This window comes from Lotus japonicus, chromosome 4 (assembly GCF_012489685.1).
Source record: "Lotus japonicus ecotype B-129 chromosome 4, LjGifu_v1.2".
Lineage (NCBI taxonomy): Eukaryota > Viridiplantae > Streptophyta > Magnoliopsida > Fabales > Fabaceae > Lotus > Lotus japonicus.
Genome location: NC_080044.1, coordinates 9338112 through 9407969, shown reverse-complemented (window position 1 = coordinate 9407969; position 69858 = coordinate 9338112). Strand labels below are relative to the sequence as shown.

General features: G+C 38.6%; 8 protein-coding genes and 2 non-coding genes across 18 annotated transcripts in view; 4 read left to right on the top strand and 6 right to left on the bottom strand.

The window, feature by feature from the left end:
* The window catches only part of LOC130712249 (uncharacterized), a 4976-nt gene extending 149 nt beyond the window's left edge, over positions 1-4827 (bottom strand). The window contains exon 1 of the mRNA XM_057562082.1: positions 3936-4827. Within this exon, the coding sequence (XP_057418065.1) occupies positions 3936-4827 (892 nt within the window). The remainder of the gene's footprint in view (positions 1-3935) is intronic.
* Positions 4828-19947: 15120 nt separating this feature from the next.
* LOC130710839 (protein CYPRO4) lies at positions 19948-24192 on the bottom strand. The gene is made up of 2 exons (XM_057560213.1): positions 22413-24192; positions 19948-20420 (listed from the first exon to the last, which is right to left on the bottom strand). Exons 1-2 carry the CDS (start codon positions 24015-24017, stop codon positions 20133-20135), a joined length of 1893 nt encoding a protein of 630 aa, XP_057416196.1. The 5' UTR covers positions 24018-24192; the 3' UTR covers positions 19948-20132.
* A 9020-nt stretch (positions 24193-33212) lies between these two features.
* On the top strand, positions 33213-37670 carry LOC130709908 (probable LRR receptor-like serine/threonine-protein kinase At1g51810). Its single transcript, XM_057559038.1, has 9 exons — positions 33213-33380; positions 33820-34360; positions 35433-35896; positions 35997-36132; positions 36620-36691; positions 36797-36865; positions 36967-37038; positions 37203-37278; positions 37397-37670. The coding sequence occupies exons 1-8, from the start codon at positions 33305-33307 to the stop codon at positions 37219-37221; spliced, it is 1449 nt and encodes a 482-aa protein (XP_057415021.1). The 5' UTR covers positions 33213-33304; the 3' UTR covers positions 37222-37278; positions 37397-37670.
* A 1669-nt stretch (positions 37671-39339) lies between these two features.
* Positions 39340-44318, top strand: LOC130712248 (uncharacterized). The gene is given in 7 exon segments (XM_057562081.1): positions 39340-39882; positions 40475-40571; positions 40574-40601; positions 40966-41038; positions 42197-42275; positions 43095-43159; positions 43628-44318. Coding segments are annotated over 7 exon segments (1284 nt in total). The 5' UTR covers positions 39340-39510; the 3' UTR covers positions 44198-44318.
* A 437-nt stretch (positions 44319-44755) lies between these two features.
* Positions 44756-46572, bottom strand: LOC130710892 (cell number regulator 1-like). The gene is made up of 4 exons (XM_057560279.1): positions 46235-46572; positions 45960-46031; positions 45653-45865; positions 44756-45127 (listed from the first exon to the last, which is right to left on the bottom strand). The coding sequence occupies exons 1-4, from the start codon at positions 46449-46451 to the stop codon at positions 45054-45056; spliced, it is 576 nt and encodes a 191-aa protein (XP_057416262.1). The 5' UTR covers positions 46452-46572; the 3' UTR covers positions 44756-45053.
* Positions 46573-47971: 1399 nt separating this feature from the next.
* TRNAR-ACG (transfer RNA arginine (anticodon ACG)) lies at positions 47972-48044 on the bottom strand. Its single transcript has one exon. It is a non-coding gene; the product is annotated as a tRNA-Arg (tRNA).
* A 12-nt stretch (positions 48045-48056) lies between these two features.
* TRNAL-AAG (transfer RNA leucine (anticodon AAG)) lies at positions 48057-48137 on the bottom strand. Its single transcript has one exon. It is a non-coding gene; the product is annotated as a tRNA-Leu (tRNA).
* Positions 48138-49932: 1795 nt separating this feature from the next.
* Positions 49933-56727, top strand: LOC130714522 (uncharacterized). Of its 9 annotated transcripts, none has more exons than XR_009011314.1 (8): positions 49938-50241; positions 50343-50659; positions 50762-50929; positions 51053-53027; positions 53231-53351; positions 54279-54341; positions 54424-54494; positions 54565-56727. XR_009011314.1 is itself a non-coding variant. In XM_057564427.1 (4 exons), exons 1-4 carry the CDS (start codon positions 53972-53974, stop codon positions 54704-54706), a joined length of 435 nt encoding a protein of 144 aa, XP_057420410.1. In that variant the 5' UTR covers positions 53358-53971; the 3' UTR covers positions 54707-56727. The 9 variants fall into 9 exon arrangements, 1 of the variants encoding a protein (XP_057420410.1); XR_009011313.1 differs by having other exon boundaries at positions 49939-50241; positions 54424-54456; XR_009011310.1 differs by lacking the exon at positions 53231-53351 and having other exon boundaries at positions 49940-50241; positions 54424-54456.
* Positions 56728-62099: 5372 nt separating this feature from the next.
* On the top strand, positions 62100-62462 carry LOC130712247 (uncharacterized). Its single transcript, XM_057562080.1, has one exon. The coding sequence runs from the start codon at positions 62100-62102 to the stop codon at positions 62460-62462; it is 363 nt and encodes a 120-aa protein (XP_057418063.1).
* A 2030-nt stretch (positions 62463-64492) lies between these two features.
* Positions 64493-69357, bottom strand: LOC130713777 (PP2A regulatory subunit TAP46). The gene is made up of 9 exons (XM_057563576.1): positions 69095-69357; positions 68883-69005; positions 67358-67444; positions 67114-67218; positions 66546-66707; positions 66186-66221; positions 66000-66071; positions 65372-65652; positions 64493-65053 (listed from the first exon to the last, which is right to left on the bottom strand). Exons 1-9 carry the CDS (start codon positions 69191-69193, stop codon positions 64801-64803), a joined length of 1218 nt encoding a protein of 405 aa, XP_057419559.1. The 5' UTR covers positions 69194-69357; the 3' UTR covers positions 64493-64800.
* Between the last annotated feature and the right edge of the window lie 501 nt (positions 69358-69858).

The following is a 69858-nucleotide window of genomic DNA, read 5'->3' as shown; positions in this document are numbered from 1 at the left end:
CAGTTTATCCTTTGTTCGTAATTCAATCCTGGATTCTTAAATTTCACATATTTTGTGTGTTTTGATGCAAAAGTTTACAAATTTTTGCATAGACCCTTTAACGAATCATTGTTGAAGACGTAATGTTTTTTCTATTGTTCTACTTCTGCTTTTGTATTTTTTAAAACCAGATTTTAGTATAGTTTGTAGAAATCCATGCGTTTGAAGCCATTCTAAACCAGATTTTGGTATAATTTATAGAAATTTACGAAACTTAGGATAGCCCGAATTTATATTCATTTCTCAAATTTTGCACGTTTTTATTCATCATGTTTGAGCTGTGTGTATAAGCATACTATTTGCACTGTATGTGAATGATGCACAACTTACTAATTTTTTTTTTAATGATGCACAGGTCAGTCAAATTGATGAAAGCATATGAAGAGCTCACATTTAATCTTCATGAGTATGGTTAGCTCATTCTTAAGGTTGGTTCATGTTTTCCTCAAACTCATTAGTTTTGCATATACTCATGTTTTCGTATGCCAATTGGGTGACTTATCTTACTTTACTCTATATATTTCCTTAAGTTCAATTTAAATTGATTGTTAGTATAAGTTTATTGGTGAAGTAACCACAATTATTTTGGGTGAGAGAATTATTTTGTTTTTTTCTTACATATATAGATAATTTACTGGGGTGCGCACATATGGGGCAAGACATTATTTTTTGTTTCTCTTGACTGAAATGTTCCTTTGATTTTTTGTTTCACAAGGGCTCTACCCCAAGATTCACAAATACACTAAATACAATTCTTTCACCACAGTCCTTTCAAATTGGTGAAAGAGGGTATTTTGTTCTTCAAGACTTCATTTTGGATTTCTGTTTCAATCTTCTTCATGAATTGATTTTGTTCTTCAACTAATTGTAAGATGTCGCATGCTTTAAGGATTCCTGCTATTATCTTCTTAATCAAAAGCAAAATGATTGAGGAAAACAAAATCTTCTAGGGTGCAGAATATTCACTAATTGGAAAAAAAAAATAACACGTGTCATTCTCAGATTAATTCTCATAAAAAAATACATTTTAAAATTTTAGATTTGATTAGGATTTATGTTGTTTATTTCTTGATTTTATCTTAATTTATTTTTGATTTATTTTTAGAGTAAAAAAAATACATTTTTAAATTTTAGATTTGATTAGGATTTAGGTGGTTTATTTCTTGATTTTATCTTAATTTATTTATTATTTATTTTTAGAGTATTAATTAATATATCCCAATCTTTTTTTTTAAAAGAGTGAGTTTGAAAGCTATAGCTTAAGTTAATTTGTTAATATATTCCCAAATAATAATAATAATAATAATAATAATAATAATAATAATAATAATAATAATAATAATAATAACAACATGTGTGTGCGGATATGGGCCGGTTGGGTACTATAGTACCCATACCCGCACTCATACCCTCTATTTTTTGCGGGCAATTATCTATATTCAACCTCATACCCATTTAGCGGTTTTTTACCCTACCCATAATGGATATTTTTTGCAGGTACCCTATGATTTTGAGACCCATTGTCATCCATAGATTTAGATTTTGGCAAAGATGGATAGCTTCCTATAATGACATTGAATTGTCTAAAGGTGGAGAGCTTCGAGTTGCTACCCACGTGAGTATGGAGACGGGTACATGTAATTTTTAAAAACGCGGGTATGGAGATGGTACTATAGTACCTACCCATTGTCATCCCTACTTAGTTGGAATAAACACAATAATGTTATACTTTATGATATATCTTACACAATCCTGATTTGTGCTACTATCACATTAATTTTTAAGATTAATATGTTGATAATTCCTTATATCTATGATTTGTGTTATCGTCTTCATATTTACAAAGAATGTGAAACGAGTTCCTCTTGGCCTCAATCGGGCTTAGAAGAGAAGTCTTTATGTCCACTTTACTCATCAATTCTGACTTTTCTATTTCATTCGTTGTTTAATATATTTTTAATAATCAAAGTATTAATTAATGTATCAAATACAATAGACATATTTCCCGTGCAACGCGCGGGTAAAAAACACTAGTACTATCAATAAACGGAATTAAACTTTAGTAGTAAAAGTATGGTTAATGTCTAGACGAAATTTTAAAATGACCCACCACAAAATTTCTGGTTAATCAAATGTAAAATTCACATAAAAAGGTTATTGAAGTTTAACAGTACAATAATTGTATTACTTAGAATAACAAGGTCATTGATGGGGTTGAAATGATACCCAGCTTTACCAATACACAAGCTACAAGTACATGATTTAGGCCACATTAATTAAGATTTGAAGCTTTACGTAAATAGTTTCATCTATTAACAACAATTGCATTGTGTAACAAAATTAATAAATGAAAGAAGAGATACGAATTTTTTTTTTGTTGAAATGAGATACGAATTATAATCGGAATAAAAAAGAGATAAGAAAAAGAAATACATTGATTCCATATATTCATTAGCAAATTTTTGACATTCCATTAAGACAAGCCTACATTTGCTTCTTCAAAGAGAGAAATTATAAAAACAAGCTAATTAAGGATAACTTATAAATACATACAGCTTTTGGCATATAGCTTAAGGGCCCGTTTGGTGCGACGTATAGTATAAGGCCTGATAGTATAAGACCTGATAGTATTAGGCCTGATAGTATAAGCCCTGATAACTTTCTTATACTATCCAGCGTTTGGCCATACTCTGTATAATTTACAATATCATTTAAATTAATGCAATTTTATGTTTAGTGAAATATTGAATAATGATATAATAAAAATCAAATATGGAGGTGATTATAACGGTGGTGGCGGTGGTGATGGAAGTGGTGGTAGGTTGGTGGTGGTGGTGGCAATGGTGGTAGATTGGTGTTGGTGGCGGTGGTGGTGACAGTGGAGATAAGTTGGTGGTGGTGGTGGCAGCGATGGTGGTTGTGGTGGTGGCGATGATAGGGTGGTGATGGTGGTGGTAAGGCGGTGGCGGCTACGGTGGAGGGTGGACGCAATGGTGGTGGTGGTGGTGATAGGGTGGTGGTTGTGGTGTCGGTGGTGGCGACGATTATGGTGGTGGTGGTGTCGGTGGTGACGGTAGGGCGGTGGTGGCGGCGGTGGCAGCGATGGTGGTTGTGGTGTTGGCGACGATAGTGTGGTGGTGGTGATAAGGCGGTGGCGGCTGCAGTAGCGCGGCGACGACAGTGGAGGGTGGAGGCAATGGTGGTGGTGGTGGCGATAGGGTGGCGGTTGTGGTGTCGGTGGTGGCGACATTATGGTGGTGGTGGCGATAGGGTGGTGGTTGTGGTGTCGGTGGTTGTGGCGGCAACACCGGTGGTGGCGGCGGCGGTGGTGGCAGCGATGGTGGTTGTGGTGTTGGCGATGATAGGGTGGCGGTGGCGGCTGCAGTAGCGTGGCGGCAACGGTGGAGGGTGGAGGCAATAGTGATAGTGGTGGCGATAGGGTGGTGGTTGTGGTGTCGGTGGCGGCAATAGAGTGGTGGCGGCGATTATGGTGGTGGTGGCGATATGGTGGTGGTTGTGGTGTCGGTGGTGGCGGTAGGGCGGCGGTGGTGGTGGTGACGGTTGGGCGGCGGTGGTGATCGGGTGGTGGCGGCAACACCCGGTGGTGGTGCCAATGGTGGTGTAAGTTGGCAGCAATGGAGGTGGTAGTGATGGTGACTTATACGTCACAACCTTATCATGTCTTATCCATCACTCACATGATGGATTAAATAATACGTCATTTTAACGTATAAGGGGACTTTGATGGATAAGCTTATACAATACAATGTCATCACCAAACAATGGATAAACTCATAATGTATTGTATAAGCTTATACTATCATGCCTAATACGGCGTGCCAAACGAGCCCTAAATAGATAGATTTTTATAAGATGACAAGTAGTTCAACCGCGACGCTCATATTTGCGAGCCCAAATGTGCTTCCCATTGATCTGTAGCTTTGCAACTTTATTCCCCTTGAGAATTTCATCTACATTTGCAACTGTTTTTAAAATCAAAACAGCAAACAACTTCTGCTTATTTACGTTACCATCCCCCATATCTAGACTGTGCACACAATCCCCATAACGACATTTAAACAATTGTATCACCTCTGTTTCTGACACAGGAAAGCCCCTTGAAAATGTTAGAAACATTTTTTTATCCTCATCTGTAACATCATCAGAGAGTCTTGTAGACCATATCCTTGGATCTTGCAAATCTAGATTCACAATCCTTTTTAACAAATCAAACGTGCCAAACAAAGGGTGTGGGAAACCAGGAACAACCAAAGGGGTGTTTGATGTGTTGGATTGTGATGTGCTAGCACCTGAGGTGCTAGTGCTTGCACCTGATGTGCTATATTTTCTAGCTTTACTTATGTTTTGACTTTTAAGAACAATTTTCAAAATATCATCGAAAATTTGAGCGCAGATGTTGTTCAAAACACTTTTGATTCCAGTTATCGTAGTGTACCTTTTTAAATAGAAGATTCTAAGAGAGATATCTCTTTGCATGAGCCTTTTTGTTAAGGGCAAACCACCATCACTTGGGATGACAGAGATATCTGTTTCCAAGCATTCCAAGCAAGTCCAAGCTTCATTAATCAGAACATTGGCAAGCGTAGGAGGTAAACCCATCACTCTAGGGATGAGGCTGGGGTACCCAATGTTCTCTAACCAAAGCCACAAGGCCATGACAAGAAGCGATTGTGTCAAATCACGATGAAGTCTGTAGATCAAGAAACAGAAAACCTCACGATCAATTTTGTAAAATAGATGGAGTTGTGTTTTGGTTATCGGAGCCATGCTATTCACTATAGAGAGCAGCGGAAATGAAAGAGGGAGGAAATGACACCTCTGATTTGGAAAAGAGATTTCTAAGAAGATGTGCAACAAGTGTTCTTGACAAATCTTGGAGAATAGAGCAACAACAAGTAGCTAGGGTTTGAAGTGAGGATGACTACAATCAAACCAAAGGATGCATCAGCTAATATAATGGCTTCCAGAGACCTCTACAGTGTAGGAAACACACTCCCTTTCTTTGATGCTTATTAATGTCAATAAATGCTACTTGAGTATCCATATGAGTTAATGTAAGTCAATGCATCTTGTCTATATTTGCACAAGGTGAAAAATAATTCAACACAATAATTAATGAGTTTGAAATCAAAAGTTATGGAATAGTGTAAAATTAAATTCTTTTATTTAATATATAATCAATATATTCATTAGGGGAAATTGTACTCGCCTCCCTTGAGGTTTAACATTATTGCACTGACCTCCCCTCTAGTTTGCAAATTGCATTAACATCCCCTCCTTCATATATCATTTTGAATAATAGAAGGGTGTATTGGGCTATAATGATAAATTTTACGGGAGGCCAGTGCAATAAAAATAAACCTCAAGGGAGGTTAGTGCAATGTTTCAAATGGAATAAGGGTGGTTAGTGTACGTCTTATTAAATAATAAAGGGGAGATCAGTGCAACAATAATAAACTTTAAGGGAGGTTATTGCAATTTACCCTATTCATTATTTAGTAAGTTTAAGATATTGTATTTCAAATATTTATGGCTTAAATATTTTTTCCATCCCTCTAAGATATAAGTCTTTTGATTTCGGTCGTAACATTTCCATTTTTTTCGTTTTAGTCCTTAATTGTAAAGAAACATGGTGCTTTAACCCCTAGCCTTAATATTCGTTCCAAAAATTGTGAGTCACCATACGAAGAATGTCGTGGCCATAAGACACCTCATCAGTCTCACCTACATAGAATCTCTTATATATGACATTTTAATCTAGTTATCCCTACGAAAAAACATCTAACCCACATCCCTAATAGAGGGAGAGAAAGAGAGAAAGAGAGAGATAGAGATAGAGAGACTGAGATTAATGGATGACGGTTCGCAAAGAGAATGACATGGCGAAATCATCAGGTTGGGATGAAGCCTTAGTGGATGCAGAGTGATGGTGCGTGTGAAGTTGTAGTGTTAGAATATAATATAAAACCATTAAAGTGGCCCTTACCCAACAACTTAAGCTTTTGAGATTAAGTGGTTGTCTGACATGGTATCAGAGCCTCTATGGTCGAGAGCTCTAGAGTTCGATCCTTGCTTCTATCACTTTCTAATTAAAAAGTGGAATTTGATTAAGCACATGGTAGATGAGCCTGTGCATTTATCCACGCTTCAAGCCCAAATGGCTCTTGCGTGAGGGGGCATGTTAGAATATAATATAAAACCATTAAAGTGACCCTTACCCAACAGCTTAAGCTTTTGGGATTAAGTGGTTGTCTGACATGTAGGACGATGTGAGATCCTTGTTCAAGGTGGTTGTAGTGCAACAGTTGGAAATGAGGGCCATGAGGTTTGTTGATTGATATGGTTTTAATGGAGGGTGATTGTGTTGGTGGAAGAGGTTTTGATGGTTAGGGTGGTGGTGGAAGAGGTGTTGAGGGTTTGGAACCCCATTTCATATACCTCAACTTCAGTTGCGTTTCAAATATACATGCAAAGGGAAGGTACTAAGGCATGACCACTTAATTTTAAGGCATTATTCAGTGTAAAGAAAAATAAAATATTAGTTGAAAGTGTTGCAAGCAAGAAAATGAAAAATTCAAATTAAAAAAGAGAAGAAATCATAGATGAGAAACCTTAAGATTACGATAGTAATCGATTATCATCCTCACTTATATTATATTTAATCGATTATCAAGTGCCAATAAGCCGATAGACTATACTGAATGATAGAATAGAATATTCTTATATTTATTATTCTGTAATTATGCATGTAATTAGGATTTAGCCTTTATTATTAGTCAACTTTGTATTTGTATAAATAGAGGTTCATTCATCAATAATAGACACGGAATTGATTTCCTTCATGGTATCATTGAGCAGGTTCAGATCCTCTGACCTAATTTCTTTTCCTTAATTTCCTTTTCTTTTTCCTTGCAACTTCCGCCTCTCTGTTATTTCCCATACACAAGCCGCCGCCGCACCACTCCTTTCATAGTGTTGCCGCCGCCGCTTCAACCTCCAGCCGCCGCGCCCACCGTCGCACCGCCGCTCCGCCGTTGCCCTCTCGCAACCGCCGCTGTGTACGTGCGCCTACCGTGCCGTAATTCGTAAACACAGCCCAGATCCGCGTCCTCCTCCTCTGAACGCCGATCCCGCCACCTGCGCCGCCCAACCACGCCGCCGCCTGCGCCGCCGGCCCCTCCCCTCCGCGTCGCACACGCCCCTGGTCTAGGAAACTCGCCACAGCAACGTTCTTCCTCCTGCTGTGCAGAACCCGTTTCCGTTCCAAGATCCGACCCGTTTGGCTTTAAAGCAAAACCGGTCCAGCCAGTGAACCCAGTCTGACCAGCCCAGACAACCGGTCTGTCAGTGAACCCAACCAGCGGTTCACCCAAGACTCACTTCAAAAAAAAAAAAAAAAAAAAAAAACCTTTTATTTTAAAATTTATTTTTTTTGCAGGTTCCATGGCTACTTCTGCTTCTACCCCTGGCTCTCCAACCGACACCCCAACCAGTGACACTACCACTACTGTGGTCACTCAAACTGTCCCGCCGGCGTCTGACAAGTCGGATTTTCATCCGGCCCTTGCTGTCACTAATATCAAAAACAACATTCCTTTCAAACTCGAGATCGACAAGGATCATTATGCTATGTGGGCTGAATTGTTTGAAACTCATGCTCACGCTACTCAGGTGCTCCACCACATCATTCCTCAAGCTGGCTTGGAGCCTCCTGCGCGCACCGATGCTTCCTATGCCCGGTGGGCCACTCTTGACTCTACTGTCAAACAGTGGATTTACTCCACCATCTCCTTTGATCTTCTCGCCACTGTTATGGAGAAAGGTTCTACTGCTATGGCTACTTGGAACCGTATCGCTTCTATGTTTGAGGACAATCAGAACTCTCGTGCTGTTGCTCTCGACCAGGATTTCATCTCCACTCGCATGGACGATTTTCCTAATGTTTCGGCCTATTGTCAGCGTCTGAAACATATCTCTGATCAGTTGAGGAATGTTGGTGCCCCAGTAAGTGACCATCGTCTCGTTCTCCAGTTGGTCTCTGGTCTCACTGAGCCTTTCCGTGGTGTTGCCACCCTGATCCGTCAGAGCGAGCCTTTGCCTCCATTCCTCAAGGTCCGCTCCATGCTGATTTTAGAGGAATCCGGTCTCGCCAGGATGTCAGGTCCGGCCTCTCAGACTGCTTTGCACACCTCTGCCTCCCGTCCACAGGCCTCCGTTGACTCCTCTCAGCAGCGCCCCACCTACTGCAGCGATCAGGGCCACTCCAACCATCGTTATGGGTCTGGGCCCAATCGCAATTATCAGGGTGGTTCTGGTAAACCTAAGAAGAAAGGTGGCTCCCGTTATCCTGGATCATCTGGCTCCTCTGGTTCCTCTGCTGCATCTCCTCCACCCTGGCGCCCATCACCGCATGCATCCTGGAATCCCTGGGGTTGGGCTCCTCCCCCTGGTTGGGCTCCTTCCCCTTGGGGCATGCCTCCTTGTCCTTACCCCACATCTCAGTGGTCACGTCCCATGGGTGCTCCGCAGCAACCCGGCGTTTTAGGTCCGCGTCCTCAGGCCTACACCGCTACTGCTTCTCCAGCACCCACTGATATCGCTGCTGCCATGCACACCATGTCCTTGACTCCTCCAGACACCACGTGGTACATGGACACCGGCGCCTCATCCCATACTGCGGCATCTCAAGGTACTCTCACGTCTTATTCTACTTTAAGTCATTTAAATCAGAAACTGATAGTTGGTAGTGGTCAGGGCATTCCGATTCAGGGTTCGGGACACACTTCTATTCCTACCCCTCACAAACCTTTAGCACTCAATCATGTCTTGCACACTCCTCGAATTATTAAAAACTTAATTTCTGTGCGACAACTCACTACTGACAATAATGTTTCTGTTTCTTTTGATCCATTTGGATTCTCGGTGTCTGACTTCAAGACGGGGATGCCTCTCCTGAGATGTAACAGCATCGGCGACCTCTACCCAGTCACTCGTTCCTCTCCTTTTGCTGGTCTTGCTTCTAGTGTCTGGCACAATCGACTTGGTCATCCAGCTTCCTCAGCCTTAAACCATCTTATGAATAATAAACTTATTTTTTGTGAACCTTCGCGTTCTAGTTCTGTTTGTGATTCTTGTGTTTTAGGCAAACACGTTCGGTTGCCTTTTAGTTCATCTGAAACTATTACTTTGAGACCATTTGATATTTTGCATAGTGATTTATGGACGTCTCCTGTTTTAAGCACTGCTGGTCATCGTTATTACGTTTTGTTTTTGGATGATCACACTGATTTTTTATGGACGTTTCCGATTAGCAAGAAATCTCAGGTTTATGAAATGTTTACTACTCTTGCTGCACTTATTAAAACACAATTTTCAGCACATATTAAATGTCTTCAATGTGATAATGGACGTGAATATGACAATGAATCCTTTCATCGGTATTGTGATGCTAATGGCCTTATTTTTCGCTTCTCTTGCCCTCACACTTCTTCTCAAAACGGCAAAGCAGAACGGAAAATTCGCACCATTAACAACATGATCCGCACCCTCCTAGCTCATTCGTCAGTTCCTCCTTCATTTTGGCATCATGCCCTTCAAATGGCAACGTACCTTCTGAACATTTTGCCACGCAAGACTCTTCAGAATGATTCTCCTACTCAGCTGTTGTATCATCGCGACCCTTCCTACTCACACTTACGTGTCTTTGGTTGTCTATGTTTTCCTCTATTTCCTTCCGCTACAATAAACAAATTGCAACCACGATCGACTCCGTGTGTTTTTCTGGGGTATCCGATGAATCACAGAGGTTATAAATGTTATGATTTGTCACACAGAAAAATTATAATATCGCGGCATGTCATTTTTGATGAAACCCGATTTCCCTTTGCTAACCTATCCTTGTCTCCTGCCCCTTCTTATGAGTGCTTCACCGAGGACCTCCCTCCTTATTTGATCCACCATTGGCAAACCGTATCATCCCGACCACCTGACCCTCCGGTCCCGCCGTCGAGTCCCACTGACTCTTCGCCTCCCTTACCGGCTCCCGTCTCCCCTCTTGCTTCTCCCTCGCCTTTGCCTTTGCCTCCGGTCCCACCTGCACCACCCGTACGGACCATGACTACCCGTAGCATGCACGGCATCTCCAAACCTAAAAAGCCTTTTAGCCTTTCGGTCTCTATTGATGACCCGTCCATCTCACCCTTGCCTCGTAACCCAAAACAAGCCTTATCCGATCCCAATTGGAAGTCCGCTATGCAATCTGAATTTAATGCACTTATTAGGAATAATACGTGGGAGTTGGTTCCCCGTCCTTGTGATGATGTTAATGTTATTCGCTGTATGTGGATTTTTCGCCATAAAAAGCAGTCTAATGGTTTGTTTGAGCGTTATAAGGCTCGTCTTGTAGGTGATGGCAGGTCTCAGATTGCAGGTGTGGATTGTGACGAGACTTTCAGCCCTGTGGTCAAACCGGCTACCATACAGACAGTTCTCAGCATTGCTCTCTCCAAATCCTGGCCCATTCATCAGTTGGATGTCCAGAATGCCTTTCTGCATGGTGATCTCCATGAGACTGTCTACATGCATCAGCCATTGGGTTTCCGCGACTCTCAGCACCCGGACTATGTCTGTCGTCTGAAAAAGTCTCTTTATGGTCTGAAACAGGCGCCTCGTGCTTGGTATCAGCGGTTTGCTGACTATGTTTCCTCTATTGGCTTCCAACACAGCAGTTCAGATCATTCCCTTTTTATCTTCAGGCGGGGTACTGACATTGCCTATATTCTGCTATATGTCGATGACATCATCCTCGTTGCTTCTTCTCATGCTCTCCGCCAATCTTTTATGGCACTTCTTGCATCAGAATTTGCTATGAAGGATCTGGGTCCTCTGAGTTATTTCCTTGGCATCGCTGTCACTCGGCACGCCGGTGGCCTTTTCCTCAGTCAGAGCACTTATGCTAGTGAGATCATTGCCCGCGCCGGCATGGCGTCGTGCAACCCTTCTGCTACTCCGGTTGACACCAAGCAGAAGCTCAGTTCTTCTTCTGGGACTCCTTGTGAGGATGCCACTTTGTATCGGAGTCTTGCTGGTGCCTTACAGTACCTCACCTTCACTCGTCCTGACATATCCTATGCTGTTCAGCAGGTGTGCTTGCACATGCATGCTCCCCACACCGAGCATATGCTTGCTCCCAAGCGTGTCTTACGCTATGTTCGTGGCACTCTGACTTATGGTCTTCACTTGTATCCCTCCCCTATTGCGAAACTTGTTTCTTATACGGATGCTGACTGGGGGGGATGTCCTGACACCAGACGCTCTACTTCTGGCTATTGTGTTTTCCTCGGTGACAATCTTATTTCTTGGTCGTCTAAGCGGCAACCCACCCTCTCTCGCTCTAGTGCTGAAGCTGAATACAGGGGTGTTGCTAATGTTGTCTCCGAGTCCTGTTGGATCCGCAATTTACTTCTCGAGCTTCATTTTCCTCTTTCGCAGGCAACATTGGTCCACTGTGACAATGTTAGTGCCATCTACCTCTCTGGAAATCCAGTGCACCATCAGCGTACCAAACATATAGAGATGGATATCCACTTTGTTCGGGAAAAGGTCGCGCGTGGCCAGGCTCGCATCCTTCATGTCCCTTCCCGTCATCAGATTGCAGACATTTTTACTAAGGGCCTTCCTCGGGTCCTCTTTGATGATTTTCGTTCCAGTCTCAGCGTCGGTGAACCTCCCGCTTCGACTGCGGGGGTGTGATATAATAGAATATTCTTATATTTATTATTCTGTAATTATGCATGTAATTAGGATTTAGCTTTTATTATTAGTCAACTTTGTATTTGTATAAATAGAGGTTCATTCATCAATAATAGACACGGAATTGATTTCCTTCACTGAACTACCTAGCTGCCCGAAGACACTACTAAGACACAAGTGAACTATTCCTAAAGCCTGTGTCACAAGCAAATTATTCCTAACTATCTACACTCAATTCTCTCTTAATTTTTAGTTAAATTAACCCCTCCACTAAGAGTGAATTAGCAACTAATATTTATTTTTATTTTTTTTGAAAGTTGAATGAAGTTTATTATAAATAGCCTGAGGGAAACAACCCCGGCAAGATCAAAATACAACCAAAAAAGGCACAAACAAAAGCAGCAGTGAAAACAGAGCTGTGCTAAAACTCACCACCAACCCACAGAATGACTTAGGCGGAATCTCAGGAAAGAGCCTCATTAAAACCTTACTTGGAAAAACCCAGTAGGATAAAAACCAAGCAAGGAAAAAGAGTAACACAATTCTGGTATAGACATTCTGCACTAGTACAAATAAGTATTACAATCCTTGAAACAAGAGTATAACACTAGCTCTAAACCATGGACCTATACAACATAAATTCTTCTGTAAAAGTGCAATCAGCCCACATAAAGATAGTAGCAGCAGCAGCATCATCAGGCCTGGAAATTTTTATGAATAATAGCAGCAGCAATCTCAGGCACCAGCAACAACAGGAATAGACAGCTACAGGAAATCAGTAATTTTCGAAACAGTACAACAGCACCAGCAACATCACCATAAAAAACAACATCAGCAGCAACCAGTAAAAGAAAACAACAGCAAGACAGCAACAGCAGTGGAAACGCATCAGCAACATCAGCGACAACATCAAATACCATGACAGCAACAACAGTGAAACGCATCAGCAACAGCAGCGGCAACAACAAATGCCACGACAGCAAAACAAGGGAGTAAAATGCAAACTAAACCAAAACAGCCACTCCAAGCACCCTCACCAGATACCAACCAGTGATCTAACCGACTCCACAGGCCATTCTGACGACTTGAAAACCAGGTATATTCACCATTATTTAATGGTAGATCCAGCAAACTACTATCCTGCACAAACTGCTGAAAAATTAAATCGTCTGTATCCAAAGCACCTCCAGATGATCGATCCGAGCCCAATAAAATTGCGTTAAAATAAGCACCAAGGAACACCAGGCCACCGTGTCTCAGAACCTGCGTTTTCAATGCAACAAAACAAATCTGACGCTCCTGGGGCGTGTGAGGACCATAGACGATTCCCACCAACACAGTGATATCATTAGTAGGATTTTTCACACTCGGTAAAATGAACCATGTGTCCAAAGTCACTGTCTGAACCTGTAAAAAATTTTCTCGCCACAAACACATCAATCCACCTGCTGAACCTGAACATGCCTTATTTGCAAACTCTGAGCCCAAGAATCCACTGTATGCTGGCGCTTCTCATTCAGTTTTGTTTTTCGCAACATCAAAATTTCTGGTTTCAAGTTCAAGACTGCTTTTTTTTCACAACTTCCCTCTTAGTTGATCCGCCTAAACCGCAGACATTCCAAGAGAGCCACGGGCCTGACATGTCAATTGAGATGTGGATGGTTTTGTCGAAATTGAGCTTCTAAGCCACGGAGCATCAACGCCTCCGAGCCTCGAGGTTTCAAACCCAACTGCTTTCCAAGTAACCAAGTTCTCTGAGCCCGTGTCGTCACGCCGTCTTCTCCCTGTACAGGCTCTAAGTAATCAGCAGGCAAAGGTTTTGGTTTGTTCTTGCTTCCTTTTGGTCGACCACGCTGTGAACTTTTTTGTGAGGAGTTTGTATTTGGTGATTGCTTCAAAGCCGGCGATGCTGAAACAGGTGAGGCCTCACAACCAGGAGAGCTCGCGGGTATGGGACGGTTCTGATTTGGCATCACAGGCAAGGCTTCTGCACGCATAGGAGACGAGATAGAGGCGAGCTTCCTGACTATCTGATATGGAGCGGTATGAAAAAACTCGCTATTGGAATCACCTTGTTTCAACGTGATTGAACTTGAAACTGTCGTTAAGCCAAAAAGCCGCTTCTGGTTATTCACTTGAGAAGGCAAACACGCCCTAATCCCTGTTATCTGGTTAGTAGCACGTGGGTCCCTGCAAACAGAATTAAAAGGCCAGGAAATATTTTTATTTTGAAACAAATCTTGAGTATTGAAAGAAAAACCTGTAACCGAAAATCTTTTATCCTGATTTTGAATTTTTTCCTCTAAGATTTGTTTTTCTTCACATAATAAACCTGCAGCCATTACGTTATTTTTCCAGCCCTCAATTTCCTCCATAGAGTAACCAGCATCAATGATATCCCTTAACTGTTCCTCCCCAGAATTGAATGCCGTCATTAACGCTTCTGAATTTGAATTTGGGCCAAGAAACTCCTCCTTTTCTGGCTGTAACGTCTTCACGACCACCTTCTCCGCCAGTTTCTCGCCGCCGCCTTCCTCACCGCAACACCGCAAGCCTTCCAAACATCCATCCCTAAAGATTTCATCCTCTTCATCAGGTTCACAATACTTTACATCATCCTCAAACCTGAAATCATCATCTCTGGCTTCGTCCTCCTTTACCTCATCATCCGTTTCATCCTCCATCTCCTCCTTAGAATTATAAATTTTTACCGGTGTGGATGACATATCCTCAACAATGCCATAATCATGCGCTTCCATATCCTTCTCAACCAGAATTACACACGATGTACCCCCAACATCAACAGACATGGTAAAGCAGTGTAAGAGAGGATGATTCATGCGAACTAAAATTCGAGCGAAATCAGCCTGATGTCGCATCACAGTTGGCGTATCAGATAAAGCAAAGCTTCCCAACTTGTTTCCTATGGCAGCAAAAAAAGCTTCATTCCATAAGCCCATCGAACTTGCCATAAGCGAATCCAGACGAAGTGTGACGTGCCGAAAGTACATGGAGCAAGGTTTTATGTCAGTAAGTAATTATGCAAGAAAAAATGCACATTCCGTGATTGTGCTTTCCATCTCATCCTTATTTTCGAACTCCAATAGCACCTCATTCGCTTCGAACGGGATTAGTCTGAAATTGAACAGGCCAATTTGACTAAACTCCTCTTGTAAAATGTCAACCGGCTTGATTGTTAGAGTGCGAGCCTGGGCACATCGCTGAACCCACTTTTCATCCATATCAGATGTAGCAAATTGCAATGGACTTGTCTCATTTTTTCCAAAAGATCCCCTTGTATCTTGCTATTTTTTGGGTTCTGTTTCCTGTTTACTCTCTGCATTTGCTTCCTTTACCTTCCATGACCTTCCACAAATTTCATACTGATGTCTCCCTGGGGACGGAACTCTAGCAGCTTGGGATGACCGTTGGAATCTTGCTTTCTGCACTACCAGGTAATTTCCTTCAAGCCTCAAGCCATGAAATTTGCGTATCGCAGCCCTGGCCTCATCATCACATGTGAATCGCACAAACCCGAATCTAAAGCGACAGTGTTGCTTCTTTTTTTGCTGGATAAAAACATTACGTAATTTTCCTGCCTTCCCAAATATTGCTCTCAATTTCGCATGAGTAATCCTATCCCCCAAACCATTAACAAAAATTGAGAAGGAACCTGATTGTTGATTTGATTACTGTTGCTTATGTCCTTGACTCTGGGATCGTCGAACATGATACCTTGATGGAGCAGAATTTGAAACCTCCCCTTGAATGTGCGCTGCTCTCGGGATCTGCCCGTGTTGCTGTGCACGACGCAAATCAGGCCAATGTTGGTCGCTCCTCCCTTGCTGTTCACGGCGCATTCCAGGTCGTTGTAGACGAGGTTGTGAGGTCCGTCCACCATGCCTTTGCCACTGCCAGAAAAACTTATCTCCCCAATGACATCGATCACCACCATTTCCAGCGGCGTGCCATGGCCGAAACCACCGTGCCGGCGGTTGCCAACCAGGGTTCCTCTCTCTACTTCCTCTCTCTATCATGGTTGATCACATCGCAATATAATAGGTGCACTAAGAAAATCAAAATAAAAAATAAAAAATAACGATTTGAATAAAACTTGGGGTTAATGTTTTCTCTTACATCATAACTATAAGAATAGATCTATTTGTGCATAATGAAGACTCCAAGAAAAGAAGGAATTTTATTAAAATGGTAGGGTGGAGAGAGGTCTCTCTCTTCAAACTATCAAGAGAAATCAACCGATAACACTCTCCAAACAGGGAGTCGGACAAATGGGTTCCAAAAGACAATTTAACCCTTCATGGGCCAAGTAATTTGTAAGATAATTAGACTCTCGGATGATATGCTGAAACCTTATAGCATCATGCTCTTTCTTCCAGCGACCTATAAATTGAGTAAATCCTCATAAGGATGAGACCTCACATTAGAGGATGTACGAAGCTGAATTACCTCAATTAAATCACTCTCGATGACTACTTGAGGAGGATCCAAACACCTTACTAGCTCCACCGTTGTAGACACCGCACTTAACTCGTCAAGGAAAACATTCGCATAAGCAAGGCTGCCCAGCTGACTGCATGTCCTCTGTCATTGCTATGTCAACATTCACCTTGAACCAGCCTTTCTTAGGCCTCCGCAAAAGTGATGTTACTTGAGACTGCTCTTGTTGCTTTTAGAAGTTTGCTACTCCCCCACTAAGTGGTTGCAACCTGCTACTCCAATCCTATAGCTCTAATCAAGCCCTGGATTATGGAATAATTCAATTGAGTTTTATTAAATATCCAATAATTCCTCATAGGCAAAATCTTCCACGACGTTGTAGCAATACGCCGCTAATATAGTCGGAAATCTAGTTGCACCATTCATCCCTTAAAAAGTTTGGTTCAATCCCATTCCCTGTTAAGGCATACTAGAAAGGATACACCACGCTACAGTCACATAACAGGTGGAGGAACTCTTTGTGGTAGGTCTCGCACATAGGACAAGTTGCAGAATCATCCATATGACAACACGCCTTGGTTGCGTTAGTTAGCACACTGTTATTTAGCAGCTTCTGTAAAAACACATGTACTCTTTGAGGAACCTTAAAGTGTCAAATCTCTTTCCAATCTGATCCCCTTTCCCTGAGATAGGAATCTTTGTCACAAGATTGTACGCGAATTTCATGGAAAACTCTCCAGAAGAACAACTAGCCCAAAGAACCTTGGCTAGCCCCTTTAAGGGACCAAGAGCTGTATAGGGAATGATCCCAGAGGCTCCACACAACGTCCTACCCCACTTAGCTAACTTTTCGAAGACCATCCTCTATACCCCATCTAGACTTCTTTGCATTTTATCTAGTTGGGTGCTCTCCCTTGACTGCTCTCCTTTCCCAAATGAAAGGATGCCATTTGAAGCCTGAGTCTGAGAAAAAAATGTTTTCTAAAGCACAAAGATAAGCGTTAAATTCCCCTAGCACAACCCAAGGCTCCACCACTTGAAAAGAAGCAGCTATTGGGTTACACCATAAGGAATCCCTCAACAAAGCATTCGAGTTTCCATATACAAAGGTTGTCAAAAAACTATGTTGATCATCCTTCAGAGATATTCTAGTATGAACAAACTGTTAGATTTATTAATCCAGCGTCACCCTTAGGATTCGATGGGCTTAACATCCCACGCCAAGGCGCTTAATATCGCAGCCCCTTGAGGACTCTATGCTATAAGGAAATAAAGTTGCGCCCTCACTAACAACTATTGCTTTTGGCGTAGTGGTAAGCGCTTGATCCAATAAGTGGTATCAGAGCAAGGTCATGGGTTCGAATTCCCCGGCTAACACTGGGGGGATATTGTTGGATTTTTTATTAATTCAGCGTCACCCTTAGGATTCGATGGACTTAACATCCCACCTCATGGCGCTTAACATCGCAGCCCCTTGAGGACTCTATGCTATAAGGAAATAAAGTTGCGCTCTCACTAACAACAATTGTTTTGGGCGTAGTGGTAAGCGCTTGATCCAATACAAACTATCTATAAGATTCCAAGACCCCAATCATACCACATTGACTGGCCCACAAAATCCAAATGCCTTCATAAAAGCCCTAAGCTTGAACAATGAAGGATTTGTTCAGGCCCACTATCCTTGTAAGCATAGGAATTATGGTTCCATTAACCCTATTTTCAAAAATGGCAACACAATTGACACCTTGTTTATTCACAAGATTTTTTAGAAGAGGAGCACCCAGAGCAGCTACTCCCTTGATATTTCATATAATGATATTAAACATCATAAAAGTGGAAGTAAGGTAAGATGATCTCCTAAGAACTCTTCCAGAAAATAGGAGATAGAATCATATCTCTGTCTCTTGGGATATCCCGCTTTTGCTCATGGGCCTTCTCAATGAGTCATAATTCGAATGAGCACTCTTACAGGATTGGTCCTTCTCAGAATTCCCACCCCTGGCCTACGACTTCTTTAATGCAATAGTTACCAAACTCGTGGTATTCTTATAACTTCCTCTCACTTATTTCTTTATACTCATCAAAGATTTTAAAAGTGGGCCCACATTTTCATTGTGTGCCTATGAGGTTGCAGGTGGATTCGCTGCTTGAGATTTGGTGGCATGCTTTCCCTTAAATGCTAGCTCTTAAATTTACATTCTGTAATCAAATCCAGTTGTCCGCACGTGGGTGTTAATTGGTCGTGCATTGATTTGTCCGCACGTGGGTGTTAATTGGTCGTGCATTGATTGAGATGTACCACAACGACTCCTTGCCTCAAACAAGACTATGTTCATTATTCTCATCATGACCATTATTTGCGCAATAATTCCCTGTCGTAACGGTTTTTAATTTCCCTTTATTTCTCTTTTTATTCTCCCCTTGACTTCCAAAACCACCTAGAACAATTATAGTCTCATCATTAGAAGGATTATTCTTCCTACCTCTTTTATCTACATTACCAGTCATCAATGTTTCCCCACCTATTAACGACACTGCATTGACTGCCAATTTATTTCCCCTCCAACTCCATGACCTCGAACATTGCGGTCGCCCTAAGTGAGTATATTTCTCTTGATGTTGTCTTTGGTTGTGGTTTAGGTCTTCGGTTTGCTTCCGTTGATTTTTCTCTTTTGTTCAGTGAGGTTCTTATTGTCTATACTTTTTAGGGTGGTTAAGTAATTGTGTATTTCTGTTGATGATTGAAAATTTTTGTTTTTGTTATCGTCATTGTCCTATTCTCGAGCTTAGTCTCTTCCTTCTTCATTAGGATTAATATATTTGGATTTCCAAAAAAAATGTATGTTGTATAATATCAAACTATAATGTTTAGAACAAAAAAACTATAATGTTGTTTTGTATTATTGTAGAAAATAATTTGAAATTCTCTTGAGCTTTATTTTAATAACAATTGTAATAAATTATTGATAATTTTTTATTTTATTAATTTTATAAATTATTGATTATCAAATTTTTAGTTTCTTAAACAAAAATTAATTTATTAATTATTAATAAAAATAGTTTGAATATTAATTAGTATTCATAAATTGAAGAAAAAAAGTTTAAATGTTAAAATTAAACTAACTAATATATTTATATGTAAATAGTACTAATAAATTAATTCAATGCTAATTATTAAATGTAAATTACTAAATTTGAGTAATATTCATTATTTACACGAATAGAACTCTAATACAAGCATTTAATACACCAAAGTCCAAAACTATTATTTAGATGTCTCAACACAATTATTTTATCAAATTTTTAGTAAAAAACTATTTTTAAGATTTAGTAATTTAATTACAGTATAGTAATTTTTATACAATATTAAAAAAATTATTGTAAATAAATATGTACAACGCACGAGTATTATATCGAATGGTATGATAAAGTAGACATGTGAAGGCAACATTAATTAATCTGTGTGTTGAGTGGAAGAGTAAAACATTTTTTTTATATATCAGAAAGCTAAATTACACCCTCTAGAGATTGATCCATGGACCCAACTCATATATCTCTTATCTCTTACCACTTGAACTATAATTCGGAACAAAGAATAAAGCATCTTATTTAGTAGCAATATATAATGGTGGGATTAATCTTTCTAGAATTTGAAAACAAAAGGAACTGAGTCCAGTCTTCACAAACCCAAACTTGTAATCACAAAATCAATGACAACAGTATAAGTAAGAAAACAGATACAGGGCACTCTAAAACTTTCTGTACAGAAGAATAAACAACATCACAGACTTGAACATATGCAATACGTTGTTCAAAGGAACTCCTAACACTGGAAACTTGAATCCTTAAAAGTAAAAAAAGGTTTAACCATGTCGTTTTCCAGACATGCTGATAGAGCTGACTTTCATAGGAGTTGCCACCACCAACGGAGCTTCAGGGGAGTCACTAACAGCAAAGTTGTCATGCATAAATCGTGATTCTACAATTGACTCATCTTTCAGTACTATCTTATAACAGTAGCAGCTCTTCAGTCCTTGTTGATTCCTGTAACATTCATGAGCACTGTTCTTTACCTGCTGGAAATCCCATATCACACTGAACTTGCCAACAGTCGCAACAAGGTGGCGTTCTTGTTTACCATTCTCAGTAACCTGAAAGAGAAAAAAACAAATGAGTGATGCTTGCTGCAGGTTGACTAACTGATTAAACTACTAATTATCATCGGTGTAGATTACTTTTCTAATTCACATTACATGCAAGTATGCAAATGAAACAAACAAGGAATTCTAACATGATTTTCAGAGGAGGCTATCTATATTATATACAGTTCACAAGGTGTAGATTAATTAATATTTTAATTCACATTACATGCAAGTATGCAAAAATGGAACAAACAAGGAATTCTACCATGATATTTTTTTTGAGGAGGCTATCCAAATATACAATTCACTATGATCATGTATGTGACGACTTACTGGAGTCTTTTTTCCCTCCTAAATATCATGCACATATATTTTTACATGTAATTTCAGCCCAACTGACAGAAAACATTGTAATACTACTTGATGGGGCAAATTATGAAACAAAATATCCCAATTTCTCAACCTGCCTATAGCTATTTCGAACATTATAACCGTGGTGATCCTATACTTGCACAACTCAGTAATTGTTACATCCCCTTCGCCAATTTTTTAAATATCCTGCATTACAAAGGCTACCCATTATCATGTTATCCAACCTATCATTTCTTCAATGTGCTACTGGAATGTTTCGTCCCATGAGATTATCTCCAACAATGCTCTGATATGCATCACATTACCTCTATACTGTACCATTTCCAACCAAAGGTGGGACTCACGGGAGTCTTCACCCCAAGGTCCACAACTAACATAATAATACTAACAGTAAAAAATATGGACTTGACCATGATGGTTTCAAAATGGCTAAGTTGTTTTCACCAAAACCTAAACATAAAATATACAAATTCATTCATAAACATTTAGTCGAGTCATTCCTTAAACCCAAAAGCAGGCACACCAGAACAATGGGGAAAAAGAACCTTGTGTAAGAGGAGAGACACTAACTTAGACGACAAAAGTAAATTGAAAGTACTTGTTAGCAAAGTTTCCATAGATCAAAGATTATGGGATTCAGAGTACATAAATAGTAATAGCTGGAACAACGTTAAGTCTCTGAAACCAAGTTTATTTGTGAAAATTTTCAATCAGGATAGTCGGAACCATTCACTGATTTATAACTTTTTAAAAGATTTTCAATTGTCAATGTAATCAAAATGAAAGGCATCTGATCCACCAGATTTTCCCCATACTATTGCTAAATCATAAAACAAAGAAGTTTGATCCATATATGAATACAAATTTTGTTTTTCGCACAACAAAAGAAACAATAAAACGAAATTTGCCACAGGGATGGGACTTTGATCACACAATTTTCAATTTAATGAAATTTGCATGTATATATGGTACTTTGATGATTTGATCACACAATTTTCAATTTAACGATATTTGCATGTATATGCAACAAAAAGAAGTAAACAAACAAAACCCTCTTTCCACAATGGGGTCAACTAATGCTATAATGTCCTATATCACAAATCATGTCTACAGATAGGTCATTCAAATTCCAATCTCTTTCAATGGTTTGGTCTATAGTTTTCTTTGATCAATGTTATCAATTTAATGAAATTCACAGGTATAAACAAAATGATTTTTCTTTTTTTCGAAAAAAGAAGGGATATAACAAAACTAAACTAAACAAAAAGCTATATTCACATAAGTCAATCAAGATCATTAAATGCGCTATAGTTGACGATGTTGCCAAAATTTTCATATCTAAGTAATGAAAAATGCTAATAACAAACTCCTTGACACTTCCTTTTCAACATTACTCGTTGAAATCTGATATTAGCCCCACTAATAGATACCAATTCAGGTTGCTTAACATGACCAGGTCTGATTTCACCTAATAATGAGAAAGTGTTGGATGCAAACTAGTGTATCTTACTACCATTTCTTATAAGTAGCTACATAAAAGATGCTGCTACATGGATGTGTCTTAAGATAAAAGATCTTAATGTAAACAAACAAAAGGCAATCTAAAATTAATGGGGGAATGATCATTACCCATGAGAAGTGGCCACCATGAAACTTATTGCCCGTGCCAGCTAAATGTGAATCCAGAGGGGTCAGCTTCAACAATCTGGGAGCACCTATCTTGTTTCCCATACGACCACCAAACCCAGTCTTGGTCTTCCCATCTTTATCAGTGAACAAGGTACAAATCAGCACCAAATAAGTATCAGTGGTTCCCAGCACCCACTTTCCATCGAAAGTAACATCAACGCTGGTGATCGGCGACCCAAGCCCCGGAAAAGCAGTCTTAGCCATCCTCATCGACGTCTTCGAGTACAACCTTATCTTCCCATCCACAGAACCCACCACAATGGAACCATCCCCAGTCGTCGCAAAGCACTGAAAATTAGTCCCTCGCGAGAACTGATGCCCCTGGCTCCAATGCAACACAGGGGAACCAGAACCGGCAATGTTCTGAACCATCCCTTTCTTCTCCCTCATATCCCATTGGCACAGCCTGTTATCATCCAACCCCAAAAACGTGGATTCCGAAGGGTCTAGCTGTGACCCTTTAGTATCATTGGTAATATCCCTCATAGTAATATCAGCCCCATCCTTCTCAAACTTCCACTCCGTGACAATCTTCCCAGTCTCAATATCCATCTGGTGAAGCCTCGAAGCATGAGGCTTCCCACTATTGAGGGGACTCATGAGCATCATATTAGTCTCCGCCCTCATCAGTAAAGCCTTATTCGGCGTCGTCGTCCCCCGGAGACTCCCACCCCCGCCAAATTTCACCGCCACACCCTTATCTTGAATCCCCCGGTCAAAATTCCGGTAAACGCGAACGCCGGTGTCGTTAACCAAGAAGCTGTTATCAAGAGCCCCCAACGTAACAGTATGAACCCCTCCATTCGCAGCCTCTTCAAACTCCTCCATCAAATCCCCTCTAGGCCGTTCAGGGGTCTTACCAGAACCAGAACCAGAACCAGAACCACCCTCATCGGAAACCGCGTCCTCCCACACCGAATCATCAGCCGCCTCCGGCTTCACCCAGCCGATAAACTCCTTGCCGTAAACCTTCAACTTATTCTCCTCAGTGGCGGCGAGGCCGTACACGTTCTCGAACATACAGTCCTGAAACTCGGTCACGAATCTCCGGTAGAACTCGTCGGTGAGGAATTTGAGAGCCCAGACACCGTCGGAGACGAAATCGACGCGGCGTTGGTCGCCGAACATCTTCAATTGCATCTCGGTGGAAACCCTAGCGCGAACCTTGGAACCGACTTTAAGAAACCAATAACCGCCATCATCACCGTCGTCACCGTCATCATCGCCGTCGTCGGATTTGATGAATTTGTAGAAAGTGCGTTTGTCGGAGAGGATCCACTTGGCATTGGGAGTGTTGCCGCCGATGTGAAGGTAAAGCTTGACGGCGTTTCTGGTAAGAGGAGTCTGTGTTTTCGAATCTGAATTCGAAGGTGAAGAAGAAGAAGAAGAGTATTTGAGTTTCAAGGCTTTGAGTTTGGCATCAACTTCATCGAGCTGGTTTGGTATGGAAGGTTGTGCGTCTTCGTCGTGTTGTTCGTGTTCGTGTTCGTGATCGGAGTCAGAGTCGGTGAATTCGAGGCCTTCACGGCTCTGAGAAGTGCCCATGAATTCTGAGAATGGAAATGGAAATGGAAATGGAAATGATTTGATTGATTGATTGATTTTTGAATTGAATTGGCTCTTCTCTTGTGTTGGGGATTCAGTTAAGAACGGTTTTATAGCGTCTTGTGCTTACTGCTCACGCTCCTCTCTGCTTGCTTTCAGCGTGGATTTAACGCTCTTTCAAAAAGGCAAGGAAGGAAGTAATCCATTTATTATTAAATTATCACGTGTTTGCGGGATACTTGCACGTGAAGATAATTTGTATTAATTTACTAACAACTAATATTTGGATATTAAAAAGTTTTCGAAAGTGATAAGAGTTAGAGAATATAAGGATTTGGGAGAGTGAATGGTTCAGGGTCCGAACTATTTACTAACAATTAACATTTGTATATCCCTCGATAGAAAAATGACGTTTAAAGGCGATCATTTCTATAATTATTGATTGTTTTTTATTGTCGTTAAACATATTTTTCCACCCGAATGATTAAAATTAAACTCGCTTATAAAATTATGAATTAATTTGAGCATAACCCAGTTTGTATTATTCTTTTATTTGTGTCCCCAGGCTCTACTTTGTAGCTGTTTTCTTTTCTTTTTTTTACTGTCTTTTTCTTTGTAGCTAAGCAAAGCAAAATTCAAAATGATGCCCAAAAAAGCTAAGTTTTAAGCTGGGGATGACATGGTGGGCTATCAGTGTTGGGCTCGTGTTTGGATCCGTGTCTATTAACGCGGAGCATTTTTTATTGTCAAAAGGAAAATGAGCATTTTTGTTTTGATCGACAGGAAAATGAGTCCTGTTTTTGTTAGAAAAAAAAAGGTACTCCATTTACTTACCGCCCTTTTCCTGTTGGTCCAGGTCACTCTAATGCATAATTTGTTTTAAGAGAAGCAGAGAAGAAAGTAAGAAAGAAAAGGAAGAAGAGATTAAAATAATTTGTTTAAGTATAGAATTTCGAAACTGAATGGTATGTTTGTTAGAAGAGAGTTAGACAAGAGAGAAATAGGGGAGGGATCATTAGTATGTTTGTATACTAATGATCTAGGGTAAGTGTGATAGCTCCGAGGTTAAATGTCTGACAATGACGTAGTTAGCTCAGTTTGACAAGAAGCATGTCTTTTCGAAGGGACAATGTTATTTGATATCATTTCAATGAAAATAATCGTATCTTACACTGAATGATTGTTTCACAAGTTGATTGTTGTGTCAGTTGTTTCCATTGGTGGAATTCCACTGGGTATGGTTACTAAAAAGTTGAGCGGTGATGAGATGTAGTGTAAGAATAGTCTCCTTTACCTTATTCTCATTTGAAGATACTACAATGACTAAACCTTTTTCAATAATGACCATTGTTTCCTAAGTAAGTGTCAAGGGAAATCTCTTTCTCCTGTTGGCCTATAACTTAAAAGACTAGTATTTACCCATGACTAATTGTTTGTGAAACTTTCAAGAGTTACTAGTAGAAAATGGTTGAAGATTCTTTCGATTGATGATAAAGGAATTGCATGTTCAATAATAAAAAATGTAGTTTAAAAGAATTTATTTTCCAACATTTGATTAGCACTTGAAATTTTTTATTAAGTTATGTGTTTAATTTTTTGGCGATGTGTACGAAAAAGTGTTTGTTGGAAACTTATCCACTTAATATGATATTTGAGTCTCAAGATCTCATGTCTATCGGGAGTTAGGATAGCTTAGAAAAAAAATTAAGCAATAGAAATAATTTATCGCTTAGTAGTTAACTAGATTAAGACTTGCGTGATACGCATGACAGATGGATACATTTGATTTAATATGCTGTAAATTTCACTTAAAATATTTATTAAGGAAATGATCGTTATCATCCGCATGAGTGTTTTTTTTTCGAGTTTGAAATAGGTTATCATGAATGTACAAAACTTGGAAAAACCATCCAATGCTCATAAGAAATGATTGCATAGTCCAAGTGAGTTAGTTCTCTAGTCCAATCATCAGCTACCCTATCTAGCTGCATGTAAGAATTGGCTCAGATGCAGATCAAAGGGATTTCTTTATTCATTTTATGAATGGAATTTAAATCTGTTGACTTGTATTGAAGGAACCTTGCACCACTTAGTGGTTGGGAAAGCCTGAATGGTATCAATATAGCGCCTAATCAGAATTGCTTTTAGTGCAGAATTTTGTATGGCCTAGGACACATATTATGCTGCTGTCCATTATGTTTGAAGGGTCAAGAATGGATTTGAGGGGGTTATGTCTTTGGCAGACTAAGGAGTGCTGTTAGGATTATCTTCTCTTAGCACTTTTTCTTGTTTTTTTTGCTTTGAGATGTGTCTCTTTTCTATCTCTCCTTTATATATGGGTTATAGCATTTCTTGTGCTATCTTATATACATATTTTCTTTGGGTTTTCAAAAAAAAAAAGTTGCATATAAGAATGTTGGACCTCGTTTACCATTCTTTCTTTGTCTATTACAAGGAATCTGCGACACAACAACATAGGAGTGAAGACATGGTTAGGTACCATTTCCGAAACTCTTCATTCTTATAAGTCTCCTCCTGTAAAATTTCAAAGAAAATTGTGACACCCATGTGAAAGCCAGAGTTAATCAAGTCACGGTGTTAGTTGTATAGGGTTTGGGCCTTAGCCCAATATGGTTTGTTGTATGGGTAAAAGCCCAATTGTAAGAGTCTGTATGTAGAATGAGTTAGGTGTAGAGAACTCTGTATAAGTACTTGAAGTATTGAATGAATGAATGTAGTTGTTGTTGGTTGCAATCCAAAACAGAAAGTGTATTCTCTCTATCTCTAACATTTGGTATCAGAGCTCCGTAAGGGGCCTGAACCAAGAAAACTGCAGTTTTTGTGAAGAAAGCGTGTTCGATTGAAAGAGAAGGAGAAGCGTGTTCGATTGGAAGAGAAGGAGAAGCGTGTTCGATTGAGGGAAGAAGAAGGGTGTTCACAACAAAGAATAGTGATTGCCATGGGAGACAATTCAAGAGACAATTCAAACTATGCACAACCTGCAGTTCCCAAATTCGATGGGTTCTACGATCATTGGGCCATGCTCATGGAGAATCTTCTTCGATCGAAGGAGTATTGGAGTCTTGTTGCAGATGGAATCCCTGTACGGCCACAGAATCCCACTCCAGAGCAGATCAAGGCACATGAAGATGCAAAGCTGAAAGATCTCAAAGCCAAGAATTATCTGTTTCAATCCATTGAGAGGAGCATCATGGAGACAATCTTGAACAAAGATACATCAAAGGGAATATGGGATTCGATGAAATCCAAGTATCATGGCTCGAACAAGGTGCGCAGAGCCCAACTGCAAGCTCTTCGTCGCGAATTCGAAGTTCTTGGGATGCAAGAAGGTGAATCAGTCAATGATTATTTTGCAAGAACCCTAGTCATTGCTAATAAGATGAAGATTCAAGGTGAAGCTCAGTCTGAAACTGTGATTGTGGAGAAAATTTTGAGATCCATGACCGAAAAGTTCAATTATGTTGTCTGCTCCATTGAGGAATCAAACAATTCAAAGCAGTCTTCTTGTCCATGAACAACGAATGAAGGGATACAAAGAGGAAGATCAGGCCTTGAAGGCTACCAACTCCAATTCTGGCAGAACTGGAGGACGAGGAAGGGGTCGAGGATTCAGAGGAGGTCGTGGCAGAGGAAGAAACTTTCTTAACAAAGAAAGCGTTGAGTGCTACAAGTGTCACAAACTTGGACATTTTCAGTATGAATGCCCAAGTTGGGAAGATGGTGCCAACTATGCAGAATTGCAAGATGAAACAGAGGAGCTGTTGTTGATGGCACGATCAGATGGGAATGATCAACCTTCAGGAGGGAAGGTATGGTATCTTGACTCTGGCTGTAGTAATCACATGTGTGGAGTAAAAGAGTGGTTTCATGATATAGATGAATCGTTTAACACAACTGTGAAACTTGGTGATGATTCAAAAATGTTGGTCAAGGGAAAGGGAACTGTGAAACTGGATATTGCTGGTCTCACTCAAGTGGTAACTGGTGTGTATTTCTCACCAGAATTGAAAAACAATCTATTAAGTGTAGGACAGCTTCAGGAGAAAGGTTTAGCTGTCATATTTCAGGGTGGATGGTGCAAGGTTTATCATCCTGAGAAAGGGCTCATTATTGAATCTAAGATGACATCAAATAGGATGTTTCCCATAATAGCTTATGTTCAAACTCCTAGATGCCATAAAGCAACTGCTGAAAGTGCTACTAGTCTATGGCACAGAAGATATGGTCACTTGGGGATAAGTGGGCTAAAGGTGTTAACTCAGAAGAATATGGTCAGAGGGCTACCAGAATTGAAAGAATTAGAGGGTGTGTGTGATAATTGCTCAAAGGGAAAACAACATAGAGACTCATTGCCACAACAGAACTCATGGAGAGCATCACAAAGACTTCAACTTGTTCATGCTGATATCTGTGGGCCTATTAAGCCAGAATCCAATAGCCACAAAAGGTATTTTATTACCTTTATTGATGATTTCTGTAGAAAAACTTGGGTTCATTTCTTATCTGAAAAATCCTCAGCTTTGGAGTTTTTCAAGAAATTTAAGGTAGCTTCTGAAAAGGAAAGTGGAGAGGTTTTATGCTGCTTAAGAACTGACAGAGGTGGTGAATTCACCTCAAAAGAATTTGATCAGTTTTGTGCTCAGCATGGTATTAAAAGGCAACTTACTGCACCTTATACTCCCCAGCAAAATGGGGTGGCAGAGAGGAAAAACATAACCATAATGAATATGGTCAGAAGTATGTTGTCAGAGAAAGAGGTTCCCAAGGAATTTTGGCCAGAAGCAGTTAATTGGGCTGTGTATGTTCAGAATAGAAGCCCTACATTAGCAGTCAAAGACATTACACCAGAAGAAGGGTGGAGTGGATTGAAGCCATCAGTGCATTTCTTCAGAGTTTTTGGCTGCCTTGCTTATGTTCATACTCCTGAGAAACAGAGGAAAAAGCTTGATGATAGGAGTATTAAGTGTGTGTTGCTGGGAGTCAGTGAAGAATCCAAAGCTTACAGATTGTATAATCCCATTACTCAGAAAATCATAATAAGTAGAGATGTGATATGTGATGAGTCTGCAAAATGGGATTGGGGAAAAGAAAAGGAAAATGGTCTTGATCTATTAGATCTCAGTGATGAGATAAGAAATAGTGCAGACTCAGAAGAAGGTTCCTCAAGCACAAGTGGTGCATCTGGACTTCCAGATTCTGGAACACAAGGTAGTTCAACAGAACCAGAAACCTCTACTACACAAACTGACATTGCTACCAGAGATCAACCAGAAGCAGCAATTAGTGGAGGGAGTAAGAGGACTGTTACTCAACCAAACTGGATGAGAGATTTTGTAAGTGGGGAGGAGATTGATGATGATGACTTTAATCTTGCAGTGTTTACTCCCTCAGTTGATCCCATTTCATTCTCAGAAGCAGTTAAAAGTGAGAAGTGGAGAAAGGCAATGGATTTGGAGATGGAATCTATAGAGAAAAATAACACTTGGGAATTGGTCATTCTTCCACCTGAGGCAAGAAGTATTGGTGTCAAGTGGGTATTCAGAACTAAGTACAATGAGAAGGGAGAAATTGAGAAGCACAAGGCAAGGTTAGTAGCAAAAGGGTATGCTCAGGAGTATGGAGTGGACTTTGTTGAAGTTTTTGCACCAGTGGCTCGATGGGACACCATTAGAACTTTTTTGGCTCTTGCTGCCATCAGAGGTTGGGAGGTGTTTCAGTTAGATGTTAAAAGTGCTTTTCTTCATGGAGAATTAGGTGAGACTGTTTATGTGGAGCAGCCACAAGGTTATCAGAAAAAGGGTGAAGAGAGCAAAGTGTATAGATTGAATAAGGCGCTGTATGGACTGAAACAGGCCCCTAGAGCCTGGTATAGCAAGATTGAATCTTATTTTCAAAAGGAAAGCTTCTTCAAGTGTCCATCTGAGCACACTTTGTTTGTTAAGACTGGGGAGAATGATGCAATTCTGATTGTAAGTCTTTATGTGGATGACTTAATCTTTACTGGAAACAGTGAGTCTATGTTTGAATCCTTTAAGACATCCATGGAAAAGGAATTTGATATGAGTGACCTAGGCAGAATGAGCTACTTTTTGGGGGTGGAGGTTACTCAGAACTCAAGGGAATTTTCATTAGTTAGGGGAAGTATGCTAGAGAAATTTTAGAAAGGTTTGGAATGAGCAATTCTAACCCAGTACATAATCCTATGATTCCTGGCACAAAGCTGTCCAAACAAGGAGGAGGAAAGTTGGTAGATCCCACTGAGTATAAGCAAATGGTTGGCAGCTTGATGTATTTGACAGCCACTCGACCTGACATCATGTATTCTGTTTGTTTGGTCAGTAGGTACATGGAGAGGCCCACTGAGTTACATTTGCAAGCTGTGAAAAGGATCCTCCGATATGTGAATGGTACTGCAGATTTTGGAATTAAGTACAGCAGAGAGGGAAAAAGAAATATGGTTGCTTTTACTGATAGTGACTATGCAGGGGATATTGATGACAGAAGAAGTACATCTGGTTATGTGTTCCTTCTTGGAACTGGTTCTGTTGCTTGGTGCTCAAAGAAGCAGCCAGTGGTAAGCCTTTCTACCACTGAAGCTGAGTTTATTTCTGCTGCTCTTTGTGCCTGTCAGTGTATTTGGCTGAGAAGAATCCTATCAGCTCTTGGTTTTTCTCAGAAAAAGTCTTCCATGATCTATTGTGATAGCAGCTCAGCTATCAAACTGTCCAAGAATCCTGTGCTTCATGGTAGGAGTAAACATATAGAAGTTCGATATCATTTTTTGAGAGACTTAGTCAAGGATGGAAGAATAGAACTTGTTCACTGTAGCTCAGATGAACAAGTCTCAGATATTATGACCAAACCTTTAAAGGGTGATAGTTTTGTGAGACTGAGAGGAGAACTTGGTATGTGTAAAGTGAGTGAATAAACTGACTTGAAGTTAGCAAGTTCAGTTTAAGGGAGGGTGTTAGTTGTATAGGGTTTGGGCCTTAGCCCAATATGGTTTGTTGTATGGGTAAAAGCCCAATTGTAAGAGTCTGTATGTAGAATGAGTTAGGTGTAGAGAACTCTGTATAAGTACTTGAAGTATTGAATGAATGAATGTAGTTGTTGTTGGTTGCAATCCAAAACAGAAAGTGTATTCTCTCTATCTCTAACAGTCTAGATCATAAAAATATTGTTAAGGATTAACTTGGACTTTTATGGGACATATTTAAGAGCTTTAAAAAAATATTAATCATACCATGTTGCAAACGATTAGATGAAAAATATTAATCATATTGTACGATCAGATGAAAAAACATACCTATAGTAGTGCTATAAACAATGGGGAGATGAAGTAAATAGGATGGACTGATGGAGGTTTGCAAGAGAAGCATATAAGCTTTTCTTATAGAGAAGAATCCAAGTCTGCTAAAAGCATGGACGTCACCTAGTTCCACTTTATTGTCCGGATTGTGCCAACTGCCAAGGATGAAAGTCCTATGACATTCCTTCCCCCACTGCTAGCATGGGCGCTCACACCTCTGATTCTAGCTCCCCTGCCATGGATGACCCATCTCTCTCAATCTCCCCTAACACCAATGTTTCGTGCCGTATGTAGTAGCCAATGGCGCGAAGCAAATTCACACTGTGGTGGCTGAACCCTAAACCTTGGAGTGACGATTGCAGCTCTAAAGAGAAAGTGAATGAGAGGTGGGGATTAGAAAGATGGAATGGAAATAGGTGAGCTCAAATGCTCAATGAATAATGAATAGATATAAATTAGTTACAGTGCTGAGAACTTAGAAGGTCATATAGAAAATGCAAAGTGACTCATCCGCTACAAAGCTCTGAGAAGGTAGAAGCATGTAAAGAAAATGTAAAGAAATAGTTAAAATCGCCACCTGGGCTTAAAAGCTGATGTGGAAAAATTAGAAAATAGCAAGAGTATAATGTGTCAAACATGGTTATCAAAACCGAACCGGACCGAACGGTTCGACCGGAAAAACCGGGAACCGGACCCCAAGCCGGTCTGACACAACCATAAAACCGCATGGATATAGAACCGGTCTAGAACCGTGTGAACCGGCATAAAACCGGGGGAACCGGACAAAACCGGTCGGTTGGCGGTTTGGGGCGGTTCAAGGTTTTTTTTTTTTCTTCCTGTTTTGTAAAAATGGTGTCAGCCAGAATTCAAAAAAAAGTACAGAAACAGAAAGTTTTGACAAAAAAACCATGAACGTTTGAAAATTGAAAAAACAGAAACGTTCCAAATCTTCAATCTCCACCGCGCTCCCCCCGACACCGCCGTGAGTCCGACCTTCTCCCCAATGAGTCTCAGTCCTAAGTCCACTAATCTCGTGAGAAGATTTAGTCTTTAGAGACTAGTGAGGGAGGAGGAGAAGTAGAACTGGAGTGGAGATGATATAATCGCTTCACACCACCTTCATGAAGCACAAGAGAGCCACCGTCGAAGTTGTGTAACATGTCTAGTGCGGCTGACTGGAATCTGAATTTTTTTTGTTATAGCATGGAATCGATTGAACGTGATAAAGACTAAAGAGAGGTAGGTTAGTTTTAGGGTTTGGGTATTGTATACAATTAAAGAATGGGCTGGGCTTGTTTGACCAAAAAAGAGAGAAAGAATATTAGTGGACCCAAAATGAAAGTAGCGTTTTTTTTAATCTGTTGGACCATGTGCTGGTATTATTTATTTTGGGTCATATAATTTTTTAGAAAAACACTTAATCAATTTCTTCTATATTTTTCTAGTATGAAATTATGAATATTCTCATTCGATCAAAAAAAAATTTATGAAATTATGAATATTCTCTTTTTTACTCAATATAAGCTTGTATGTTATATATTTATTTTTAAAATATATAATCTAATTTATAGCGGTAGAACCGGTTGGACCACGGTTCAACTACGGTTGAACCAATGAACCTTGAACCAGTCATCTCATCGGTTTGATCACCGTCCGGTTTTAATAACCTTGGTGTCAAAGTCACGTTACGCGCTTCACAATTTCTATAATATAATATATAGATAGATAAATACCAACCAACACCAACATCGCTTAATAGATTACAAAATGGATGCATGACCAAGTCAAGCCTTCTCTATTTCTATATTTCAGGACAGCCTTGGACGTGTCAACCATTCTAAATCTCATGCAAAGCAATGTCGAACCTTCTTTCTCTTTCTCCTAAATTTTCAACAAAACCACGAGAAAAGGCTTCCCAAATCGCAGGCTTTCAGGTGGGGCAGTGGCTTATGACAATATGAGCCCCTTCTTCCTCCTCCTATGGCTTGTCACTATCCCTGCCCTTGCCCACTCTGCCGTTCCTGACCCTCTTGGTACAAATCATATCCCATCATATGTATCCAAATTAAATCAACCCCATGAACAATCACAACACAATTCATCAACCAATCTTGCTAACATAATCATTAATATGCATTAGCTCCTATACCTTCACCAGATCAACATAATCATTAATATGCATTAGCTCTCATCATGTCAATTAAAAAAATGCATGAGCGGGGCAATTACAAACCTACATTGCAGTTTTTTAATTGAGTTGTCAAAATTTTATTGTTGAGACAAAACCGTTTGGAACCTTGTATTATGTGCATTGTCATACATTGTGTTCCCTCTTTAAGAATTTGAACTGCATAATTTAATCGTAATTACATAATGTATTATCTTAATGTGACTAGAAATATAGTTTCCTTTATTCCGTTAATGTATGAATAGAGCTTCTAACATGGTCATTTTCAATTTGCATGAATACAGGGTATTTTTTAAACTGTGGAAGCTCTAATGAGGTAACGGTAGAAAGTCTCAAATACATTTCTGATGGAAGCTACATCAAGGTGGGAAGCACCGCCACTATTAACAAGCCAGACTTGTTGCCCACATTGTCTACATTGCGATACTTTACCAACACATCGGCTAGAAAGTATTGCTATTCATTTCCCGTCATCAAAGGCGGCAAGTACCTTGTGAAGACCATATACTATTATGGTGGTTTTGACGGAGGAAAGCAGCCGCCGGTTTTTGATCAAATCGTTCAAGGGACAAGATGGAACACCGTGAACACCACTGAGGACTATGCCAAAGGTCTTAGCTCCTACTATGAGATTGTGGTGGCGTCGGCCGGGAAGACGTTGAGTGTGTGCTTGGCTAGGAATGCACATACTGGTAGTTCAAGCCCTTTCATCTCAGCTTTGGAGGTGAAGAGCTTGGATGATTCATTGTATAATCCCACGGACTTTACCAAGTATGCTCTTGTAACTGTTGCTAGGCATTCCTTTGGAGGTGAAGATTTCATCAGGTACAAATGCATTGTGATTTGGGGTTTATATTTTGTGTAATGTCTAGACAAAATATATACATTACAAAAGCTAATAAGTACATTCAACATTATAGAGATTATAATGTTAATATGGATGAGTGATTATATTTTACGCATAAGGAAAAATTAGAATTATAAATGTGATTATTAGAGAGATAGTTGGGTTAGGTCCTATTCTTATAAAGATACTAGAATCATAGTGTAGCTGGTTTGGGCAGAGAAGCATAACAAACATGGTTGAATAGATAAAAGAGAAAACAAATTTCAACTTGTTAGATATTGTGGCAACTAGGACAGGGCTGGGTGAATATTGTTGGTGAAATGAGAACGCACAGATAATGAATGAGCAACTTCTGACAAGGTTTTTAGGCAGAGGGAAACACGATTCAACCAATCTCGCACGAGAATAAGAGAGGTATTCTCAAACTGTATAGCTATGGACTATAGAAGAGCTTTTTTTTTTGATAGGCAAATGTTAGTGGTTAGTTGTTAGTAAGTTAGAAAATCCCTTCAAATTTCCCTTTCAGGATTCGAACCCTGGACCTTCCCCTCTCCAACCCTTATGTCCCCTAGCTCTTACCACTTGAGGTTACTATAGAAGAGTTTTTAAGATTTTATGTGTACTAATCATGGCTACAAGGTGTATCTACATTTTCTAGCGCTCAGTTCACGGAAACTCTAAAGTTAAGTGTACTTTGCTTTGGTGCAATGTGAGATGAGTGACCTATTGAGAAGTTTTTTCAGTGAGCGCGTAAAAGACTCGAATTTTAACAATGGTGACCGCCACATCGAAATGGTAAATTAGAAAGACTAAAACACTTCTTTGAACTTACATAACAAGATATTATAGCATGTGATCCATGTAACTGATCTCCACCTAATAGGAAAAGACTAGATATTGTATTAGAGTGTAGGCATGCACTTTGCAAACGATGTGGACTTATTTTAATGATATAAATGTGAATGTTTGTCTAAGAAAATGGAAGAAAATGTGGAATTAAATAGAAATGGTGAGAATTCTGATCATAAAGATTTTCATATGTGAACCTAGTTTTCCAGATGACAAATTCAACCGGATGTGGCAGCCATTTAAGGACCAGAATCCTGCTGTGGCAAGCCATTCAAATGTAACTTCTTCAGATTTCTGGAACCTCCCACCAAACAAAGCATTTAGTTATGGAATCACCACTAGTAGAGGGAAAACCCTTGAAATCCAGTGGCCACCAGTGTCCCTTCCAAGCACCATGTACTACATTTCCCTATACTTTCATGAAAACAGAAGTCCAAGCCCTTTTAGCTGGAGAGTCTTCGATGTTTCGATCAACGGACACACTTTCTTTTCCAACCTCAATGCCACAACTAAAGGTGTTACAGTTTATGCTGCACAGTGGCCACTTTCTGGGAAAACCAAAGTCACCTTGACCCCTTCTAGAGGCATGCCTGTTGGACCTGTGATCAATGCTGGGGAAGTTTATCAGATTCTGCCTCTTGGTGGCAGGACACAAACTAGAGATGGTAAGTTTCTAGTCTTGCTATTTTGTAATTTTCTTTTGTTAAATTACTATTATAAAGCTACTTGTTTAAGTCTTCTAGCTGTTTCTTTGGCTACCCATAGTGATTGCAATGGAAGATTTGGCTAAAAGCATTCAGAACCCACCTCCTGATTGGCATGGTGATCCTTGCTTACCTAAAGGGAATTCATGGACTGGAGTTAAATGCTCCAATGGTTTCATTGCGCGAGTCAAGACAGTGTAAGTTTGTGTTTGGATTAGAGTTAGCAGAATTGATGTCGGACATAATTGATTATTCTAAAATTGTGTATGGTACAAATGAATTAAAATGATGTGATCTATATTTGGACACTTTTATGAAAAAAGTGACTTTTGCAGTCTCATAATTTGATTATATTTAACGCAAAATTAATTGTTTGCTGTGACAAGTAGAATTGATTCTTGACCCGTGAAATAAATTTTACCGTTACACCTAAACATCATTTTACTGGTTAGATTTGATTTGAACCAAGTAGAACTGATTTTGCAATCCAAACATGAACTAAGTTCCCCTGTAAGACACCATTCCATTTAAAAAATGCTTTATTTTACTTCTAAGTAAGTAAGATTGTTAAAAAGAATCTCCTAACAATTGTCACATTTTCTAGTAAACTTTAAAGGATAAATTCTCTACTGCCTTTCATGTTCAATGGTGGATTGACAGTTTTGGTTTATTGTTTATGTGAAGGAACTTAACAAATGCTGGGCTTGCTGGGTCACTTCCTCAAAGTATTGGAAATCTAAATAAACTTGTTCATCTGTATGGAATCTAGCCCTGTGACTTCAAATATTTCAAGTATTTCATATTTTTTCTTTCTATTTTTGAACTGCTAAATCATGTTGCTTTGTGAATATCTGCTTACAGTTGGCTTGGGGGAAACAAACTCTCAGGCGCCATCCCTGACTTGAGTGGGTTGAAGGAGTTAGAAACTCTGTATGTATCTCGCATTAGCTTTTATCTCTGAGATTTCTTGAATTGTAAAACATCAACCTGATATCTAACTCTATTTTATCTTCAATAATTGTTAAATTAAGGCATTTGGAGAATAACAAGTTCCAAGGACCAATTCCTCCATCAACAAAGAAACTCCCAAAATTGCGCGAAATGTAAGATTTTTCAATTTTTAGAAATATAACTATCAAAGACTTGACAAAGATTTATTCTTTACAGTTCATTTTCCCCCTCTCTTTATCACTCCCTTTTTATCACATTCATCAAGCTCGCATACTAACTTTTTTTGTGCTCTGACAAATGTTATCTGTATAACCAGTCACTCAGATTTTCAATAAAAACAACTTTGATGGGAAAGTTCCCAAACACTATAGAGAAGTGAAAAGAAAGTACAAGTAAGCACAGCACTGTAATTTTTTTACCTTTGCTACTTATAACTCTACAAGAGTTCCTCTGAAGTTTAAAACCACATTGCTTACTGATAAATGATTATTGTTTGCTTTTGGTTTTAAGGTGGCTCTTGAAGTTCATCTGCCAGAATCAACATAATGACATTGCAAATCCGGCCGATTTTGTATGTGACTGGGAAATCTTTGATACAAATATGTCTTCATCGGATTATCTTGCATCCATCATATTGTAAACCAAAATTACATCAAATGTAAACATTATAAATTAGTAATGAATAGAGAAAATAGATTCTACACATTGGACTTATGGTTGTTTGCTTTTGCTGCTCATGTTTGACGCCATATGAAACTATGCCATGATGCATTGACTACAATTGTGATAGATTGAGATCGAAAGATTCCATTGTTAATCAAAGAACCTTTACCTCACCAATTTCATAATACATGATTTTTCACCTCAGATACCTTTACCATGTTAAGAAATATTAGCATCAATGACATTGCAATGCTTATTAGCATAGTCTGCCGATCGTCTCTTTAGGGACATCGTTCATCTTCACGGTGTTGCAATGCCTGATGAACTTCCCCAAATGAGCATGAGGGCCTCCAGTGGCACTTCCACCAAACTGGTATTGGATCACAAGTGTGACAAAAGCAGGCTTCAGCTCGAAATTGTTGGCATTAATGGGAGGTCGAACAATGTTACCCTTATAATCATAAATCACAATTCATCCAAGATGCAGCAAAATCCTCACACACTTCCTAACATTATGTGCCTCAGCTTCCTCTTCACTAGCCCTCCTCTCCTTCATCTCAGCACAAAATTGTGCTTCAAGTTTGGCCCGGATTCTAATCTCCATCTCCCATGGTGTTTTAGCCCTGTTGTCTCGTACCTTTCTTCTTTGTTGTGTAAGAAGGGTATGAGAATTATGGTCAATCCCCAATCAAATAGCAATGAACTTTGATGAATAGTACCTCGCAAACGCTAGCAAACAACAATTATAACCACCGGTATTAAACAAGAAGAATAAAAAAATGTGTTCTAGTGAATAGTAAATAATTTCAACCGATATAAACAAGCACAATTCCCGACAATAGCCTCAAAAACTTAATAACTTCTTTACAAATATACATATTTGCTTGTAGTAATAACAAGTCAAACCACAAGAATTGTGGTTTAGTCCTAGTTTGATTAATTTGGCTACTATTAATGGTTTAATGGTTTGTTGTTTAATTTTCACTAAAATAGAAATAAGCAAAAGAGATAAAAATGATTAGCAATAGAGTATATGAGAATAGAGTACCTAGATGTAACTTCATCAATTTATAATTATATATTAACAATTTAAACGTTCAATTAATGGTTTGTACAACTTCTCTACCGTCGGTTATTGGAATGCAATGGACCCTAAAAAACATAACCAAATGGCGTAGAATGAGTTCCAACAACCTCAACAAAGGTATTGTCAAAGAGAACCACAACAAAATCTATAAGCGAGGTTGTTCCTCTTCCTCCTCTCTAGTTCGAAGGTACTGATTCAAGAGGGCAATTTTGGTCGAGGAAAAAGGAGGGTCCAACACCGTTGTTCCCTTGTTGAAAACTATCACAAAGCCTGCTTTTATGGACACTCAGCAGCTTCACCCGTTCGCGAAATCTTTGCATTGTTGTAGTCCTGGGTTTCCCCGAAAAGATAAAGAGCTTTCTGTTTCAGCTAGAAAACTTGCTACCAGGCTGTGGGAAATCAATGATTTGCCTATTTCGAGGGTCAAGAATGATCACTAGATGGATTACCATTTTAGCTGATCAATGCTAGATTTCACCTTTCACTTATTCCCACTTTTTTAATTTTCTTTTTTCTTCCCTTTACTCTTTTGTATTTTACTATTTTACTCAGCTGCCATTCCAAAAATAAAAAAATTAACAATTTTACTCAGCTGATCTATGCTCTTTATCTCATCCCATTTCTACCTATTTTCATTTTCTAATCTTATTTTGATCTCACATTTTTTTCTATCTCATTTAGTGGTAGTAGTCGATTAGTGTCGACATGAACTTCTGAGATAATTAAAATGCCACCAAGTAACATTGTGTCTATTCTTCCCCCTCAACTCTAACGCCTAACTCCACTGAACCATATCATATTATCAAATTTCAATCCATGCCCATTTAAATATAATAAACACACAATTTTAGTTCTGTTGAGTGAGTCATCATCCATGCGAATGTTCTCCACGAATGCCAGCTCCTCCGTCTTCCGCTGCCGTGCCTCCGCCGGAGACCTCTCCCCCTTCCCTCGCCTCTTCCACTCACTCTCCTTACCCTCCACCGCCGCCGCCCTCGCCGGAGGCCTCAGGCTTGGCCAAACCCCCGACGGCGCAGGAACCGCCGTCGAAGGCGGTGTGGCGAGGCGCGCTGGCGGGAACGACGGTGTGAGGGTGAAGGCGAAGGAGAAGAAATGGTCTCGGAATAGAGAGAGCTACTTGGTCGATGATGCTGAGCCTCTTCCGCTTCCCATGACACACCCTGATTCCTCGCCTGTTTCGCGTGAAGAAATCGATAAGCGCCTTCGATGCGATCCCAAAACTGAGGTTTTGCCCTCTTATCCACCACTTATCATTATTATTGCAATTTAGTCCATAAAGTTTCATATATATGTTATTTTGGTCCTATAGTTTAATTACTCTAATAAACTCATTTACTATTAAAATTGGATAATATATGTTTTAGTAAAGAGGCTCATGGCAATAACTGCTTCTTCATAAGCTAATTTGGTAAACGTAGGTTATAGATAAGCATAACTCTTATTCATAAGCAAATATGAAGAACTTATGAAAATAGTAGTAAGTTCAAAACAACTAAGGTCATAATCTATTTAGATAAGCTCTCTCAGACACTTGCATAAGCGCTTATGCCATAAGATAAGCTCAAATAAGTTCTTCAAACTGGAAATCACCCAACCGCTAACACTAAAAGTTGACCAACGGAGTAAGTTTAGAACATCTATGATTTATATCACTAGCCACATAAAAAATTGTGGATGAAAAATTGGACTTAATTGAAGCAACTGAAACTACTACACCATAATCATGCATTGGCAAAATTATTGGAACCAACAGATACAATTAAGCCTATTATTATTTTTATTTATTATTATTTTCTTATTGATTTACTAACTTGTAGGATTGTAAAGAGGTTGTTTATGAATGGACTGGGGAATGCCGTAGTTGCCAAGGATCAGGATATATGAGCTACTATAACAAAAGGGGAAAAGAGCTTACCAGCAAATGCATTCCTTGCATGGGAATTGGTAATACACTTTTGTCATGAGCATGCCCTTTCCATTTTTTTTTTCCACTCCGTTTTGTGACAAGTTTGTGTTGGTATTATTGGGCTAAAGCTTGTCGGTATTGAGGTTTATATTAGAGAGAAGCACACGTGTGTTAGAGGAAGAGGGGGATTTGAAGTGAGACACATGAAATTGACAATCTTCTTTGTTAGGCTAACACTTTTCAAGCTGAAAATAAGTGTGTCTTAGGGGAAGGGGGAAGGGCATTTTAGCAAAATGAATACTACTTATCTATTTAGGGGCTTCGACTTCAGATGCTATTTAGGTTCATGTTTTAAGTGGAATTTTCAGCTTTAGGCTTATGTAATTCACCCCTGTTATACAGGGCTAACTGCGGTTCTTTAATCAAGGCACCCGAGAACAAATTAACTATTTCTGAAATGTTCATTGGTTTGAAAGTTAGGATTTTTGCTTCAAACCGATATAGTTAACTCTTTTATCCCCTTGGTAAGGCTCTACATCTGCTGTATTTTGTCAGCAGTTTTACTGTTTTCTTGAAATCCTTGATAAGATAATCTGTGGCTGTCAAATTTGTTCAACTCTGAGGCACGACATTTTGTTAAATTTAGTTTCATGCAATCTGAATCATTTCAGCATAGAATATTGTAAAGAGTGATAACTAAAACTTGAGAAGAAATATGAGAGTATTAAAAATATTAAAAAGATTATTGGCATGATCAAATTTTATCTGCTTGGTATGCATCTGAATTATATTCCAGTGAACCGACAAAATTTGACCATGTAGGTGTAGCATGGAGGGAATGTCTGCTGTTTCTGATGGATCCATGGCACCTTCATTTAATAGGTTATATGGCTAGACACGCCCTGTTTGTGTCAATCTAATTTGTGGCTTTAAAGTTATTATTCCCACAGTTCTCAATTCCAGATAGTAGAACAGAGTAGCTATCCCCAAAACTGCTGTAGCTGGATGGAAGAAAATGGAAGACTCTAAAGTCCAAACATATAAATGCTTAAAATTCTGAAGTATCTCAGAATTAAAGACATGTCAGTTATAATCAAAACTCGTAGTCTAGACCCACAATCACCATCAATCTAAGCTATACTTAATTAGTCAATAACAGCGAGAAGAGACTGAAGTGCTTGGGCTGGTTTTGACTGAGACAATCCATAGGAACATGAATTAGTAATCAGTATATATATAGTAAAATGAGACAGAAAAGAGGATGTCTCTCAGCAAAAAGAAACAGTAAAAATGAAAAGTTTTCAGCAAAGAAACAGAGCAGACCTGTGAGATAATACTATGAACAGATTCAAGAAGAGTGAAAGAACCAACAGGGGTTAACTTAAGGGGCCACCAGAAAACATGTAGGCCTACTGCAAAAGTGAGAACTTTGAGCTTTCCCAGAAAATATGTCACATGCCAGAGATAGGTGGTGGCATGGTGGTATCACCCGCTGTAGATGGATAGTGCAATGGAACAGATCATTATCCCAGTGCATGAAGGGGGGGGGGGGGGAGGGGGAAGAGCATTAATGGTTTGCTAAGCATAGCAATCTTGACAGCCCTGATTTATCTGCTATTTGCCTACCATTCAGGCTGCTATCGCTGCTTCACAAAAATGCAGTGTGATGCCACTTTCATCCCAGCTTGGCTGCCGTGCTGCACGACACATTGGTTGCCCGCTGTAGTTGGTTCGAATCATAATTTCTCTCCTCACCCTTACATCTTATGATGAATCAGGATTTTGTAGGGTTTACATATGTCAACTACTTGGGATAGTGAGTGAGTTTTACTGAGGGAACACTTGTTTACAGTCTTTAGCTGTTGCTGCTTCATTTGTATCAAATTCTCTTTTAAGGATTTTCCCTATTTTTGGTTTATGCAATGATGAAATGTGTGAGAGTGGTTGACAATATAGAGCCTTTTGTTTCGCATTGAAGTTTTATTTCAGATAGGAATTTTGTGTATACTTTGTTTCCGGTATAGTTGACTTGTAGCTCTTGCTTTGATCCTGCCGCCCCTTCCTTGTAATGGGAATCACTTCCATCTAAGGCGGTTAGGTTCTCTGTACTGATGACTATATACCTCAGCCGAGATGGTACGCGTTAATGGTAAAAAGCAGGAGATTTCTCTTGCTTTAGGGTCAACCATGAGTTTGTGTTATTCCAGGTTTAGATTCTATTTTTCTTAGAAGTGATGTTTTCAGCTATAGCAGTAATTTGTTTCCACCCAACAACTTAAGTTTTTGGGATAGTTGGTTCATGACATAGTATTAGAGCCTCTATAATAAGGTGGTCTAGATTTCGCTCCTTGTGACTCCCCATTATTCTTATAAAAGTTGAATTTATGCCCATGGTAGGTGTATTTGAGATAGTTAGTTCATGACAACAAACATTTTCCTAACAGTGACATGTATGAGACGTTTGTCAACCTTTACTATCTTGCTTTTGAAGTTGTCAACTTGGAGTAACTTGTGGAGTGTCTGTTTTGCAGGATACGTGCAGAAAATTACAGCTCGCAAGGGTATTGATCAAATGGAGGATTTGGATAATGGGAAACCACCGTGAAGCTTTGATGATCCCCCAGCTTTTTTTTAGTCCCTTTCTTAACATCGGGAATTCACGGTCTATTGATCTTGATGAGTTTTATTCTTCCATGATAGTTACTCAAAATATCATGTAAATTAACATTGTGACGATTAGAGAGGGGTAAAGTCGTAAAGATATTAACCCCCCCCCCCCCCCAATGGAAATAAATTACTTGAAAAGAGCCCCACAAAGGAATGTAGGAAAGCAAACTTGTTTCTTTTGTAAAGAATGTATTCTCATCCATAGAATTTGCTTATCTTTTGACACACTTTATTCTTTTCATACCTATACCACTTAGCATCTTTAGTTTTGTGGTAATCCAGAAACTGACGAGGAATTACGGATAACCTTGGATTGGAATATATTAGATGTCACCCTTTTTTTCTTTGCCTCATTTAAGAGACTGTGTTCTTGTAAATTGAAAACTTATAGGCGATTCCCCTACTGTATAAAATGTCAAGGACAAGGTTCCTTGATTTCCAATACAGTCTCTCAAGGAAAAATTACTTGAAGAAGCCATCACGCCTGTTCTCCCTGGATAAACAGAACTCTGGGCTGAAAAATGTTTTTCAGCCAAACATTGATGAGATGAAGCAGGTGTTTGACAAATTTGATGCAAATAAAGATGGGAAAGTTTCTCAACAGGAGTACAAAGCCACCCTGAAAGCTCTAGGTATGGAGAACTCAGTTCGTGATGTGCCAAATATTTTCCAGGTGGTTGATTTGGATGGAGATGGATTCATCAATTTTGAAGAGTTTATGGAGGCTCAAAAGAAAGGTGGTGGTATTAGAACGATGGAAATACAAAGTGCTTTTCGTATGTTTGATAAGAATGGTGATGGGAAAATAAGTGCAGAAGAGGTTAAGGAAATGCTGTGGAGGTTGGGAGAAAGGTGCAGCCTTGAGGAATGCCGGCGAATGGTGAGAGCAGTGGACACTGATGGAGATGGCATGGTTGACATGAACGAGTTCATGGCTATGATGACTCACTCCCTCAGATATGTTTAAATGCTTATGGTGGCTATGTTTCTTGAGGTTTAATTTAGTAACAGCTTAATGAAAGTCGTGTGTAAACAGATCAAACGTTTCAGAGTGTATTTTAAAAAGTGTGTTGCTAGTATTCTCTTTATATATATGTGCTTAAATAAAGCTGGGTATTTAAAATTGGAAGTACTAATCATCGATTCTGTTCATCATAAAATTCATATAAAGCACTTAAACCTTTTGAATGAAAAGAACTTGAGAGAATTTGAATGCAATCCTAGAATGCTTGTGAGTTCCTATTTATTTACAAAAACTCAGATCAAGTTTACGGGGATTAGGCAATAGGGATTAAGAAATTTGGAAGATCATTAGTTGCGCACTCAGAAAACTACCTTGCTCGATTTCTAGAAAAACAACACCATAGCCTCGTTATATTTGAATAATGAAGTTTCAAGTTGAGTCTATTGAAAAAAAAAGTTGGGTCTATCTAAATAATTGGATTGCATGATTTGATTGTTGCTCTAAGTCTTCACATATGACTAGGTGGTAAGCACTAAACAGATAAGAATGACAGCCAAACTGTAAACTGCAAATATCATCTTGCTGATATTGATATGCTTGCAATGCCCCCTCCTCTCTAGCCATACACATATTGTCTATGAGAAGTAATTCAACTCAATGTTGTCCTATTAAATATGTCCAAGGCAAACCTTTGAGGCCAAATAAATTTTCTTGATCAGCTAGAAGATCACTAAAATTTGAGAATTTTTTGACAAAGGTCCTCCTTGTTAACAAAAAAAATAAGAACTCAAACAAGTAGCTAACAAAGTTGAAACAACATCAACAGCTCCTGGGGGTAGTGACAAAGAGGTTTGATCTTTCATCTTGTCATAGCTGGTGTTATTGGTGCTACTGTTACTCCTTGCCTTTGTCTTTCCATGTTGGCTTCCCACCCTATATTCCAATTGATTGCCCAAGAAGAAATCAGTTTCATTTTCATATCACTTTAGAAAAGAAAGTACTAATGCTGAGAATTAAGCATCAACAATCAAACTAAAACCACAAGATGGAATTCAATGTTTCAATTGCCAACCTTTTATATCCATAGAATTGGATGTTGCTTGTGCTTCTTTTTAAACTATAGGTTACTAAATACAACATGCAACAGCCAAAATGCCAAGTTTTTAAGTACTTTTTTTTGTTAAAATTTATAATGTTCTAATTTTTTTTATTTGGCGGAGAAAAGTTCGGGTGAGTTCGGCTCCGGTCACCCCACGGGACCGTAGGTCGCTTACAGAGGTAGTTATAGATCATCCACCAACACAGCCCACACACCGGTAACAGAAATCAAACACACAATCTTATGAGGAGAAGTAGTCCGTGCTTATCAACTGAATCAACTTACTATATAAAGTTCTGAATTTAAACCAATTGCAAGAAAGAAAGAAATGAAGTATTTAAAGTAAGAAGCAATTATACCTATGCTCATGTCAAATCCACGGTTTTTGAGCTCTCTATATTCCTGGCACAGAGCACAAGTTTCACAGCAGAAATGAACCAAACAATCCATACAAGGTGCTTCTGGCAAGTCATATTCTGCTCTCAATTTGGAGCGGTAAGAGCATGAATACAAGCATGCAAGCCCAGTCAGAGCCAGAAGTGTCCCATAAATAGTTCCACCACATGTGCAAGCTAAGCTCCACATAGAAACAAAATTAGCAACAGACAAAAGTACAAACCATAATAATTGAAATTGGTTGCTTTTGCTATGTGTTTAAAAGCTTACTTGAAGTGCCTTTATCTACTATCTCTGCTATCATCCCAAACGTAATGCAAGGGCAGAAGCAAGTGACCAAACCTTACAAAATAAACAGCCATAGATAGCATGTCAATTGCTTAGCAGGTAACGAGGGCGAAAATTTAGCACCTTAAGCAAAATTGATAATAACTTATTGAAAATTTCACTTGGAGCGACTGCCTCATTTTCTAACATGTAGTTCCGTCCCTGATTGATTGATTTTTATAGAGAAAAATGAATCCAGTAGATTTATGAGTTCTTACAGTTTCCGGGATCATCGAGACAGCGGCAAAGACCGGTTGACCACCTCTGTGTCCTGACAGGAACCCGGGTACTGTTGCTAATATATGGAGATACATAAGGTTGTGGAGGGCCATAATAACTTGGATGCACAGCTTGTAGAACATAGCCTGGAGGGGGATGGCTATGACTATGAGCTGCATATGTCTCAGATTCAGATTCATTTATGTGAGGATACATTTTCCTGTGGAATTTGGCAAATCAGCTAGAATAACTGATAATGTTATATATGGCCTTTTAGACTATACAAATTTTCCTTGCTTGCCTTAGTATATAAGTAGGAAGAAGTTGAAGGGGATAGTATAAGGTAATTACTAATAGCTAGTTAGAGAATACCATTTCAGCCTGATTATGTCATTTAATCAGTAGTTGCATAGGAAAGTATCAAAGTCATTATCAGTAATTGAATATCAGCAAAAACCAGTTAGTTAGAAAATACCATTTTCAGTCTGATTATGTTATTAATCAGTAGTTGCAAAGAAAAGAACCAATGTCATCAGTATTTGAATATCAGCAAAAATAAATGTTGGTAAATGTTTTCTTGAGTCATGACCACAGACTTATGAGTAACAAGCAAATTGTATATTAAGATCACAACCCTGCTGGTACATGTTGCTTTTTAGTAGGATTTTGGAGGATGTCACTTATTGTCCTCTTCAGTTTCCCTGAAATTTTGACTGCAAAACGATAGGAATACAGGACAGTTTGCAAATGCATCTCACTTTCCTCACTATATCATTTCAAGATTTCAAAGCTGACTCCAAATAATTTATTGAGTGCAATGATGTAAGCAGAAAAATTGAAATGTGAGTTAATGGCAATCAATATTATTGTTAAATATTAGTTATTTCAATACATTATCGCTTTACCGTTTGTCTCTTCCATACATATATATACTATTTAATTCTGATTATTTCCTGAAATCTGATAGTGGGAGTGGGATAACTGATAACTGATATACGGTGGAATTAAAAGATGATTTCAAATCTTTTCATACTAAAGATATTTACATCTCTTGTATAGCTAATATTGCTAGGCTCCTTAAGCATCTAATCCTGTTTCGAACTCTGGGCGGTGAGTATGGAGAATGATTTGCTAGGAGAAGCTTACACACTTTAACGTAATCTTAGAGTTTCGGAGGATTATTCGCATGGCTGCCGGCTGTGGGTATACTTTGGGAATCCAAAAAGTATACCAAATATAGAAATAACCAATTTCTAACAATGGAATTAGAATCAGCTTATTGCTGAGTAAAGTTATTCATTGCCATGGTTTTCTTTCTTATCTTGGTAAATGTTTCATGGGACATGACCACAGACTTATGAAAACAAGTTGTGTATTAAGAATAAAATCATTGAACTGGGGATGTGTAACTTGTCCTCTTAAGTTTCCTTGAAAGTCTTTGCAAAAGGATAGGAATGCAGGACATAGCAATTGCATCACACTTTCCCATATCATTCAGCATTTCAAAAGGATAGGAATGTAGGACACACGATTACTTTTGAAGCCAATCAAATCACAATCATGGGGGCCAAATATGGTTCCACAGATAAGGACAGTAGAGTTGAATAACAAGTCAAGGTAATAATCAGTCAATTAGCAACCTGACATTTCATCTTATAAAACTGAAACAAGTTGTTAGATAATATAAATTTCAACAACGGGTACATTAAAAAAATTTGCAAAAACAAAAAAAGAAACGACTCTGCTGTGGATCGAACCCAGAATCTCTGGTTCCGTAGACCAGCGCCTTATCCATTGGGCCACAGAGTCATGATTTATTTTTGTTGAGAGTGGGATTTGAACCCACGCCCTTTCGGACCAGAACCTTAATCTGGCGCCTTAGACCAACTCGGCCATCTCAACTTGATGCCAATTCTTCGTGCGCAAATATATTTATCGTTTTACCTCTTAGTAACTATGAGTAATCTTCATTCTGGTGTGGTTACGTCACAGGGACTTGAACAATAGAGCTTTGCTACGAAAGTCAATTCCACCATTCACAGCATTTATTGGAGAACATAATTGGATGAAGTTTGATATGAGAGAAAGTTGAAAGTGTAACAATTCAATAATCAATAGTTCGTGAGTTGTCTTCCATGTCTCCCTTAACATCTATCATTACCTGAACAATAACCTCAGCTTGCCATTTATTGCTGAAGAAGGATTTTTTCTTACCGCATCTCCAATGCAAGGTTCTTAGTTCTTAGTTCTTAAAAATAAGAACTAGTTCTTATATCAGGAGTTTTATTTTTTGAGTTATTAGCATAAAAAATTAATTTTTCTCTCTCATTCATCAACTCCCATTCACCAACTCATTTAATTTAAGTATTAAATTAGCATTTAAATTTAAATTAAAATTATATGAAAATAAAAAATAGTAATCCTCTTGCAAATTTTTTGTTAGTCCTGTGACGAAAAATGCCCATGTGTCACGTGGGTTTCAATTTAGACCTCGACATTATCAATATAGTCATTCACAGGTAATTAAATTTAATTAAAATAGTTAGTTAAAAAAATACAAATTAGAAAATCCTAGTTAAATTTAATTAAGATTTTGAATTACAAAATAAAAATAAAAAATATGAACCAAATTATTGTTTTTAAATATTAATTATAGTAAAAAAAACCACATCCTTTTCATCATCTTCATCTTTTGGAATCCTAACCCAACTCATACCCTCCCTGAAGTCTCAACGCCACCCAGCCACCATCGATCCAAAACTGCGACCACCCTCGTCAAGAGTCGCGGATTGTAGGCTCTGTTTCTTCAAGCTTGCTCTCCAAATATTATTTCATCCACAAAGGTTCAATCAGGTAGGTAATATGCAGGCTTTCCTCTTCTAATCATCCCAATTGGTGACACATGGACATTTTCCGTCCCAGGGACTAATGGAAATTTTGCAAGAGGACTACTATGACCGACAGTTGTAATTTTATGGGTTTTTAAAGTCATTTATGGAGTTCAAGGGCGAAAGTGCCCGACCCCTACACTTTCAAGGACCATTTAGACGATTCACTAAATGGTGTCTCATGATTAAGGCATTGTCTACAATGAACGAAGAAAATTTAATTTGTACAAGAATCCGTTTTCACTAGGTACACGTTAGAATTGTCCTTTTAATTGACTTCAAACTATTTTAGCACAATATTAGTCAAATACATTTTACCTTAAAAATTGTATTTAAGCATAAAAGTTGAAAATTCACAACCATTTAAACATGCCTCAAATAGCCAAAGATATGTTTTTGAGGGTTTTATTATAAACATGCCTCACAATCATTAATCAGTCTCATATTCGTTTATTGTGTTGAACGTGCGGGGAGAGATGAATCTCACAGCTATCGGCTGTGGAGAAACTTTAGTTAAGAAATTTTTTTGCCAAAAATATATATAATTAAGTGAGTTTCAACATATGTACTGTTCTCTTATAGCTCTAAACATAAATGATCGTTTTCTTATTTTATAATTTGGCCACTATGTAAGTGTTATTTTTTTTTTGGACAAAGATAAAAGGTTTCATTCATGATGGGTCATGCCCAGGACAAACAAAACAAAGGCCGAAGCCCAAAGCAAAAGCTAAAAATGCATAGCCCCTAGAATAGACAATTAGAGCAAACGGCTAGCTTAGCTGTAGAAACAAAGTACAAAGACTCCAACATGTAAACAAGTCAAAGTACTTTTCCAAAAATAAGACACTGATAGAAGTGCAGCCTAGGATAGAGAGAGAAAAGCTCAGAACTTTTGAGGAGAGAAAGAAGGAAACCGAGCTTTCCTTGTACACATCTTGAGGACCACAAATTAGGCTCCATCTTGATTTAGGCACTGGAGTAAACGAGGAGGAGGATTCCATAGCCATAAGGGTGGAAGAGAACCAGAACCAGCTAACTGAGCAAGAGTATGGGCAGAAGCGTTGCCCTCTCTCGGAGTCCATATGAAGCTCCATTCAGGAAAAGCACTTTTCTAGGAGGTAATATCATGTATGATATTTGCAATTTGGCCTAAGTTCCTCTCCTTTCTGCAGGCTTCAATTAACAATTGATTATCTGATTCAAAAACCACCTTTTTCAGATCCAAGTTCTGGGCAACAATCACTGCCTCTCTAAGGATTAGAGCTTCTGCCACAAGGGGGAATTAGCATACAATTTCCTTGCAGATCCACACGTTACCGAGCCCTGATGGTCTCTGAAGATGAACCCACCTGCTGCTTTGTGATTGTGCGGGGAGAAAGCTGCATCAGAGTTAGCTTTAACGAAGTCAGGTGAGGGTTTGATCCAACGGCGTGTTTCTCTAACTTGTGGAATTTCTCTTGGTGTCTGGGGAGTCTGCTGAATGACTGGGCTTATCTCAGAATGAAGATTGGCTGTTTGAAGAAGACAAGTGTTTGGGTTGGGGACTTGGCCTTCAAAGATAAACCTATTTCTTGTTTTCCATATTTCCCAGAGAAGTACACAGAGATAAGAAACTGATTTATCTGCTTCCTGATGCAGGGTATTGATAGCTCTGAAGGTGTCCTCTAGCCAGGTTGCAAATATGAGAAGATTAGTACCATCTGTTGAGAGAGAAAGGGGAAAATCGAACCAAACTAGTCTAGTCCACTCACATAGGAGTAAGGCATGATTAATGTCCTCAGAGCCTTGGCCACAGATGGAGCAAAGGTCATCTCTTCCCATATTTCTTCTTTTAAGATTTCTTTTTACTGGTAAAGCATTGTTACATGCTTTCCACAAAAAGGTTTTGATTTTTTGGGGAATTTTTGCCCCCCATATTGTGCGCCACAGGAATTTGGTAGGGTGATTGGAGCTAATGGCTGTTGAAAGATTTGCATCAGCTGCTTCCTTAGCTGTTCTGTATCCAGATTTAACCGTGTAATCTTCTGAAGGTACATAAGGCCAGTAGAGTGTATCTTTTGCATCTGAAAAGCTGAAAGGGGTTTGGAGTATCTTCCCCACATCCGTAGAAGGGAGCAATTGCATTATAGTGTTCACTTTCCATTTCAGTTCATCATTGTCTAGCAAGCCATTTACCTTAAGATGCGTTGGGCCATCCTGTAGCCTTTCACAAGAAGAGAGCCACCTGTGAGTCATGATATCCACTTGACTCCCATTCCCAATATTCCATCTACCATGTTCAAGAAGAAGGTCTCTCCCATAAAGAAGACTGGACCAGGACAACGAGGAATTTCTCCTTTTCTTTGCTGCAAGCAACTCTTCATTGGGAAAATATATACCCTTTATCACTTTGACCCACAAGGCATCCGATGATTGCACAGCTTTCCATGCTTGTTTAGCTAATAAAGCCTGGTTCATAAGTTCAAAGTCCTTAAAACCCATTCCTCCCTTGTCTTTGCTCTGAGTTAGAAAGTGCCAATTCTTTCAGTGGATGCCCCTTTCTTTCTGCCCCTTCCACCAAAATTGGGCAACTTTTGAACATATTTGTTTGCAGAAGTTTTTGGGGAACCGAAGAATAGCCATGGCGTATCTGGGAATTGCTTGTAATACGGCTTTGATCAAAATCTCCTTGCCAGCTTGATTTAAAAGAACACCCTTCCAACCCTTGATTTTACTAAGAATTCTATCTTTAATCCACTGAAGTGAGTGAGATTTTGATCGTCCCCATTCGGCTGGCATTCCAAGATAGAGTCCAGGGTTGGACCAAACTTGTAACCCCAAAATGCTGGCAAGAGTGCTCTTCTTGTCATTAGCCAGAGATCTACCACCTATAAGACCTGATTTGTGGAGATTCACTCTTTGACCTGAGGCTTTTGAGAAAATATTCAAGATACGCTTAAGCTCATACATCTCATGATTCTCAGCCTTGGTAAAGAGTATAGGATCGTCTGCAAAGAGAAGATGAGTAAGAGCAGGTGAAGTAGGGGCCAATCGGAGGCCTTGGAGATTTCCCATGTTAAAGCTGTTTTGAATAAGAAGAGAAAGGACTTCCATAGTGAAGAGGAAGAGATAAGGGGAAAAGGGGTCCCCTTGTCTCAACCCTCTTTGAGGAAGAAGCTTAGGTCCCACCACACCATTGATCTTGTAATTATAAGAGACCCCTGAGACCAAAATCATGATCATTTTAACCCAATTGGTGCTGAAACCGAAAGCTAGCAAAGAGCTTTCTAAGAATTTCCATTCAACTCGATCATAAGCTTTGTTCATGTCAAGCTTTATGATTGAGTGATTTCTGCCAAGTGCACCCGGTCTGTTTATAGCATGGAAAGCTTCCTGCACAATCAGTAAATTATCTTGAATCTGTCTTCCTTGAATAAAGCCACTTTGCATAGGAGAGATGAGATCTGGCATGGCATCCTTAAGTCTAGCTACAAAGATTTTTGAGATAACTTTATAGAGGAAGGTGCAACAACTGATGGGCCTAAACTGATTGATGGATTCTGGGTGGGGGACTTTTGGAATAAGTGTCACAAGAGTCTCATTAATTTCATTGGGAATCTCAGCTCTTTCAAAAAAAGCCAAGATCGCCTAAGTTACACTATCCTTAACCACATCCCAATTTTTCTGGTAGAACAGACCATTCATCCCATCAATGCCCGGGGCTTTGAGGTCTCCAAGAGAAAAAACAACAGCCTTAATTTCTTCTGAAGTTACCTGAGATTCAAGCTTTTGATTCAGATCTTGAGAGACTAAGGAAGGAACAACATTTAGGCACTCTTGCAAGAATTGGGGTGGTGTGGAGGTATACAACTCATGGAAAAAATCAAAAGCAGCGATGTTTATGTTATGCTGCCTTTCCACCCAGGTTCCTCTCAAATCCTTCATCTTTAAAATTCTATTATAGTCTCTTCTTTGAACAATTGAAGCATGAAAAAAACTTGTGTTATTGTCTTCCCATTTTAGCCATTTTACTCTAGAGCGTTGGTTCCAATTAATTTCTTCTTGTTTCCACAGCAGTTTAATATCTTTATGGATTTATTGAAGCTCATTCCACTTCTCCTCATCTAGGTGATCATTTTGGAGCTCTAGGGCCCTTTTCTTTAACAACTCAATTTCACGGTCAGCTCTCTTAAATTTACCTTGGCTCCAAGAGGTTAAAGAGAGTTTGCAGTTCTGAGTTCTGTCAATGGTAGGGCATTCCTCATCCTCTTGCCACTTAGCCTCATACTTAAAAAGCTTAGAAGCTTTATAAGATGGTTTAAGCTTTAAAAAGATAGGAGAATGGTCAGAACTGATCATAGGCAAAACTGAACCTGAAGAGTTTGGATAAAGGGATCTCCACGGCCAATTCACTAAGATCCTGTCCAATTTCTCCTTAGTAACATTACCTTGCCTTGGATTACTACACCATGTGAAATTACAGCCCTTCAAGTCCATATCCATAAGATCAGCATTGTCTAGAACCGAACGAAACAAATCAATCTGGGAAAGAGGATGATCCCTGAGTCCTTGTTTCTCATGCTGAGCTAAAATCTCATTAAATTCCCCAATACAACACACCAGGGGGTACCATCATCTCTGTAGAGGTCCAGAAGAGTAGGCCAAAAAAGTCTTCTTTGACTAAAAATAGGAGGATCATAAATAAAGGAACAGTTCCAAGTCAAATTAGGTGATTTGTCAACAATGGTGGTATGTATGAGATTAATAGTAGAAAGCTTGATTGTGACATCTAGAGAATCTTTCCAATACAAGCAAAGTCCCCCTGCTGTTCCTATAGACTCAACACAAAACATATGAGGAAAATTCAAAATGGTTTTAAAACGGGTAGCTCTTTCTAAATGGGCTATGGTTTCCATTAAAAAGAGTAAAGACGCCTGGAACTTTCGGCATAAATCCTTAAGTTCCCTAATCGTCGGAGGAGCCGCCATCCCCCGACAATTCCAGCTTAGTAGACTCATTTGGCTGTTGGGGGCATGGGTAGGCCCGCCTCCTCAGCCGTGTCCAAGGTTAGTCTTGGAAGATCCATAAGAATAGGATTACAAATTCTGAGCTTCATTCTACCTTGCTGTGATAACTGATTGGTACATCCTTCTAACGGACTCTTTTTGTTTTTCAGGGATAAGGAAGATGAAATAACAGCAACCAGGTTGTCCTCAACCACGGTTTCCAGAGCTAGGGGGTATGTGTTTCTTTGTCATCTTCTGGTAGATCTACAAAATATTGGTTATTGACTAGCTCTCTCTTTTTGCATGTTTGAGCAGCTTGAGTTTCCAAGGTATTCTCCAAAGAGGGAGGTAAATGTGACAAGTCCTCAATATCTTTTTGCACATTGGTAAAGTCTGAATTTCTGACACTATCTTTATTCCTTTGAGCAATATTGACCTCTTGATTTTCTATGATAGGATTTGGGCTCTTCAGAGTAACCACTGGGCAATCCAAGAGGGAGTTATCAGTTCTTTCCCCGAGGTGCTCAAGGGGGGATGTGAGAGAAATTATGGCTTGTGGAGGATAATTAAAGCACTGCTCAGAATGAGGGAATTTTGACACCAAATTGGTGACAGGACCAGAAAAGAAGCCATAGGTAGCTTGGTACCAGAGTATCCCCCCATGCTGTTTATCTCATCTTCTCTTTCCTTCAAGTCTTGTTCAGACACCCGGATAGTAGTTCTCAGAGGGCCCGAAACATGCGGGGCAAGCAAGGTATTCTGTTGGGCCACTTGACACTCTGTGATACTAGAATTGCATTGATTTGGACTAGTGGCCTGATCATCCCTACAGGACACAGTGTTGATAACCTGTGATAGATTGTGACTTTGATGTACTACAGTGGATAGCTAGGGCTCCACAGTCACTGTAGTGTTATCTGCGGGAGTAGCAGAGAGATTGCTCTGCCTTCGTAGGTGCCCTGTAGTTGTTATGAGTAACCGAGGGATCCATATGGGCTGAGTTTTTAGACTGCATTGGGGTCCTTGATTGAAAAGCCCTGGAGGCTATTATTGAATCCAGAGATCTTGCTGTAGCTACCCATAGACTTGGACCATATCTTGGGATTTTTGGATTGTTGATTGCCATAGTCTTGAGGGAATTGCAGAACTTTTGCTCATGACCAATTTTTCCACATTTGAAATAGAACCCTTGAAGCTTTTCATAGCGGAGAGAAACCCAGACTTTCGGCAAGCTCTTCCTTGGGATCCAGAAACCGGTGGGTATAGGCTTATCTGTGTTGAGCCATACCTTAGCTCTAAAGAAATGGCGAAGCATGTTACCTTCAACACAAGGATTTTCAACTTCAATAAGTTCTCCAATAAAGGTAGTTATTTTTGCAATATTATCTATTGACATTGCATCAAGTAGTAAGCCATGAATTTGTACCCAGAAAGCTACCAAGTTATATTTGACCTCATGAACAGCCATTTGGGGGTCCCATTTTTGAAGACTAAGAATATTTCCCATAACACTCCATGGCCCCTCATCATATACTCTTTGTGCCGTAGTATCAGAATCAAAAGTAAAGAGCAAGCAATTAATGCCCATGTCAGCCATATGTAGGTCATTAAGATTCCCCCAAGCTTTTTGTAGAATAGATCTCATAGCATTTTTGTTAATAGATTTATCGGATAGTAATTTACCAATAAGCATGCGTTTGGCTAAAGCTATACCTACAAGTTCATCAGTTTGTAGATCTAGGGTTATACCCTCTAGAGAGAAAGATTCCTCATTCATCATTGCTGGTGAATTAGCAGAGGACTCAGCTTGATTTGACGTATGAGGTGTGGTTGACAAGGAAGGATGCGACGGGGAATCTATCCTCACCGGGGTCCTCAGTGTCAGATCTGGAGTTGTTGGAGACGTCATAAGGTGCCAGAGAAAGAGGAGACAAAAAGCTTAATAATCGAGGAGAAGAAACGTGGGTGGGCACAACACAAAACCCACAGCCACTGTTTCCACAAAAAAAGCACACAGAAATAAATGAAAAGGCTACAGCCAAAGCTGTCCCTTTTACACTACTCTCCAGGAAAAATGAGAGAAAAACTCCAGAAGATTTGGAGAAATAACTCTTCTTAGGGTAGACTCAAAGGGGAATTGACTGGTCATAGACCCAAAACCAAAAACCCTAGCAGAGCGGAGTATACTCTAAAAGAGAAATTGACCAAAGAGAGTAAGTGTTATTTTCTACATTTATATTTTTTGTCAACGTGCATGAAAAGCTGTATAGATAAAAGCCCAAAGCATGTTGGGCCAAAGAACATGAAGAGACAAACTTGTAGGAAAAATGATCAAGACCGAGGATTGCAGAGTGAGATGGGCTCCATGGGGCTAAAGGTGCTCCAGATTCCAGATTGCATCAACTCTTATCTGCATTGACAAAAAAAAAAACTCTTATCTGCAAGATATCTTAATCAGCATTTATATGTACACCATTCCACATCTGTAATTTGCGACAATATTTTACCAGCACTATTATAGGGTTTATTTTCAATAGACTTTACAATTTTTTATGGTAAAAAACCGTCACAAACTGTCTATATTGAGTGACTCATTGTCAATGTATTTTATTATTCATATCTCTTTTCTTATTGCCTATAGAATAATTTAATATTTTTTGGACGAGATATGGCCTTAGTCGTAGGCCTTCAACTATGTGAATATGTTAGTCGATCGTGTGGAAAATTTCTCAACCACTCACTTTATAAAAGCTGCTGTTTATATATGACCTAGGTTGATTAATACTCACCAATAAGTACATTGACAAAGTAGTCACACAGATGACTCACGTCTAAGGTTGTAGATTTTCTCGCCAACCTAGTGGAGCCTATAAAGTGGAGATTATCATCTAAATTATGTAGATATTCGAATGTCTCGAGGAAATGGGATTATTCTAAGGTGTCCAAAACCAGAACATCCGTTCACACGACAAGAATATTAAGCCCATGAAGAAAAAGAATCTGCAATTTTCAAGAGAAATAATTAAAAGCAGCTAATTTTTTCAGAAGTATAAGACTTATATTTGGGTTGACGGAACAATATAATGAAAGTTATAAATTTTTCATCTCATTTTACTCCCTACCGTCAATCTAAATATAGCCTAAACAACGCGATGAGATGAACAAAACCATTGTTTTTAACAAGGAGTGGAGTGGGTTATGGATATCAGTGTGGTATAGTGTGTCCATTTCCAGAATGTGAAGTGAGTAGTACTGTTGGATCGTGATTATCTTTGAAGGAGAGCCACCAGCTTGCTTTCAATGCTTTTGCCAAGACCCTACAGGTCCTGTGAAGTTATTGGAAGTTCCTGGTTTTTCACTTTGGGTGTTAGCTTTAGTTTCTATTTTCCCTTGCTTTTCTCCTGTTGCTGGTAAAAGTTCTGGCTATTAGTTTCTCTTCTTTTTTCGTTTTTCCTTCTTTGTAAATTTATGGTTTGAAGTACACCTAGTACTTCCTTCAATATATTAATTTTGCCTACCAAAAAAAAAAGTGTGGCATAGTCCAAAATACTTTAAGGCAATATGTTGAGTTTCTAACGCTCACACTTATAAATCATTATTTTTCCATCTAATTATTCAATGTGAGACAATCAGTTTTAATAAATTACTATAAAAAAGTTATTTTAATTCATATATATATATATATATATATATCATTAGTTTCGATCATTTTTAGGTATCTACGATCGTATAATAATTTCAATTGTAACATTATTAACATTAATTCCAACAAGATATCCATTTTCACTTACTCACTTTTTGTTTACGAGTTTATCAGTTCCGATCTACATGTCTATTTCATAGGGGCAAATCAGCTCTTTTATGAGTTAACCTAGTTCCACTTGGGGCAACTCTAACGCTATGTTTATCCTAACTCGTAACTTTTTATCAATATTGACGATTAAGACATGATTGTAACTGCAATTTAAAACCTTTGCATTCTCATCATAATTTTACCTTTAGGCTTGCTGGAAATTAAAAAGTATATCTATCATGTTATGATGCAGGTTTATTCATATATTATTATCTTTCAATAAATATCATCTGACCGAGTTGGAGATGTTTTAATTTGATAATTCGTCAGAGGGCTGAAGAAACTTTAATTTTTTTCCCCACTGGCTGGATATAAAACTACCCTATTTCATAAAACAAAACAAAGTAGTTAAAAGTTTAGGACTCCTGTTAATAGCATATTCCAGAGAGACTACCATGTTACATTTTGAGCAAGATTCATGAATTGCTATCCAAACAATTAAACTAGGGGGTTTCTCGATCTGACATAGTAAAATGAGCCTCGAGCGTTGAGTGTGTGTATATGATATTAGCTTATATAGATTAGAATAATAAGGACTTAAAGCATCATTTATTGGCTTACAAGAGACAAGTTTTGCTAACTGGATAGGAGACCAAAAGTGGGACAAGCTCAGGGCCTATAACTTTTCTTCCAGCAACTATTATGTAATGAATTTCATTAAATGTTATGCTAACAGTAATCTCCGAAATGCGATGATTATTTGTCCTCAGTCCAGTTGAATTCCATGTCCACACTGACTGAGGTTGAAGATTTCATGACACTAACTAGAAAAGAAACACGTGAAGGTAACAGTTCAAGTGTAAGAGAATCTTTGGCGCATATGAGTTATTAGTCTAGTATTATTTAATTTAATTTGTATAAAAATGTTGTTTCCTTCTTGTGCTTGCCACTAGCTTTTCCAATTGATAATTATTAGTCATGCACAATCTAAATTTTATGCATGTTTTGTGTTGGAAACCATAGAAAATTAAAAGGAGGAATACAACTAACAACACAAGAATATGATGTGAAAATTGGCAATGGTGAACTTTTTCAAAATATACTTTAATTTCCCTACTTTTTTCTTCATTCATATATCAACATGTTACTTTATTCTGTTTATACCGTACTAGATCTTGCAATAGGTAAAATATCTAAAGACATGCTTGCATAAAATAATCTGAGGGAACCCTCATGGACTTCAAAGAAAAATGAGCATCAAACTATACGTCCACAATTTATTTTCATTTCTTACCCCCCCACAATTTATTCACACAAGCTAGGAATCCAATTTTTCCCAGGAAAATTTATGATATAAAAATGATATAATTTCGTGTATATGTCCTTGAATATATCTTGAACGAATTTTGAGCAGTACTCAATTCAACTGGAGGGATATATATGATCTGCTAGCGCTTGTGTTTGAGGATTTATGCGTAAGTACTCATGCATTCCTGTCAGGCTTGTAGACTAATAAAAGGAAGCTTTAGACAAGTTATTAATTAGATCAGGGGTTCCATGCATCTAATCACAATAGTCAAAAACATCGGCAAATAATGTCGTTACCCCTTTTGTCAAGCATCAGTTGTGTCTGAGATAAGATAATCACAAAGACAAACATTTTGTCATAGTTAACTCTAACAGGATGAATCACTTCAACAATTTACACAACAATTTTGACATTTTATTACACTTCTTTACACAACAATTTTCACATTTTATTATACTTCTAAAACAGCAATTTACATGCGAAACTGTGATAACAGATCATATGGAGCTCAAATACTGCGGTTCTGTATATCACCACAGTAAATAAGTGCACTTATTACCTCGAAAACCGAAATCAATCTCAGTTAATTTTTTTTTTGAGGTTAATGAATATGCACCGTCAGTGTAAACACTGACATCCAATCAATGTTTGCCACGTAGGAGAGAGAGTTATACATTCATTATTAATTTTAATTAAAATAAAAACATATTTACTTATTTGGCAGAATTCAATTGGATGTCAGTGTAAAACAATGTATATCCATTAAATTCTTTTTGTTTTACTTTTTTTTTAAATGTTACTACGGTTTAATATTGATTATTTGTAAACACCAAAAACAAAACCCTATTTGGCAAGCTCTTCCCCACGTTCATTTTGCCTCTATTCGTCCCAAATCTTGCAGAGGTCATCATAGTTGCTGGAGACGATGACAAGGTTAGAGCGAGCGGGGTAGACCTTAAGACACTGCCAGATTTGACATCCAAAACCCTAACAATCATGGATGAGGGAGCTGGTATGGACGTCCTAGAGGTAGATAGTTTTGTTTCTAGAGGCGAATATGAGGGAGAAGGAATCAAAGGAGAACGTGAGGTCAGAGACTCCCTAGTTGTGACCTTCATACAACTTCATTAGGGAGAGGGTGACATTATCAGAGGTGGTGAAGATGAATGGGCAGAGGGTCTTCTTGGCTGAGCTGGAGGCGAAGATACGTCCATCAAAGGAGAATTTAATGGCTGAGACGGTGTGCTTGTGGTCGTTTAGGGTTTGGGAAATTGTCATTACAAGAGTAGTTTGCTTTAGCATAAAAAATTAGGGTCGACTACTGATGCTATTTTGGCCAATTAATGTCGGTGAAACCAACAGAAAGTCAGCGAGAGGGAGGAAAACATAAGAAAGAACTTTTGTTTAGCGTTAGAATATATGACGCTAATTTTATTCAGTTAAGTAGCATTTAGAGTTGACGATGACAAACACTAAAATCTCTGAACATCGTAATGTTCAATCGTAAACAAATAGCGGCATCTAAATATCGACGCTACTTTTACCGTCCACCTTAGCGTCGAATATAACCGACACTAATGTTCGTGTGTATACTACTCATTTTGTGGGTGTCGGCCTAGCCAACACTTATAGCCATAGATTTCTCCACCTAGGCTTCATTACAAGCCTCCCTCTTCAGCATTATCCAAAACATCATTTTCAACCTTCCTCTGCCCCTCTCGTTGGTATGCCGCTCCTTTACCTCACTCTCTATCATCGCCCCTTCCCCCTCATCTTCATCTTCCTCCCCTCCTCTTCACCTTCATCTGATGTCCCTCAACCCTCACCGTCCTCTGTCGCCTCTTACCCTAACCCACGCCCTCGTTCTCACCCTCCTCCGGCGCCATAAGTCGCCTCCCTCCCTCCTCCTCTACAGTTCCCACTCTTTCCCCCAGCTCCTCCCTCATTCTCCACCATCTTCACCTTCTTTATCGATCTCTCTCAACCACCAGATCCTCCTCCCTCAAAACTTGTTTAGCTTGGGAGACTCGATTGTTTATACTCAAATTTTGATATTTAAACCCTTTAAGCAGGTTCTTTATTGATCTTTATTGTTTTGTTGGTTGAATCAGGTTTCCCACACCACTTATTTGATGAAATGAAACAACTCTAACTCTGATTGTTTTACTTAGGATATCTGCTTATTTATATATGAAAGTGTTGGAGTTATGTGTAAATGAAGATAATTCTTTTCTTTGGATAAGAAAATTAGTGTATGTAATGAAGAAAAAGTTATAAAAATGATACACCCCTGTCGTGTCAATACAACTTAATTTGTCGTACAAACTATGCCAATCAAGGTCATGCACCATCATTGGAGACAAGGTGAACCGAGCAATCTCATTTCCGGAAGAACAAGTTCCTTGTGAGTAGCTTAAATCTAAATAAGCAACTCCCACCATCAATGCTCCTATATATATGCTAAAATTAATTTGCAGAAAAAACATTTAATTAATAAACCAGCTGTTTTTTCTTAATGCATGGTAGACAAATCCTTGATATAAAAATATGACTAGCTCGTTGGAAGTAATTGTGCGTTTCTGAAAGCTTATGTTATATATGTATTAAAAGGAGAGACAGGCATCCTCGCTCGACTTTAATACGATACTTTCTTCTGTTACAATTGGTAAATAAAGTGTCTACTCCTCATATTGCTGGTCAGGTTGCAAAAGCAATTGGACTTAAGAAAAATGTGAAGACTCACATTCCTAGCATAAAGCGACAAATCTAAGTAACATGCTAAGCCCACTAAATTCACACACAGTATTTTCTGTATCATTATATAAGGGCAAACATAGATGTGCATGCTCAGCTATAAGCAGCAAGTTCTGCAGTACACGACATTCAACCATGGACCCAAGAATCTCCTTCTCACATGACTTTGTGGTTGGCCAACAACCAATGAAGCATGAAAACATATACAGAGAAGCTCCTGTCTCTTCGGATTTCGAGTTTTCTGTCAAGAACTATTCTATGATACCAGCTGATGAAGTGTTTTCTCAGGGCATGCTTTTGCCTCTCAATAAGAAGGTGACTTTAAGGGATGAACTGCTTGTCAATGATGACTATGGGAAGGATTTACCAAGATTATCAAAGAGTTATTCAAGCCGGTGGAAGGAGCGATTCGGCCTCAAAAGGATTGGATCTAAAAAAGAGAAGCATAAGAGTGATGGCTTTCTGCAGAGAGATACAACTGTAAACAAAGCCAGTTAAATATTGTATGTTCTTCTATCCATCTCTGATCTCTTCTTTTTATTCTATGCCTCAGTTACTTAGTTAGTATTGTTTGAATCATTTTTCAAACATTCATAATCACTTAATTTCTCTTCCATTTGATTTTGGCAAATTTTTTCACATCTTTCTGTCAAATTACTAATCATATATATACTTCACTTCTCATTCTTCTATTTCTATCTTATGATCACTCCGGGGTGTGGCGTGAAATTGAGATGTGTGAAGTATTATTTTCCAATAGGAATACTGTTCCTCTTTACATTTCTACCCATATCCAATTTTAACAGCTCCTTTTGTTATCACAGGAACTGTTTTTATGAAGGTGTGTAAGTTGCAGATGCAAGTGAAGTTCATGGGAGAAAATTTCATTTCTCAAGGAGAGATCGATGGTGTAATTGTATCAGTATCTTAAGGCATTAGTTGTTAGAATTTAACCCCTCGACTCCACCTTAGTAGTAGAAAGACAGTGCCTAGCTGTAACATGTATTTTGATCTTTGTACAAAAATTTGAAGTTGAAGAACTCCCATGAGTTAAGGAGTTGTTTGTGTAATGCATCCACTAGTTGATATCTAGTAATTTCGTAGCTACTTAGCTAGCTAGTTGTTATTTATTTGTCTCGATCTGCAAGTGCCAGGCATCTTCCCCTTCCACTGCGAATTCTCCAATATAGCTTTGATATCATCCTGATCTAGATTTTTTTTTTCTCATGTTTTAATTGTTATCCTTTTGGGAAGGGGAAATTCTCTCAATAACTTCCTTCAATGAAGAGCAAGTCTGAACAATTCACCAAAAAGAACAAGCCGAGTTTCAAGAACATACATGCATGAATCCTTTTTTCACTCGGCTATGTAATTTAACAACCCTAATAGTTCGACTATAAATCTATAATAGTTTGTCTACCATGGAGATTCACATTTAGTTTGTACAAGTTAAAAGTGTTTGTCTGTAAAAAAAACATATTATAAATAATATATACTAAATGTTCAATAGAAAAAACATAGTTTATAGTAACAAATTTTTAGACCAGTTTATCCGACTAGTTTTTCTTGATCTACACATAACTATTGTACTATCATTCGTTTACAATGCCTAGTGGTGCTTGAAGACTAGTCAAACTAATTAAATCAAAAAACTAAACACAGCACTTTAAATCAATAGGAGAAAGCCAATGATTTTTTTAATTTCTACGATCACATAACATAAAAATAATCAAACAGAATTAACACTTTAAGAGTGTTAATAGTGTATCATAATTAAATAAAATATCTTCATAAAATAATTAAGTGAGAATTACATAATGAGATTAAACCAAGAAATGATAAGGGTGCCATAAATTTATAAATTACTTTTGCATGTAATACAAAATATTATTTAAAAAAATTTATAAAAGCTTGGAGGGGCCATGGCAGGGTTGAAACCCCCTCTGGCTCCGCTCATGTATTGGTGAAATAAGATAGAAGCCAACCACACCCACTTATCATACACACTTGTAGCAGATCGAGGTGCGAAACATATATGTTTCATCTTCACCAATGACCATTGCCTACCGGTCTAGCACCTATAAATTACTTTCAAAAGCTTCTCTTCAATATCAATTGGGATTTTAGAATCAATTCTAGAAGGATTTCGAAACATACAATAAGTCGTGGAAGTCTTCATACCACAACTTTGCAATCATCACTAATCTCTGCATGTTTTTGCATCCCTTTCAACCATTCTAGAAGAACGAGATGCTGCTTAAGCCTTTTGATCTTGTAAGATACGTTCATAGCATGGAATTCCATCTTCCATGGAGATTGTTCTTATTAAAGGTAGATCCTGCCTTTTCAGCAGCATCAACTTGTCCTTGATTTGGGATGTTCCATAGAAATAGGACTGTCCTCCCTATGAAATCTTTTTCTTCTTCAATCTTACATCATTTGATAACGATTATCGTGCCATCATAATTAAGCAAATTGATACCATGATGATATATCATGCTGGTGTCAAATAAGAAATGATAATGGAATACAGTAAATAAAACTGGTGTTATATCAATGAAAAATAGACACACAGGTTTGCTACTAGTAGCAAAACAAACTTCTTACACAAAATTCTGTGATAGAGATGGGAAACAGAAATGAAAAGGGGCGAAGTGAGGTAGCAGTAGCACCTGGGTGCACTCCAAAAATATACACATGATGGGATGAAGATCCTTGTAGACATATAATAATCTAATACAGACAAGAAGCAAATCAACCAAAAATAAAGAGATTTTGCTACAATAAGAGATTTATCCCAACCCTATATTCTTAAGCCACAGAAGAATAGACTCAATTACCCACAAGGAGTAAGTTTCGAGTTTCCTGCACCCCGCGGATTCTCATCCTTCCAATCATCCAAAGCTCTTGCTCTCTCCTGTGCATCATCATCATCCTCATCCTCATCATCGTCTTCCCCTGGCTTTGACTTCTTCTCCTTGTACCAAGATGAATTGGCTTCTTCCATGAGTCTGACATTGTTCTCTTGCCATTTATTCATTATTTCCATTTCTTTAAGCCCGGCTTCCTCAATGCTCATAGTTGGCATCCTTCATAAAATATTTTACTTAGCATATCAAAAAATGTAATCAGAGTATAAAGTTCTTCCTTGGCCTAAACAATGTTCCCAAGGATTTTCTATAAACAAAACTCTTAGGCAACTATTAGCATCAATCATTGGCAGCGAATGGTGTCCTGTTCTTACTCATCCTCTATCATTCATGGGCAATAGAACAAAACTACAAGGAAAAAAACTTTATTTCCTCTCAGGCATACTCTATTCAAGGAATCTTTTATGTTTCCCCATTCCAAATTATTATTAACTACACTAAATGTGCATTTGATTGATAGATGGGATAATAATGTACCTATGACTGGGTTGGAAGACCTGAGCAGCCACTCTTTCTCTCTCCGTTACGAAACGTCCATTGATAAGGCTGGCTGGTCCAAATATTAGTGGTTGGTGTTTGTGATCATGGGCCTGTGAAGCTTTTGCTCTTCCTTCTAGGACATCTTGAGCAAAAGTGGCACAAGTGATTGGTTGTGATGGCTTAGTGTACTGTGCACGAACCGCAGAATCACGATGCCATGCCTCTGCTTTCATGGCACGTTCGTCAAGAACTTCCTTCGAGAACTCCTTATCCCCCTCCTAAAACATGGCAAAACCACAAGAAGCAATGAATAAAATCAAATTTGAGCCTACAAAAATGTACAGTTTCCCATTCCTCTTCTAAACAGAAAATGTCCAATATGTTCTATTATATGTGCTAGAAAGCGTAATAATCCAGAATTAGCTTGTAAAGTGTGCTACCATGTCCTACCAAAGTATTAATTTCTGCTACATTATAACTTTCAACTCATCAACATTAGATAAAGTACTGAAGATTTTCAGTGTAAATGTTTAACATCACTATGAGATAGTGGCAACAGGTCCACAGCCAACAGCCAAGGTAATATAGTGTTTCATGAAGTATCACACACCAAGCAGTTTCCTACCTTGGATTGTCTATCCTTTACCGCAAGAAGCATCTCTTCCTCTTTCTTTAACATTTCCAGCAGATCCAATGCCTGAACATTGCGATATAGATAAGTAGAATGGAAATAGAAGCTTTAACAATATAGAGAAAAAAGATAGAAGTTTCAATAATGGAAAGAGAAATTGTTGCATAAATCTGAACCAACCTTACATATCGCCAAAGATATGGTAGTATTCCAAGCCTGAAAGAAAAGGAAAAGAAAATAAATAAATGGAACAATGATCAGATGCTGTTCCTGTTTACAGAAATCAGAATTATGCAACTCACATACGCACAACATTGAAACAAAAGCTGCATAAATAAATGCTTTTGAGGATGTGATACAGTCAGAGTAATATGTAGAGATTTAAGCTGAATTTAAGCTTATCTAATGGAAGGTTAATCAATCAGGAAATAACAAATTTTCAGGGATACAGTCATATAGAATAAGCTCACAAAATAAAGCATCAGTAACAGAATATAGCCACATTACGCTAAAATAAGTACAACATATTAAGACACAAACCTCTCTTTCTTCTTCTCCATCATCATCCAATTCTTCTTCCTCTCCTGCCTCAACAGGGGTGGACAAGGCAGCTGCTTTAGTAGAACGCCCACGCCGTTCCTTTCGCTCTTTTATTTCCAACAGCTTAGATTCAGCAGCTTTTTTACGTTTAAATCTAGCAATCTGCACAACAACATACAAAATATTCACTAATTTGTGAGCATTATTCACAGATAAACTGTCTGTGGGGGTTAGTTAGTAGTTACAAGTGGGGATAGTTAGTTGGAGTAATATAAATAAGAGATGATACTGCTTTTGGGGGTATCTTGTTTGCTGTAAGGAAAATTAGGGAGAGTCCTGGTCTCTCAAATACCAGCGATTTGTGTAGTTTTCATGTCATTCTTTCAATAAAATTCAGTACTTCTCTTTGGTCATAGCTGGTACCAATCAATTATGATACTCATCCTTAAAAGTTTCTTTTCCAATTTTCATTTCAATGTAATGAAGGGAAAAAAGAGTTAAAATTTGCTAGATTCTATTAAAAAAATCAAGGCATATACTTTCAATAAATATATACGGAAAAAAACACCTTTCGGGCCCTCTGATCAGCAACAGATTTTGGTGCCCCTTGCGTATAAGATTCCAACTCCTCTTTTGGGACAAGCTCCATAGCTTCACAAAATGAGATAAATTCCTACAAAAGGTACTGTTTTGGTAAGCTTCAATCAAAGGGGATTAATTATAAAGAATGTTCACAAATTTAAGAGGAAAAGTGCATTTTATTTGCATCGACTGTTAGGGGAGGGGGTTCCTTTCCACACATTAGCTCTCACCTTTAGTTTTGCCTGCGAAGCCTTTACAATCTGTATCCTGTCATCCTGTGCTATTTGTTCAGTCAACTCAGCAAGATAAAACGGCACCTGAGGGAATTTTTATGTAAAATTAATAAAATAGTAAAAGGATATCAATATTAATTGCTCAGTTATCCAACCCACCAAAAAAAGAAATGTTCAGTTATCCTCAATCATCAGTAGTTAAAAGTCAAAACGAATGAAAGCATTGCACAGGAGGAGCATATGTCCAGCTTTCTACATTTATAGGCATCCATGACATCCTCATACTTAGATGAAATAAGTAGGGGTAAATGGATATTGATGCTATAATTTATTTATAAATACTAACTTCACAGTACAAACTTTTCACTTTCCCTTCAAGTAATGTAAACACCATTTCTGATGAACTTATTCCATTAGAATATCCACCACTAAATCTACTAGGAAACTGAATTGTGGGTGAGCATGACAAGTGGGTACTTTGGCTAACCAATATATATTTCACTTCACCTTCAAAGGAAGCTCAAAATAGAGCCATATACCCATATCAGCCAATATATTCCTTCCAGGGACAAATAGCATCATAAGTTACTAAACTGAAGCAGGACACCAAACAACCTGTATCTATCTTTTCTAGTAGAATGCAATACAATTATAAACAGTCCGAACTCCGAACAGCAAATTTAAATAGAATTAGAACATGATTCGCAGTTTACTGGGTCATAGCGCCTTCCATGTTCAGTTTTGATATAACTAGAGGTAGAAGAAGTTTCAAGTACGGGACTGAAATAATCTTCTAAAATTAATTGTCCTTAAATTTGGTTTTGTTGATAACAGACTCGCAGCATGAACGGTGAACCTGTTGTGGTTAAACGCACAAAAATATTTAACCTATATTAGGATCAGTTTGTAAGGTGGAACATCATAGAGTTGAACGGAATAGAGACTATTCTCTACATGGTTTGGATAATATAAAGTTAATCTAACTGCACGAATTAATTACTATAGCTCCTTAGAAGAAATTCTCATGTAAAATGTATGCTTAATGGCCAAGCTTTTACTATAAAGCATTATAAAGTTAATCTAACTTCACAAATTAAATTATTGTCTTACAAGTTATGTTTTGATGTGCTGGTATATTACTGTTAAAGTACATAAACTTCTCCAATTCCATGGGGGAGAGGGATTTGGACCCCTCCCATCCCATCAAGCCGATTCGATCAGCCGAAACACTATCAAACAGATGGCTCATGGCCCTAACAAATCCACTATAACCCACATACTATTCATTTCTCTTCAGCACATAAATTCATTGCACAGAATGTTTGAGACAACTTCCAATCCTCCCAGAATCACTTCTTCCCCAAATGTGCAAACTTACTTAGGTTTCCAAACATACACTAATCTAAAAATGAAGACATATATCTAAGAATTGTCACACCAATAACGCAAACAACGATCAATAAAAAATTCAGCAAAAATAAAAATAAAAAATAAAAACAATTTGACAAGAAAGAACAAGTACCAGAATGTACTTAAGGTTGCCGGTGCTGATATCCTCTTTGGTTTCATTAGCAGAGAACAAACCGAGCTTATTAACCATGTCCTCACATTTCTGTAACGTCTCGTAACCCTTCTTCACAAGCTCCTGAACAAATCGAACAAAGAGACTCAAAAGCATGGTCAAAGAACAGAAAATCCAAAAAAACAACAACATGGAGCGGAAGGAAGAAGTACCTGATCGGCACCGGATTCCGTGGCGGTGGCGTGGATCTCCCGGGCTTGCTCAAACAGCGCCGGTAACGGCAACTCCTCCACTCTGGTAGTATCGCCCATCGCTGAATGAAATCAACAGCACCCGGAGACAGAGGCGGAGCCAGGATTATTTGAAGACGAACGGCGTGACGGCGGTGGCCGGCGAACGGACGAAGGAAGGAAGAAGAAAGTGGGTTCAACAGTGTGTGTCAGGGTGCTGGTGTGTGCGACTGAACGGAGATTGTTTTTATATATTATGCTGTGAAAAAAAAAAAATCAAACCCTTCGGGTCGGTTCTAATATGGAGCACCAGATGGATGGTGCACGGGCAAACCACCACCAGTCGGTTGCGTCTAAGGCGAACTACCGAATAGGTAGTGGTTCAAAAATGCACCACCGTTACATAAATTTGTTTTTTAATGAATGGTCTAGAATAGATCCTTTAATTTAGACTTGTTCAAATATGATTGTACTCATGGAATAAACATCGATGATTGTTTTCTAATATTATTATTATTATTTTTATTTTTATTTTTATTTGGTGTTAGTGTGTATGTGATTGTTTGAATAAAATGTTCATAAATAAATGAACGTTTGAATGTAAACCTTACTTTTAAAAGTAATTATAAAATTAAATTAATCAAGAAGATGAGAGGTAAGTCTTCATCGAAAGTTATTATTTTATGCGATATGAAATTAACAAATCATTAGTAATGACTATTATTTTATGCGATAGAAAATTATTA

Coding starts and splice junctions, on each gene's coding strand:
- LOC130710839 (XM_057560213.1), bottom strand. CDS start 24,017: ATGGGCACTTCTCAGAGCCGTGAAGGCCTCGAATTCACCGACTCTGAC. Junction 20,421..22,412: donor ATGGTGGCCACTTCTCATGG/GTAATGATCATT, acceptor TTTCTCTTTCAG/GTTACTGAGAATGGTAAACA.
- LOC130709908 (XM_057559038.1), top strand. CDS start 33,305: ATGAGCCCCTTCTTCCTCCTCCTATGGCTTGTCACTATCCCTGCCCTT. Junction 33,381..33,819: donor TGCCGTTCCTGACCCTCTTG/GTACAAATCATA, acceptor GCATGAATACAG/GGTATTTTTTAAACTGTGGA. Junction 36,692..36,796: donor CTAAATAAACTTGTTCATCT/GTATGGAATCTA, acceptor ATCTGCTTACAG/TTGGCTTGGGGGAAACAAAC.
- LOC130710892 (XM_057560279.1), bottom strand. CDS start 46,451: ATGTATCCTCACATAAATGAATCTGAATCTGAGACATATGCAGCTCAT. Junction 45,866..45,959: donor AGTAGATAAAGGCACTTCAA/GTAAGCTTTTAA, acceptor TGTGGAGCTTAG/CTTGCACATGTGGTGGAACT. Junction 45,128..45,652: donor TGGATTTGACATGAGCATAG/GTATAATTGCTT, acceptor ATTGGAATATAG/GGTGGGAAGCCAACATGGAA.
- LOC130714522 (XM_057564427.1), top strand. CDS start 53,972: ATGGTTTTAAAACGGGTAGCTCTTTCTAAATGGGCTATGGTTTCCATT. Junction 54,169..54,278: donor CCTCCTCAGCCGTGTCCAAG/GTTAGTCTTGGA, acceptor TTTGTTTTTCAG/GGATAAGGAAGATGAAATAA. Junction 54,342..54,423: donor ACGGTTTCCAGAGCTAGGGG/GTATGTGTTTCT, acceptor ATGTTTGAGCAG/CTTGAGTTTCCAAGGTATTC.
- LOC130712247 (XM_057562080.1), top strand. CDS start 62,100: ATGGACCCAAGAATCTCCTTCTCACATGACTTTGTGGTTGGCCAACAA.
- LOC130713777 (XM_057563576.1), bottom strand. CDS start 69,193: ATGGGCGATACTACCAGAGTGGAGGAGTTGCCGTTACCGGCGCTGTTT. Junction 67,219..67,357: donor CTTCGCAGGCAAAACTAAAG/GTGAGAGCTAAT, acceptor TACCTTTTGTAG/GAATTTATCTCATTTTGTGA. Junction 65,653..65,999: donor TAAAGGATAGACAATCCAAG/GTAGGAAACTGC, acceptor GCCATGTTTTAG/GAGGGGGATAAGGAGTTCTC.